Genomic DNA, 72,089 nt, shown 5'->3' on the forward strand with positions numbered 1-72,089 from the left:
TTTGCCAGGTCTCTTCTGACTTTCTCACTTTGGGTATCAATGTCTCAGACTAACTAATGATGACAGTAATCAGTGTGCAATTGATTAGGTAAAACATAATTTCTAGTTCCTCATTTAAAGTCTGTGACTTTGACTAAGTGACTATCCATAGTTATTTTATTAAAATATCATCATATAAATGTCCCCACATTCAGCAGAGGGAGAAACACTCTGATATTCTCATTATCCTACATCTTCTAGCAGCAACTGGCTGTGATATGTGAAGCAACACTTAGCAGAAATATGACTGGAAATGTGAGCACTTAATAGGAGATTTTCTACTAAGCTAAGTAAATGTCATTCTCAGCATTCAAAATGGCTCTTATAATGCTAAGTCTGTGTTAAAAAAAATGTCAAAAAAGACATAAAGAGCTAAGTACCCCTAAGGAAAGCTTATATAGTTCATGTTCCAATAACACCAATTCAAATAATTTTATTGTGTTAAGATATCCTAACAACTGTATCTAGCTAACTGCCTGTCTATATTTTCATTGGATTAAATGATCTAGAGAACAAACAGCAATATCATATTTATTAAATTAAATTTAAAGAAGAATTGAGCCTGCTCCAGACCTATATTAACCATTATTTGACGTTGAACTAAGTTGTAATAATGTATTCATTTTTTAGGTATATTTCTTAGACTCCTTACTTCCAGAGATGTGCTGAAGCCTATTTTTAGCAGCTCAGGAGTTAAATTTTCAGTGTGAGCATTTACATCTCCAAAAATCAGTGAATGCTAAAAATTTGGGCTTGATTTATTGTTTTATTGATTATCTAGACTTAGAAAGATGTGGGAAATGATGCAGATTAAACTAAAGAGTGTATCCTGTATACTTTTTTTTTATTTTGGAGAGCTGGTTGTTCAACATTTACTAATGCACACACCCCTATATAACCAATGTGCTAGGTTTTTTCTCCTATTAGTTTTTATTTTTCAATTACTTTTCCCTTTTTTTCTATTAGTTTATACTTCACAATCAGTTTTCATTTATTTGGGGCAATTCCTGAAATCAATGAGGCATGTGTCTAACTTTGTATAATTTAAAAGTGTCTCTAGAGGAGAAGAACTATGACTTCAAATGCCTAGAAATTAAAACCTGGAATCATTAAGATTTTTATATGGATTTAGTCTAATCCTGAAAATTATTCTTTTTTTTTCATTTTTCTCTGTAGCATATCTTTGGAACTATATACTCTCAACCTTCATTCACATTGGCAGTCTTGGTATCTAGAATAAGGTTGATTGCTTCTCCTCTTAGGGATCTTAGAGGGAGGGATCTTGGAGGGAGTAGTTATATTATTATGATTCATGAGGCCCTACCACTGATTATTAATTATTAGTCACATGTGATGTATCACTTTAGGAAAGGATAAGTAACAGTAGTTACAAACAGTAGAAAGAACAGCAGTTATAAAACATCATTTGAAAAATCTCTGTCATTTTCCTAACAGTGCATACATAGCCTAAGTAAATGTGAACTTGGGTGAACTCTCATCTTCTAGTTGATAAAAAGGTCCTTTTTATCCCTTTCATGAGGTCCTTATGAAATTCATTTTATATAAGGTACAACTTTTTGCTGATGGAATCTCAGTGTTTCATTTCCTCCTTTTGTCTGGTTGGAATTATATCAATTCAGATATAAGGATGCTGATAAGAAATCCAAATGTTTCAATCTCCTAAAATTTACAAGATCTCCCTCTAATCAAGATATAAAGAAGAAACAGGTTCCTTTCCTTCTCCTTTCCCAAGTGATTTCCTAGCTGATAATATTTCCATCACTAGCTGATATTAGAGGAGATACAAGGCATGACAAAGTTTCCCTAGCCAATTGTTACATACTTCCCAACACACATGTTTGAGATGCCTTTAATTGACTGATTCAATAGAGATATTTTCATCTGACAAAGGTATTAGGGCTAAAGTATCTTGTTCATTTCTTTAATTGAAATTGAGTGATTGATAGATGGACTGACTGAGTCAAACCTTACCCTAATCTTTTATACCCCAAAGTAATAGACAATGAGAGGAAATAAAGTAAGTTGTTGAATACTACAAACATGGGATTATTTTAAAATATATTTTTAAAATGAACATGTCAATGCATACTTGCAGTCCTTTGAGGTTAAGGTTGGTAAATTGATTGAATATGGGAGTTTCTGAACTACAAGCAGACTAAGGCTAAATAAGTATCTACACTAAGATTGTGATCACCAATAGAGTGAACTATCAGGAACAATTATCAGAGGTCTACCTGACTGAATAAAGAGGAGTTTATTAGCCCTAATCAGAAAAAAAAATGGAACATGTTAAAGCTTCTGTGCTTATTGTTTTGAATAGGTGAATGAGAGGCCACAGCACTCTCAAACTGCATGAGATAATAAGGTCCAATCTCAAAAAAAAAAAAAAAACAACAACAAACTATTCTTAAGTTACTTAGGATTATAGAATTAAAAGCTAGAAAGGGGGCATCAAAAATTAGTTGGGCATATGATAGAAAGGATAAGGACCTCAAATGTCATCATCCAGTCTAATCACCTCATTTCATGCATGTGAAAATTGAGGCTGAAAACTAAGAGGTTAAGCAATTTGTTAAACAATTGCAGGATCCCATAGCTAGTAACCATTACAAGGATATTTAAACCCAAGTTCTCTCAATACTAAACTACCTGTCTATATAGTTTTAGGTTGCTTCATTATTTTGTAGAAAAGGAAACATGAACTAGAGAGATACAAATGTTTTGCCCAAGATCACACAAATAAAATTAATAACCAACATCTAACCAACATCTTGAAATCATCAAAGATTTCAAGTTTGCAATGATTTTACCATGTATTATTTCTTCTTACCTCACAACAATCCTGTGAGATAGATGGTGAAAGATCCAGAATTTGAACCCCGATCCTCTAGCTATATACAATCGAGTGTTCTTTTCAGTATACCAAAATGGTTCTCCAATTCAGAGGACATCTAATACAAATAAGAAGTAAAACCAGCACACACTAAATACATGACATAATTGGCTCAAATATTTCGAAAGCTATTTGGCAAAGAAGAATCTGACCTTTATTAATTCAGCTTGTCACTTTAGTGACAGGATCCAGAATGTTCTGGAATTTAAAATGTAGGAAATCAAGGGAGGTCTCATTAGATCTTGGATCTGATATACAATAGGCAAAACATGTCTTTATATATCATAGAAAAGAAACTATTAAGATGATGCTCAAAAATACAGTGCCTACCCCAAAACTTTCTAGTACGTCCTAAAGGAATACAAACAATCAAAGTAAAGCCACAAAATGAGTTTTCATGATTTCTGCTATTCTTCTCTGCCTTTGTAAACAAAGCTAGAGAACAAATGTATGTGCTGTGGCTTCCTTTTGAGTCCTGAACAATTTCAGTCACTGTTGCTTTACTATTGGCTGGCACAATGAAGGCATATTTGGGGATATTATGCTATGATCATGGCCAGCAATAAGTATCACTGTTTTTAGCACAGAGATCCCATCCTGTTGCCTTTATTTGGTGAGAACATCTCTATTCAATCAACCAATCAATGAGATTTCAACAGCATGCATCAGGAAACATAAAGGAAACATGCTCAGGACTTTTCTATCATACCCTGTGAGACTTCTGTAAATTAGCAAAGATTATATGATTCTTAAGTCTGATCAATGAATGGTGAGATCAGTTCCAGCCATTAGTTGAGAGCAGTACTCTACACATAGTTGGTGTGTAAAGTATTAACTGAATTCATTTTTGTTTGTTTTCCTGAAATGGTAAGAATCATACCCAATCTGGGCAATATGAAAGATGAAAAAAAATAAACCTTGAGACTCTTGGAAGATAAGTAAGATTGTTGCTAATATATGTTAGGCACAACTCCCAACTTTTCTCATGTCACAGGCTCTTCTCAATACTGCAAAAATTACATGGGCAATTTTCAAAATGAAAACATTTTCCCCCTTAGGAATTTTTCATAATTTCCAATTATAGAAATGCATTCTCTCTTTTGTTCTGGGCTTGGAGACTTCAAAGCTCCACTACTGACAGAATTCAATAATCAATTAGAAGTGATGTCAGGCAGGAGAGACTTATTATAAGCCAGCTTGTTTTTCACTAGAACTTGAATATCCTCTGGGTCAGATCCTGTCCCCTGAAACAAAACTATTTGTGATAAAATCTTAATGCAACACAGTTAATTTTAATGGAGCTATTGACTCTCTCTCCAAATACCAGCATTATAAAGGAATTTCACTGTAGTTTGAAGCTTATTTTTGAATGTCCCAATACTTCTCAGATTTGAGGACACTCTTAAAATTGGGTACTTGTGCCAATTGATTTTAAAATACTCTGAAAGGAGACATAAAATAAGACCTTTAAATAAAAGACCAGTTATATAGATAGCTTTATATCTATCTAATTATATTTTTTCTAATCATGTCCTCATTTCTATTTTTCTGGACAGTGGGGAAGTATAACAATTTATGCCATTAACTGCTTCTAGTATTTAGGAAGGCATTCTTTAGATTCTTATATTTTAATATAAGAAAGATACTCTCTGAAATATATCACTTCATGAAGCACAGAGATCTCAGTTTGTCTGAAGTAACAGCCATTCAATCATTAAGCAGGGGTCCTCAAACTACGACCTGCAGGCCAGATGCAGCAGATGAGGATGATTATCCCCCTCACCCAGGGCTATGAAGTTTCTTTATTTAAAGGCCCACAAAACAAAGTTTTTGTTTTTACTATAGTCTGGCCCTCCAACAGTCTGAGGGACAGTGAACTGGCCCCCTATTTAAAAAGTTTGAGGACCCCTGCTTAAAGTCTAGGATGGAAGAGCCTCAGAGTTTCTGACCAGAACAGAAAAAATGCCAGGCATATATCCCAAGAAGGTCACTGACAAAAGTGGTGTTCATATATATCACATTATTTATAGGATCACTTGTAATGGTAGAAAAAAGCTGAAAACAAAGTAGATGCCCATCAATTGAGGAATGTCTAAACAAAGTGTAGAATGTAAGGAGATATTACTGTGTCATAAGAAACAATAAATGTGATGAATACCGAGTAGCATAGAAAGATTTATATGAACTGTTTCAAAGTAAAGTCAACAATATAAGAAAAACAATATACATGATGATTTCAATGATGTAAATGGAAAGAGCTATAAATAATAAAAATGAATGTTGCAAAATTATAATAAACAAGCTTGGCACTAAAGAATTTACATGAGAAGAAATCTCCCTTTAATCTTCTGCTTAAGGTGTGGTGGGAGGAAGTTTATTCCATGGATGTGAAACATTGTGTCTAATGCAAGATTTTTATGTATTGATTGATTTTACTTCATAGTTTTTCTCTTTCTTTTTTTCCCCCCTTTTTTTAAAGAAATAATTTGTTATAAAGGAAGACTCTCTGGAAGATGGAAGAGATGCAAGATTTGATATAAAATAAAATTACAACAAGGCAGGTCTTTTTGACTCCAAGGTCAGTCCTACTATGGATGATGTCTTTTGGGAAGGACATTTGCAGCAGTGATTTTAGCAAAGGGATGCTGCCACCTTCAGTTTTATCAATTGAATCCCAGAAGAAGCCTACAAGTTCCATTGTAAATTGCTGCCTAAGTAAAGCTAAATTATTATGGAACTTAAGAATCTTAATCATCTGAAAATGATTGGAGGACATATGCCCTTCTTGGCTATGTCACTTATTTGGACATCATCTCAAAAAATAAACACCTTCAAACTGAATGTTAGAAGTGCAAAAGAGTGCAAAATGGAAAATGTAGTTGATTTTTAAAAGAAAAAGCAGAGGAAAAATGAATCTTTCATCATGAACTCACAGAATCACCTTTATGGACTTAGATTAATGGGAAAGTCTCATCTAGATGTTTATATTTTAATACAAGACAGGTGTTTTCCCTGAATGTGCCATAAACTTCAAAAAGGAACATTGTGCTAACCAGGTGACATTTCCAGTAGGAAGTGGAGATAATACCTTCTTGGAAAATTCTGCTGTTCTATTAATACAGTCATCTTCTACTTTTCTGCAATGCAGCTTACTTTTTTTTTAATGCAGCAAATATAAAACTACTAGGCACAGAAAATGATGAGTCCAAGCATATAAGGTTCATTATTGTTCAATTGTTTCTGTCTTCTGTTTTCAGTACTCATTTTTCCATTTCCTCTCGAATTTTTTTTGTCTTTATTGTTTTGATTTTATACTTAGAACACAAAAACTGCACTATATCTGAGTGAAGCACATATTTTGGATCTCATATGTGTTGATAATTCTTATCAAGGAAAATAAATTCAAAGGGATATAAATAGCCAATTAATTTGGCAGGTGAATTTGTAATATTTTTCCTACTTGTTATTCATGCAAGAATGTGGCATGTTCTTTCTACAACATAAAACACATTCCACCAAAACAAATTGCTCCTCACATGTTTTGTCACTGTTGCATTTGAGAAATAGTTTTGAATTTCTGAAAAGAACTGGGTAAAAGAACACCTCAGTTCTGTTCCTTGGCTCTGAGGATGTACTCACAGAAGAAACACTGTATAACAGACTGAAGGCGTTCTCTCAAAAAAAAAAACAAACCCTTTCCAATTCTTGCAAAAAAAATACTCTAACTGCTAAAGAATTCATTGAAAGGACCTGCTAAAAATTTGATCAAGTATCTCAAAAGAATTATATTTGAAGCCCTAAGATATACAACTGTTCTAGCTGCAATTTAGGTCAATTAATTAATTATTTTTTAATTTCTTAGTACAAGCTCATATATTAATAGTTGCTATTGAAGGGTCAGGTAGGTGGTGCAGTGGATAGAACAGTAGCCCAGGACTCCTATGCACTTTAGTTCAAATGTAGCTCAGATAACTTACTAATCGCATAATATTGGGCAAGTCATTTAACTATTGTCTCTAAAAAGAAAAAAAATCAACAGTTGCTACTATAACAAATGTATTAGAATAATTGTTAGCAATGTTTGTATGCCTCTTTGTGAATACTTGGGCAGGATCAAGGACCAGAATAGTTATGAATCAAGTCTATCTTACTTATTAAGAAGTATAGCTGCATGATTCTTTTATCTACATCACATCACCACCACCAAGCCTCCCATACCCATTACTTTCCCTTCCCACTTTGTAGACAATTAAAAGTCTCCATACAAAATGCCATTATCTTTGTAAACACTTTAATTAGATTAAATAAAAGGAAAATAAAATTAAATAGAAGAAATAATTTCACACACACCCCAACCCAGGGTGGAACCTCATTTGTGTAAATTCTTTCATTGTGAAAGAAAGAAAAGTTCAGGTGCTTAAAGAAAATCTCTGATTTCCTGAACTTCCAGTTCCTATTAGATTCATGTAGACTTGGGAGAAGATGTCAGTCAACTAAGAACAACCCTTACTAACTACAATGACTTAAGTTTCTCCAGAAACTTCCGATGTGTCTTATCTTTTTCTACCTTGGCCTCTCATCAACTTTGTAGAATAAGAATTCATTCTTTTATTCACATCAAATTCCAGCTGACTCTACACTGTTTACATTTGATGTCTTCTATTACTAAAGGGACCTGAAGCAGAGCCTTCTTCCTGCCACTATGTTTTGTTCTGTCTTTTATCTTAAAAAATCCAAGATAATTTTGAAAATGACATTAATTACCCTTTATCTTTCATATTTACCAGAATATCCCAATCGACAGTAGGCATTGTGTAAAGTCAAGCAGGTTACATTAGAAAAATTACCTGTTATATTATTCATCAGAGAATATTACATAAAATAAATCCTTGAGATAACAAACCTTCATTGTATTAAATTACTAGGGCCTAGATGGATTTATATATGGCTGTGATAAAACTCTTGATGAGGTCTAGATATGGGGTATCCAAATGAAATTAGAGTTTAATTGAGGTCTAGTGGCAGGTTTGGAATACAGGGAGTCAAATAGAGCTCCCCTGCAATTCCTCTGGATTCAACACAAGGATATGGAGTTAAATGAAGTCTAGTAGTGGCACGAGAATCCCCTATAAAGGAATTTACAAGCCCCCAAACCTAGATTGACAAAAGAAGTTTATTATGGGGTTTGGAAGTGAGGTTAAGGTCTAGTTAAGGAAATAGGTGAGGATAAAGAGAGGAAGACACCAGAAACAGGGTTCCAGTGGACAGAAAGTCCTTAGTGCCAGACATGGTGCTGACATATTTTGACCCTCTGTGAAGAGAGGGCTCCAACTTAACTTTTTTATAATGAGAGACTTAGCTAAAGGGGCCTATGGGTGGAGTCTCAAGGTGGCTGGATTTCAGTGAGGGCTAGAGTTTGCTTGGTGGAGGTTGGGAAACCTGAGCAGATCATTAAAACGGGGGCTGGAACAGCCCAAGTTGGCTCAGATCTGGGTGGGGGCTGGGACAGACCCAGATCTTCTATTGGAATTCAAAGGGATGCTTTTGACCAGGATTTGTGAATCAAAAATCCTAGCTTCCTGAATTGATATTATAGAGGTGTGAATCAGAAAGGAATAAATCAATCTAGTTTTTTAAAAGTACCACAACTCACATCATTCTAACTATCCAAGAAATCCTCTTTGGCTGTACTTGTGATTTTTTTTTCTTGTGACATACCTATAATGAAGAAGCTGTCTTCATATCTCTCCTTTGGATTCACTAGCAATCTGGGATGTTTGCTAGACAATTTCCAGTGATTTTTTTTAATCTATTGAAAAAATAAGTACTAACTGGAGAGCTTAGCAAAATTTAATTAGTCCCAAAATAAAACCATGGTATTTTACAAATTTAAGAAATGCTATTCTATGTTGAAATTAATGTATTGGCTAAGGCTGAGTATCTATTGTGAAATTAAATAAGAACATACTTCACAGAATCATGTATTTGGAAGAGTCCTTTTAAGTCATCTAGTCTAATTTCCTCATTTTAAAGATGAGGAAATTTTAACCAAGGGAGATTAAGCGATTTATCCAATAAAAACTCATGCTCAAAAATGGTCAATAAATAGTGACTGTAAAGGGTAGGATTTGAATGTTGTTATTTAGTCATTTTTCAGTTATATAAGACTCTTCCTGACCCCATTTGTGGTTTTCTTGGTTTGCCATTTCCTTCTTTAGCTCATTTTTACAAATGAGTAACTGAGGTAAACAGAGTTAATTAATTAACCCAGTAATACATGATTTGCATCTAATGCTGAATATAAAAATTTAAAAAATTTTTTCTTTATTAAGGCTTTTTATTTTCAAAACACATGCATAAATAATTTTAACATTCATCCTTGCAAAACTTTGTGTTCCAATTTTTATCTCCATTCCCTTCATCCTCTTCCCTAGATGGCAAGTAATCCAACACATGCAATTCATACACACACACACACACACACACACACACACACATCCACAATCATGCTTCACAAGGAAAAATCAGATCATAAAGAAAAAAAAGGAGAAAGAAAACAAAATGTAAGCAAACAACAAAAAAGTGAAAATACAAAGTTGCAATCCACATTCAGTACTTACTGTTCTCTTTCTGGGTGCAGGTGGCTCTCTTTATCACAAGATCATTGGAACTAACCTGAATTACCTTGCTGTTAAAAAGAGTCATGTCTTTCAGAATGATCATTGTATAATCTTGCTGTTGTTATGTACAATGTTCTTCTGATTTTATTCATGTCGCTTAGCATCAGTCTATGCAAGTCTCTTCAGGCTTCTCTGAAATCATCCTGCTGATTCTTATAGAAAAATAATATTCCATAACATTTATATACCACAACTTTTTCAGCCATTCTCCAACTGATAGACATCCACTCAGTTCTGGATACTAATTTTTTTAGGTCAAGTCACAGTCTCTTTAAATAATACTCTCTGGTACCATAAGTATATATGGTATTATCATTTGTGAATTTTCCAGATGTTCTAAACTTCTAGAAATATTTGTCTTTAATAATGGCATGTGGATGGAGTAGACAGAAATAATCATTATTATAAGGCCTCATGAGTCTGATTAGGAGTAGAAAACAAGGGAAAGGAGGGAAGATAAATTGATGCAGGAAGTAGGAAAGCAGGCAGAAAGATAATCTATGGGAAAAGTAAAAGAGGTTCATCTTCTTGAGTTTAAATCTGGCCTCAGACACTTCCTGTGTGATCCTGGATAAGTCACTTAACACTGATTGCCTTAATTTTCTCACTTGTGAAATGAACTAAAGAAGGAAATGGCAAACCATTCTAGTATCTTCCAAGAAAATCCTAAGTGGGATTATAAAGACTAAATAAGCAAAATGAGAAAGTAGTAGAAATGAAGGGGATGTTTGAAAGAAAAGGGATAAAAAAGTGAAATAAAGAAAATTAAATGGAGGGCAAAGGAAAGTGTAAGTCAAAGACAGACAAATGGTAAGGCAAAGAGAAGTAAGCCAAAGGGAAAAGCAGTCGAAGTGTGGATAATTTGAATAAAGTGAATAGAAAAGAGCAAAATAAAAGGAAGGAACTAGATAAACAACTAGAGATGCTTAACAAATATTCTATCACTTAGATACCACTGAGATATTTACCTTAAAGGATCTTAAGATGAAACTGTAAGTATATCTGGTCAAAACTCACATAGAGAGTAGAACAGGAAGGCATCATTAATGTTGCTAAAAATATACTCACCAGAACATTAGCAGAATAAAAGTGGTAGCTAAAGTTAATGAAAAAGAAGATAGCCAGACAGGATCCAAGGGCTAGGGTTAATCAAATGTCATGCTTCAGTGTGTAAACTGATCACCTGCAGGGATTAGAAAGAACCTTTTCACCTTCATGTACAGAAATGCTCAATTAGACAAATACAATTTTTTGTGTCCTTTAATCCTGCCTTTTAAGTGTCAGATAATGTCACAGCTATTGACTAGAAAATGATAAACCTGTGACCTATAATCTGGCAAATCCAGTATACACATGAGCATCCAGTTCCTCTGAAGATGACCTGTCACTAGATATAATCATCTAATGATAGAACATGAGCTAGAAGCTAAGTCAAGGTTATCACCAGCAAAAAGGTCAATCCAGTTTTGTGCACAATTTAGTGAATGCTAAAATAACCTGAAATGATTTTGTGGCTTTCCAGGACACTCTCACCTCTAAACAAGCGAGTGGATAATATTGTTCAGATCTTAAAACTAATCCCAGACCCTATCCATTTTCCTGGAATTTTCTAGGTTTTGAGATCTGGGCATCATGTGTACTACTCATCTCTTTACAGGAAGTTTTCCCGCCCCCCACTCCTTAACTTGATTTATATATGTCAGGATACATGAAAATGAATGAATAAATATAAAATAAAACATTTTACAACAATGACTACATCAAGGCAAATCTTCCATGTTTACTTCATTCATCCTTCTTCACTTGGGCAACTTTAAAGGATCTAGAAACTAGCACAAAATACAAAGGATCATAGTCATAAAATGGACCTTTAATCCAATCTCTTAATTTCATATAAATACAGTGCCAAAAATGCCAAGTGTCTTGTCCATATTCATGTAAGTAGTGAGTGATCACTCAGATCAGCTTAGTCTCTCTGACTTCAGAAAGTTCTAAAGGTTCCAACTGAAGTTACTCATTGACAAGTAAGAATCTAAATTGTAACACATATTTCAGGGAATTTATATAGTTGTATGCCTTTTAGTTCTACCATATCCAAGAGACAGGAAACTCTTTAAGTGGTGGTGGACAGATGCTGTTAAATTGCCACTTGCTGCCTCCTACTTCAAAATACATGCAAAATTTACAGTTGTAATGTTTACCCCAACAAAAAAATTAAATGGTTCAGAATTAAATATCATGATGACATTCAGAAATTCATTCATTTGCTCAAAAGCATTTGTATGAAGTAAATGTTAAATGCAAAGGTAATAATAATTCTCTATAATTATATAAAGAGCAGCTAAGTGGTACAGTAGATAGAGTACAAGGCCTGAAGTCAGAGAACTCATCTTCTGAGTTCAAATCTGGTCTCAAACACTTACTAGCTATGTTATCCTGGGCAAGTCATATGACCTTGTTTTTTCTCAATATTTTTGGCTCCAAAATGAACTGAAGAAGGAAATGGTAAACTACTTGAGGATCTTTGCCAAGAAAACCCCAGATGGGGTCACGAAGAGTCAGACACAATTGAAATAATTAGACAACAACATAACCACATAACATTTTCAATTAATAGTCAATTAAATTTATGGTTTCATTTTAATCTCACAGAACCAATATGGATAAGTAATAAACATCTTCATTTTATAGGTGAAACAACTAGTACTCAGAAAAGTTCAATAGTTTGCCAGTTTCTCTCAAGTTTATCAGTAACAGATCGAGGATTATCACCCATGTCTGCTAGTGCCAGACCCAGGTGACATTCCATAAGTTCATTTTTGGTGGGTAATAATTAGTAAAGAGTTAATTTTCAGGATCTATAACACTTGGTCATATATTATTAGTTTTACTATAAATGATAGGTTGTGATATCTCTCTTTAGAATATTCAATCTTAGATGCAGAACAACTTATGAAATGTAGGTAATGTATAAAAGTCAAGATTTAGGTTTTCAGAATCAGATTCATCATATATATATGTACCTTAAGAGCAAGTATTTATCTATATGACTCTAGTAGAATATTAATTAAAAGAATCCTTTGTTGGGTTCCAATAAGCTCTCCTCATTCTATCTGGGAAAAAAATCAATAGAGCTATTTCGGTTGCTGAGTGTTAAGTGTTTTTACTACACAAAGTCAATTCTATGCAAGTTAATTAAACTCTGTTTTGAACAGCTAGAATCAAAGTCAAGAAATGCAAATGAGAAGGTACAGTAATAGTAAATCATCTGTCCTGTCAATTTTGAATGTTAAATTAATAATACCTTATACTTCAAGGAAATTCTCTGATGAGGAATAAAGTACTTTAAAATATTTTAAAAAGTCTTCATAGTATCATTCTTAAGGTAAGATATGACAGCATGCTTATTGAGCCTTTAGATGGCATCCATTGGGTAAAAGTATTTTTATGCTAGAAGACAAAAGAACAGTTTAAAATTAATTTGATGAAATAGAATAATGCCTGTTGATCACAGGGTAATCTTAATGAGGATAATTACAGAGAGATATACTAAAGGATCAAAAACATATAGATGTAAGATGAAGGTTAGCTGGGTATGGGCAAGAACAGTAGGAAAAATGTGTGTGGGGTATAACACTTTAAATAAATTAGTAATTAAGAAATATTGTTTTTCTTTTAAGTATAGTGCAGCATAATGGGAAATATGCCCAATATAGAGTTAGAGGGTTTGAATAGTGATTCTACCACTATGTGACCTTGGTCAAGACCTCTTTCTAGGCTTTAATTTTCTCATCTGAAAAGGTGGCATCTAAAAGTCCCTTCCATCTTTAAAATTTTAATCTATACAGATCCAAACCAAAGCAAATAGATCAGGTTGGTGATTGCATTAGAAAATTACTTTTTTTGCCCCCATAGTGTTAGTTTTCATAAGGTTTTATGTATAAGTCTTATAACTTGTTGGTTGCATGAGATAGTGGAAGAAAGGCTGGCCATGAAATCAAATATTAGTTCTGATACATATTGGCTGTGTGTTTCAAAGACAATTACCTAACCTCTCAGTGTTTCAGACAACTTTCTAGTACTATAAATATCAAAAAGGTACTTACTTGCACTAATAAATAGAATTTTCTTGAAAGAAAGGACATAAGAATTGCCAGATGTCTATGTTCTAGGCACTGTGTTAAGCACTTTGAAAACAATCTCTTCTTTAATACTGAAAACTACCCCCATGGTAAATATGTTATTATCCTCACTTTGTAGTTAAGGAAACAGGCAGATAGAAGTTGAGTGATTTGCTTAGGTTAATTTACAAGACTGTATTTGAATTCAGGTCTTCTTGATTCCAACCACAATGCCCTACCTCCTACATTACCTTTCTGTCTTGATATAGGCTCTCTGGAGTAGTCTGTACTATACCAATGAAATTATTAGATTAGTTCAAAATACTATTTACAACTACTTACAAGTAAAGGTAAAATGATCAAATTAGAGTAAAAAAGTGAAGACATCTCTGAAATGATAATGTGCAATGAGGAAATAGGAAAGAATAATTTAATTTGAGAAAAATCAAATTTATGAGCAACTTTAAGAGATATATTACTTTTTAAAAATGAAGTAGACATACATATAATATATATTTACAGATGTGTGTATGCTGGGCTACTATAAGCAAGAGTATGATGTGCAAGAACCAAAAAATAACTCTTTACTGTATTTGACATTAGTCAAGAAAGACTCTCCACCTTTAAAGATGGATGTGAAGAAGTTGAGAGGGAAATCATGTAGTTGAGTCTTTCAGGAAAAAATTGAGTAAAAGAAGTATAAAAAAGAAAGAAGGGCTGAAGTCAAATTAACTTTCCTTAATATTTGAAGGGTTTAATGAATACTGAGGATAATGAACAACTGTTTCTCAGATTTGACAGCGTTACAACTGCATTAAGAAAGATTAGGTTAGTATAATAAAAGAGAATGTCATGTGCAGATTATATAACAGATATAAAAATGAGATTGACCAGAGATCATTATGTTTCCTGTTGAGGATTAAGCACAGAATAGGCCTGTAAGTTTGAGTGAATGAATGAATTAGTGAAAAATTACTAAGAGGTTACTCTATATGACAAGTACTAAGCTCTAGCAATATAAAAGAAGACTAAAATAGACTCTACTTTCAAAGAGCTCATATTCAAACAGGTTGAGAAAACACATACAGTAAGTTTGAGCTGCAAATCTAATGGAAAGGCACAGTAGCCTTAAGAGTATATGAACAAGGCAGATAATAATCCATTTTCATTACTGGAATTTCCATTAATAAAATTATATCAGGGTCAATTGTTGAACCATTTAATACAACCAAGGACTTTGTTGGTAAGAACTTTCTTGTATCTTTAGTAACTGATTAGTGAGGAGGTGGAGGTTATTACCCCTACATAGGCAATTATCAAATTCCACCTCTGTAAAAATTGATATCCTGGATGATGTCAGGAAGATGACATTCAGTTTAATTCTGTCCACTCTGCTTTTCTTTAGGTATTTTTAGGATATTTCAAACAAAACCTAAAACTTTATTATCCAATCTGTAACCATAGTATATATTGCAATCAATCCATCAATAAACATATTTGTATGTCAACTATTCTGCTAAGTTCCAAGAAGAAAAACAGTGGCAAAAATACAGACCTCAAGGAGGCTACATTCTAATTTGTGAGATTGAAATATTTATACCATTTCAAAATAGATACCACTGTTCAAAATTTCAGGGGATATTAAAAACTACATTACTCTGAAAACAAAAAACAAAAACAAAAACCAGTATAACATCTAAGAACAATGAGATTCCTGTTGTAAATTGTTTTGCTCTGGCATGGGTTTCATTGTACTGTGGATAGAGCCAGAGTTCTATGCAGTTAGTGATATATCACAAATACATTGACTAAAGCATAGTAGCCAATACTGATAATTTTTTAAATGATAAAAGTGGGGCCTAAGAGGTGATGTAAATTAACTAAAATGATGCTACAAATTAGTGGTGTAAACTCAAGTCTTTGAACATCCAGGCCAAAGCATTTTCTAGTTCTCTCACTAGAACACAGAAAGCATATAATAGATGTTATCTTTGTCTCTCAACATTTGTGTTATAACAGATTGTTCTGTACCATATTTATCTTGGTCATTTTGCTGGCTTCTCTAGCACAAATGGCATTTGCAAAATCACCTTCAAAACCCAATACTTTTGACTTTGCAGGATCACTGCCTGTGGAATTGCTAAGCTTTAAATTTATTCATTACCATGTTTCAGAGAGTATTCTTAAGGGACTCCCTTAACTATTCCAATTCCCTATCAGCATCATGGACAGCTAAATTGGTCATTTAAAGGTATGATCTCCCAAATGTATTTTTCTCTTTAGATTTATATTGCTATTTTGCAACATTTCACCTAGGGTGAACTTACATTAAAAAGTATGGAATATGGTCTGAACTCAAAGAATGTATTTGGATTCATTTATAAAATGAAAAGAATTCAGACCTTCCCTATTATTGGTCATGATATCTCCCAGTCAGTAAGATTTGCAAGCTTGGTATCATCCTCACTTCCTCACTCTTATTCCATATATCCAGGCAGTTGCCAGATTTTTTTTTTGTTTCCACCTTCATTAAATCTCTCCTATAAGCTTCTTTTCCCCTATTAACATTGCCATCTTTCTAGTTCAAGTCCTAATCACCTTTCAATCTGGTACTCAGTTATTTTAATCATGTCCAACACTTTTTGATACCATTTGGGATTTTCTTGGCAAAGACACTGAAGTGGTTTGCCATTTCATTCTACTGATCATTTTTACAAATGAGAAAACTGACGCAAAGAGAGTTAAGTGACTTGTCCAGGACATATGTCTGAGGTCACATTTGAATTCATAAAGATGAGTTCTCCTAACTCCAGGTCCAAAGCTATCCATTGTATCACCCAACTTCCTCACACTTAGAAAACTACAAAAACCATTTGCTTCAAGTCTTTTCTCACTCCAATCCATGCTGCTAAACTGATTTTCCTAATCTGTAGGACTTCACTGTCCTTTACTCTGTGTGTGTGTGTGTGTGTGTGTGTGTGTGTGTGTGTGTATTACTAGCTTTCATTTAATATGCAGAGAGGTCAGAGATGATAATTGAGAAAAACAAATAAACATCAGTAGTTTAGGATTCAGTCAGTTCAGTTGAATTGTAAAATTAATATTCAGTCCTGTAGCAAGTTAAGAAGAAAGTAACAGGAGAGGAAATGGAAGCATCAGTTGTAGATAGACTTCTCAAAGGGTTTAGAAAATATAGAGTAATAGTTAGTGGGGATGAAAGAATCAAGTGAAAGATTTTTCCAAAATGGAGACATAGGTATGTTTATAGTAAATAGGAAAGCTGCTGATAGGGAAAGATTAAAAATAACTGGAGATAATAGAGGAGGCAACCTACTGAGAGCTTGAGGAGATTTCTCTGTGTTCTTATTGTATAATTGTACATTGTATCATTGTATAATGAAGAACCTGTAATGAAGAAGAAAGAACCTGAGCTATAAGATGATAAACCAATACCATTTTATCCTTGGTATCCATGACAAGAGCTGGAGATGGGGGGGTGGGGAGGGGAAGGGCCTGTTCCAAAGAAGATTGGCCATGGAACAGGAAAAGCTACCCATTTAATAGTCTCAAAAAAAAAAAAAAAAAAGATTCCACGATCTTTCGCATATCAACAAACTTCAAGTTCTCTCAAACTTCTATTGATAGCGTAGAAGTTCCTCACACATAGTAACAAATTTGTGTGTTTATAATTGAGACTTAGACTGAAACTTGAGTTGGTTTCCTTTTTCTGATTTATATTTCTTTTTCTATATACTGTACAACAATCCTGAGGTGTGACTATTTCTTGTCTTATCAGGAACCTTATGAATCTCAGACTATTAGATCTAATTATGATTGATCTGCTGGAAATTTGGGTGACAACATCTCAGAAGAGAAGATACTACTTCCATAAGGAAGCCAGAATATCCTGGTTATCTAGAAAATATGGAGCCTGAGTGAGTTTTATAGAGCTGAAGTAGATAAAATAAAATATCTTTTCAACAGTGCCAAGTATTTTATATTCAATCAGTCTATCTAATGAATGTAATAGAACTTGGGGGTTACTGTTTCATTTTCACAATGCTTGGAACATTTTAGGTGCTTAATAAATGTTCATTGATTGATTAGGTTTTTATCAGTGCATGCTTTTATATTTCAATCTTTTCTTTTGTGGTGGATAAACAAATTAACTATCCTATACCTCAATTACTCTAAATGGGATATTTTTTAAGGAGAAACTCTGCTAATTGTCTCTGGGGAGATCCTAGATATGAGCCTAAGCTTTTAGGTTTTTAAAGAGATTTTCTTTAGAGTTCTTCCCTGTGAGGGCAGAATGAATCAGTTGAGTACAAGAATACCCTGATCTTTAGAACATAAATATGTTCAGTATGAACCCAGAACAGGATCCCATTAGTAGGACAGGGCTCCAGGTTTTACAACAGAATTAAATTAGTCCAAATTTCCAGAAGCCTATCCTAGTCTCTAGTAGCTTGGTTTAATTCTCAATTTATAAGCTTTAAAATCATCAATCTGTCCCTTCTAACTAATCTAAATCTACTTTTCAGAACTGAAAAACTAGTATTGGCTGTTGGTATTCACAAATTCCTTCAGGTACTAAGGACAAATAAGTTGATACCAGTCTTTTTTCTTCCTCTATTCTTTCCCTTGATTTCTCTCTCAAAGACTGTAATATATTTATCATTTTTTTATTCTCTTTAAACTTCTTCAGACTCATCATCAAAAGACAGCCCTTTTTTCTGAGGAATACTATGGCTTTCCGATGGTGATAGATAGAATTACTATGAATTATTATTGTATAACCCTTATAATTCATTTTTAAACCATAATAACTATTTTCCTTCAAAAGGAACATAGAGTGCCAATATCAGTAGAGACATTAAAGTTTACCAAGCCAACTCCTATTTTTCAGATAAGGACACCATGGACCAATGAGATTTGTTAGCAGCAATACCAGGATTAAAATCCATTTCTCCCAACTTCCTATCCAGGGAGCACTAAAAAGGATGTTTTCCATTATCCACTTCAATGAAATATCTTAGAACATGTCAGTATCACCATTCAGTTTCTGGAGACCAATGTCCAAACTTTTTTTTTATTTAAATTTCTGGGGAAAAGAGATTTATAAAGGGAGTTTGTTGTTGTTGTTATTATTGCCAGCCTAACACTTTAGTATTTCTACTCCTGATATTAGCAAAAAGATTTCAAGGGCTTTGGGAGAACATCTGCTAGCAACTTAGCTTTCCTTACACAAGTAGGAAATATGTTCTGTAGGATGTGTGAAGCAGCTCAGGAAAGTACATCGGTCTTCATTATTTCTTAACAGAATGTCAACTGGCTGCTTAACATATGGTAGACATATCCCATAACATTCTCTGTTATTACAGATTTAGGGTGTCACTACACTAATTACTTTTTGAACCATCTATGGAGAACTCATAGTTTAATGATGACCATCACCCATAACCACTGCTAGAAGACTGAGTGAAATCTCTTTTCTAAATAAACTAAAAAGTTAAATGCCTCAACATACTGAATATACATAAGTGTTTCTTAAACATGAGCAAGCATATTTTAACAAGAAGCTGATGTGTTTTCTAATCATATTTATGGATTTAGTAGAGCATATTCCTAATGTTTAAAAATAACCCTTAGTAACATCATTTAAAAGTTAATAAGAAATCATCTGAAATAGTTGCCTTCAGCAGAATAGAATTCACTTACTTTATTTGAAAACATATCATATTTCTAGCTGGACTAGTTACTTTTCTGTGCTACTAAGAACAAAAGGATTTATGAATAGATAGGGTCTCCAAACAAATGCAATCTTGAAGGAAATGTAACAGTGGACCTACAGGATATTACTCCAGCTCCCTTTCCCTAAGAGGGACCCTCTGCTTTGAAAATATGGATGTCCTAAAACTGGTTTCAGTTCTGGAGCAGCCTAGTTTCTAATGAAAAGGGAGAGACTCCATTTTCTCAGACTTGATATTTTTTTTTCCTTCAATTTCCCACTCCAGCATCTTGTGAGCAAATTATTTAAAGCTCAAGTTTTGGCTCATATCTAAGATACTCACTGTCCAATATGAATCAAATAAAAAACAAGTATTTTTTCTTACACTCAAAATAAAATCAAAAACAAATAAAAAGAAAAAAACCTTTTCATAATTATATATAGACAATAAGGCTTGAACTCAACAACTACCAGCAGTAGTACTAAGTACTGTTATACTATGATCTTTGTAAAGGTTAGAGAGGCAGATTTCTGGGCAATTTGATAATTTTATTAATAAGGCCATCAGGTGATTAATAAATGAATGTTCGTTTGACCATCTGTCTTAGACCAAAGACAACCATGGTGGCAGACTTCCAGTTTATCTACCTTCCAATGTAGAGAGCTGATATCACCCCAACCTTCCCCATCATATCAACCTTGGACAAAGAAAATATCTTTATACCAGATGATTCCTAGCCTTAGACTATCTAACTCTCTTCACTTAAACTTGAATAGCATACAATGGTCTTCCTCCTAAGATTAAATTCCTTGTAAAGTATTAACTCAGAGGAGAGTTAATACAATCTCATTATCTGTAATGTCTTTCCAGGAAAACTGAATTTAAAAGTCAGGATTTTGGAAGAAGAGGAGTGGGAAATTCTGAATCTCTCCAAGGTATTGTTTACTAACAATCATTTCTCACAACACTGAACCTGAAAGTTGACACTTAAAATCACTTGAGAACATAAAGCCATTTGTAGGACTGCAAATTAAGCATTTTACATTTCACTCAGCTCTGTACTGTCTCCTCCTCCATGTCTTCTAGTAAAATAAGCCATAATTGGGCCAAACCAATTTTTTCATTCATCTTTTTCTTCTACCAGTCAGTTCCAACAAAAAAAAAAAAGGATTCAAGAGCACTTGACCTTTTGAATTCACAAGGTTCTTCCCAAGAATAAACATAAACTTATTTGACCAGCTGAAGGTGACCATTTTCTCCTACTCAAGAAAGAAAACACAGCCAGTGGCTGTGGCACAGTCTCATCTAATCAAATCCATATTCTTGGTGGAAAGAAAAACAAAGTGAAGGGAAAGAACACTGTCTATCCCTTCATCCAATATCAGGGAATCAAGAGACCCTGCCTCATTCCTAACTCCTATTGGACTAGAGTTGAGGGTCCAGAGTGCAAGGTCTTCTCAATGCTAGGTCACAACATAGCTAGAAGCAATCAGTGAGTTTGTCCTCTCCATGGAACTAAATGTGAGTCACACATATTAAAAGCCAGAAACAAAAAAAGAGATATCACTTTAGGCTCTGTATAATTCATGTCAACACATGCTTTAAACACCTCCCATAACTAATAAACACATGTATATGTGTATTTATGCAGAACAGCATATTGATATGCTTTTTTTCTGGGGGAAAAATGACTGAATAAAAACTGATGGATCAGGATATAAATATAATGTCCACATTAAAGAAGGATTTTTTTTTTCCTTTTCAATACTATTTCTTTGGATATGAATAGACAATTTTCAGATGAAGTAATTAAAGCCATTTTAGTCATATGAAAAAATGCTTTAAACCACTATTGATTAGAGAAATGTAAATTAAGACAAACCTTAAGGTACCACTTCCCACCTTTCAGATTGGCTAAGATGTCAGGAAAACATAATGATAAATGTTGGAGAAGATATGAGAAAACTGGGACACTAATGCATTGTTGGTGAGGTTTTGAACTGACTCAACCATTATGAAGAGCAATTTGAAACTATGTCCTTTGATTTGGGCACTACAGGGTCTGTAGAGACCATAAAAAAGGGAAAATGACCCACATGTGCAAAAATATTTGTAGCAACTTTTTTATAGTGGCAAGGAACTGGAAAATAAGTGGATGCTCATCAAGTGGAGAATGTCTAAATGAGTATATGAATGGTATATGAATGTATTGGATATTATTGTTCTATAAGAAACAGTGAGCAGGTTGATTGCATAAAAGATTAGAAAGACTTACATGAACTGATGCTGAGTGAAGTGAGCAGAACCAAGAGAACAATGTACACAATAATAACAAGATTATATGATGATCAATTGTGATGGATTTGGCTTTTCTCAACAATGTAGTCATTCAAGACATTTCCAATAGACTTGAGATGGAAAATGCCATCCACATCCAGAGAGAAAATTATGGAAACTGAATATGGATCAAAGCAAAGTATTTTTACTTCTTTTGTGTTTATTTTTTTTCTTTTGTTTTTTCCCCCCTTTCAGTCTGATTTTTCTTGCACATGACAAATATGGAAATGTGTTTAAAAGAATTGCATATATTTAACTTCTATCAGATTGCTTGCTGTCTTGGGAGTTGGGGAAGTAAAGGCGAGAGAGAAAAAAGTGGATTACAAAGTCTTATAAAAATTGTTGAAAACTATCTTTACATATATTTAAAAATAAAATAGAGAAAAAATAAAAGTCAATATGATTGCTTTGAGAAACAAAATATGGCTAGATTCCATTGTGGAAGAAAAAACAACTATTCCTTTAAACACTGACCTCTTGGCACATTTTGTTGTTGACAAAACTGCACAAATGTTGATAGATTTAATATCAGGCATGAAGGTAGACTATTCTAAATAATATATCAATAAGAAAACATGTAATTTACGAAAGTCAATTTACAGATCAAATATGGACAAGGAGTGCTTTGATCCAATTCTTCAAATTAGGTAGAATGGTAGAATATAATCTTGGACCAGAAGGACTATTGATAGAAAGGGGTGATAACTTAATCTTAAAAAAAAAAAACCAGCAATTCTAAGACAAATGAGAGAAAGGAGAATATTTTTGGGGAATAAGGGAAATAGGAAATATGTGGAAATTAATGTAAAAGCACAAATTATGTAGATTAGTATGAAAATCACAACTTTTGTCACAAGAGAAAGATGATATAAATGACATGTAAAAAGACTTGTTTACCCTTTGTTCTCAAAAAGGAACAATGATATCAGCAAGATCTTGACTTACAAGTGAATTGGATTTAAGTGAGGCAGAGTTGTGCAAAGTCATCAGCCTCATTCTCCAAAGTTGAATCTAATGGTAAGACCTAGATCAGAATGATTGAAAATGGCCCTAGTTGCAGTGAGAGATCTTAGTCTTTTTAAGATTAAACTCTTTCACAGGTTTCAGTTTGTCAAAGGATAAAAGATAGGGAAGAATTGAAAAGGGGACAGACTGGATCTGTTAGGTCACCCTCACTGGGCAGTTTTATGTATCCAGAAATTATCAAATACTACATCACTATTGCAGAGAGTTTTGTTATGCAGAAAAACAAATTTAAAATATCTTGTATAATCTAAAAACCTATTATAATCTATAATCTTATGTAACCTCCCCTTCTCCCCTTCTCTTTGAAGATTGCTCTGAAATTATCTATTCCCTGGTGCTCTGATTAGAAGTAATCATTAAGGCAATAGCTATGGGAGGGACCAGATAGTTTTTGCTTGATGCAAAACTAACCAATGAGAAGGAAAAAAAGTAAAGCCTAATAAGGCCAACAGAAAAAAATTTGGAAAAATTAATTGTCCCTAGAAAAACTGGCAAGCAGAAAGAAAAAAAAGGAGGTAGAATGGGCAGTGAGGCCAGTGACATAACAATATACCAAAATATTATAATGTAATAGAAAATAACTGCAAAACCCCGAGTGAAAGAGAAAGTAAAAAGATAAAAAACTCTGTGAATCCATTAGGAACTGGAATAATAGCAAGAAACGGGAATAATTTATAAGAGAAACAGGACTATTAAATTAGGAAAATAAGGATGGAAATCAGCAAAATTAGCACAAAAAACAGAGATATAAAAGAAGAAATGAATAAGGCAAATCATAGATTAGAAAAAGAAAACTTGAAAAATGAAAGAGGCATTAAAAAAAGAATATTTCCAAGGCAATAGAGACTCTGTAAAAGATTATGACAGATATGAAACTCAAAAATATAGATTTGTAGGGGAGGAAAATAACCGAGTCAAAGGACAGCTTTATCAATCAATTGACTAAAAGGCATTATCAAGGGCTTATCAAAGGGCAAATACTGTGCTGTTTTTAAGGATGCAAAGATAAAAATGAAACTGTTCTTGCCTCAATAAGGTTATATTTTAATGAGAAAGATATCAGATGCAAGAGAGAGAGTGTATGTGTATAATATATACAAACTAGCTAAGCAGAAGAAGAATATGAGCAGCTAGGGAGAATGAGGAAATGCTTCATGTAAGGATTGTATTTGAATCAAAAGTGCCTGAAAGAAACCAAGGCAAAGATGAACAAAGGAGAGAAAAAGATGCATTTCTCATCTAGAAAGATTTAAAGTGCAGTCTTGCAAAATTTTTATTTTTTTTATTTTTGGAGGGATGTATTTAGTGGTTTCCAATTTAAATACATACTTCCTCAAGAAAATAGCTCCATTCATGTATATCAACAACTTAATTCCAATTTACAGTTTAAGAGATTTGTGTGGAACACTGAGTGGTTAAATGAATTGCCCTTGGTAGCAATGAATATATTTCCCAAATTCCCCATGTATTGCATTTCAGGTAGTCTATATTTACTACTGGTATTTTCTTTCATTGAGCTTCATTCAAATGCTTTCCTTCTCTGAGTTTCATCTTTAATCACTTGAACATATCTTCCCTATTGTATAATATTGTTCATTCCCATTTGTTTTACTTGTTCTGTCTCTTTTGATTAAGAAAGCACCATGCAGGAAATGTATTCTCATTACAGTTTTTATTACACTAAGTTTCAGTAATATTTCTTCTTACTACATTAAATTGTGATTTTAGTAATGCAGTATTCCCTACACATGTAGGGACTTATGAAGACTGAAATCTATCCAACCATGCCAATCCTATGCAACTCTTCTATATGTCTTTCTATATGTTTACCACAAGGCATCCATTTGATCAAGTTCTTCTAATATAGCAAGAGAACATGTGAGTTATTCATAAGTCATCCCTCATTCTTGCCACATCATCATCTCATTTTCATTTGCACTTATACATCTTTTTGATGGCATCCTTTCTTTAAAACTACTTTCCAGTATTTCCTTGTTTGTAATGTGCTACAGCTTGTTCAAATAAATGGTCTTCCTTCCCTTTGAGTGTTCCTCAACTTCATTTTTTTTAGAATCTATTGATTCCATAGACTGTACTCAAAGGAGAAAATAATGGTATTTAAATATGTCTTTGTTTCTTGGAAAAGCTTGAGGTCTTAAAAAAGACTTTGTATATACCAAAGGCAATTCATCCCATCTACTTACCCTGTTAAATATTGACTCTAATTTACTATCCATTTGCTGCATTTGTCCAAAATATAATTACAGATAAAGATCTCTCTCTCTCTCTCTCTCTCTCTCTCTCTCTCTCTCTCTCTCTCTCTCTCTTTCTCTGTGTGTGTGTGTGTGTGTGTGTGTGTGTGTGCACAGAAAGAATTGTTGAGTCATTTCAATCACATCTGACTCCTTGTAACTCCATTTGGGATTTTCTTGGCAAAGATATTGGAAAAGTTTTCTATTTTCTTCTCCAACACATTTTATAGATAAGAAACTGGGGCAAATAATAAGCATCTAATCTAACTCATAGCCCAAAGGAATTACTACTAAAATATAACCTATAAGTAAATGCCCAGACTTGATTGAATATCTCCAATGAGGAAAATCTCTTACCTCCCAAAGTAACCCACTCAATTTTTGGATACTTCAAATTTTTAAGACCTTTCATGACTTTAAATCTATATATTCATTTTATAATTTCTTCCTATTTTGTATTTGATTTGATTTGAGTATCTGAGGTCAAACAGAAAAAAAAATCTAATCCCTCTTCCGTATAATGGCTCTTCCGATTCTTAAAAACAACAACCGTGTCTTCTAATTCTTCTTTGTTCTAGACTAATCATTCCAATTAATTCTCAAAGTGAACCATTTCAAGAATGGGTTACAGGAAAGGTATGAGAGTAATAAAGGGTTAAAGAATGATGTGAAGACTGTCAATGGGACAAATTACATGAAAAAGAAAAGATAGAAGTATACTAAGGTTAATTTTGCCTCGTTTTCAATTGACCAGTGGCCAGGAGTCCAGATGGATAGGGACTAAATCTATAAACGAATATCTGAAAATAAGTTTTTTTATAAAGTTGTATTTCTCTCTAAAAGCTCACTGCTAGTATTTATCCCACAGACTCTCTGAAGAACTATTTCTTTTTGCAAGTGGCATTGAGAAAAACAAAACTCCAAAGATATTTGGGTCCATGAAAATATTGTTGTACTTATTAAATAATGCAACATTATGATTGATTAGAAGTTGAAAGTTTCCTGGGGGACTGGCCAGATTCATGAGCCCAATCAATATGAATGGAACTAAAACAAGCCATATCAAAAAACAATTATATTTTTTCTGCCTTTCAACTTGCCCAGAGCCATTATAAATTCACCAAGGTCACCAGGGCAGTTATGTTTCAGATTTATAACTTGCAATAAAAAAATTTAAGAGCTGGAAAAAAGAGAAACGAGGTGATTACAACTTGTGACTCTTAATACTGTTCTTCAGTGACTATTTTCAAATATAAGTAGGAAGAAGAGAAGCCTTCAGAAGTAAAGTAAACAGAATGCAGTAAACAACATACACAATTATTACACTCATGTAAATGAAAGCAATGTTCATTATAATGACCCATCTGGTCCCAGAGAATTAAAACATACCTCCATCATCCTAGTAGAGAGATGGATAACAAAACTATAGGATACAGTGTATACTATCAGGCAAGGTTGCAATGTATGTTGGTTATGTTTAAATATTTTTCTTTGTTATGAAAAATTCATTATAGAAGGGAATAGGAAATTAAGATAAAATGTCTGTCATTTAAAAGCAAGAAGCATGAATAAGACTTTAAAAAGAAAATGAACATAATATTAGTTTCCTTTAGATACAGGACTAAATTTTCAGGGGAAAGACAAGAAAAATCAGAAAAATATAAAAAATTAATAAAATTTCAAAATTTTTAGAAAACAAGGGTAAACTGCCAGCAGTTTTTTTTTAAACCATTCATCAAAGTTTACTGATAACCATTTTAATCTAGTCTTCCTAATTCCAAAGAACTACTTTATTTTATCTTTAATCCACTTATTTTTAAAAGAAATACAGTAATTATTTTTGTCAACCATGGCTCCAGATTTCCCCAAAGACTCCTGGCTCACCAGGTCTGATTCTGGGGATTTAAATCTAAATAATCAAGTTTACTTACTTTGGTTCAATATCCTACCTAGATCAATCCATCAAAGTCTCAAAGATAAAACCTCAGCATGTCTAGGGTTTCACAAATGTAGTCAACAGATTCCTCAAGTCCTACCCAAGACACACTGATTACTGGTTACAGAACAGCCTTTACCCCACAGAAACACATTAGAGTCACAGAAGTCCATGGACAATTACAGGAATATGTATACTCAAAACATCCCATTGTTCCTTAGAACTATTACATATACACATCCAAAGAAGATAACAGAATTTGGAGTTTCTGTCAGTGCAACTCTCATTTGAGTTATTCACTCCTCCTCACAAAGTCCTACATAATCTTCCCAAGATTCACTGTGTGTGATCCCTTGGTTTAAATGCCCCTCAAAAGTAAAATATGTTTTGAGGCTTATTGAACAAGAAATCCCGTTTAATTATGCCTATACTAGACAAATAATTCAATGACTTTGTTCTCAAAATAGTATCCCACTCAGAAACCACCTGGTTTCTTTTCATGTTCATGAATTCTCCCTCAAGTATTGAAAGTCTCCAAAATCCAAACTCTTCAACTCAGGAAATCTTGAATTTGGAAATGATGGCAAGATAATTCAAAAATGGTGCTGCCCTGGAAAATTTCTCTTGGGCTAGAAAACTAATGTGGAATAGGGCAGGAGGGTGATGTTTGGGCTTAGAAATGATGTCTTAAAAATCCCTTCCTAGGACTTATGTCAACAAAGCAATAGGAGTTCCCCGAATTTTATCAGTTGCCTTAAAAACCAAGTATCCCAACCTTTAATCTCATCAGATTTGTTGGAGAACTCTCTATTTCATCAGGAATTTCCCTAATCTACCTTTTTCCTTACACATCCAAAAGCATATAATCACTCAAATACTCAACAGTATCTGTGATCTCCTTGTACATTTAATTTCTTCAGTGATGTGGATTGCAATCTATCCATGACCCTCTATGACTCTTGTCCATTGTTTCCCATAAGTTCAATTCAGAGGATCTATCCAATATGTTGAGATTTTCTTTGCTTTATTCTTATATCATGAAGAACATTTTTTGCTCTTATCATGAGAGCAGCCTATCTTATATTTTACTCACACATTTCTTTGATGATGTCTTTTAAATAACTTCTCCTTTGAAATCCCTTGTTTTTAATGTGTTGTTATGCCTCTCCATTTCACTTTGAATGTTCATCAATTTCATCTCTTCCAAGAATATAGTCACTGAGTAAAGTCAAATAGTAATCTTACTTTTATGGCCCAGACCTGTGATTTCTAATATCAATTGGCAATTGTTCTGTAATTTTCAGTGTTAGAAAATTGTCTAAAGAAGTAGGAGATTAAATCAATTAATTAAGTTAATTATTAAGACATTTATTAAGTGACTACTTACCAGGAACTGTGTTAAGTGCTAGGAGAACAAAAAGAGGTAAAAACACAACAGCAAACAGTCCTTGCCCCCCAAAAGCTCACCATCTAATCAGAGAGACAAGATACAAATAAATATATACAAAGCAAACTATGAACAGAATAAATAGGAAATGATCAACAAAGGGGAGGCACCAGAATTGAGAGGCAAACCCAATGGTAAAGGCTTTCTATAAAAGATAGGATTTTAGTTGGACTTAAAGAAGCCAGGAAAGTCAGCCAAGAGAATATGAGTTAGGAAAACATTCTAGGCATGGGAAATCCTAGAGTGAAAACCAAATTTGACTCTAGATCTTCGTGTTTCAAGATCCTATCCACTACATTACCTTGTTGCTTTTTCCTGGGATCACACAGCTTATAAATATCAGAAACAAAATATGAGTCCAGGTCTTCTTGTCTCCATCACCAGAAATTTGTTAGCTGCTATCTCTTTTCCAATAATCCATAGTGTAAGATAGTATATCTCTAAAATATTTAAATAAACTTTGTTTTTTCAACTAGGCAAACATTACTCCTCATATTTACACTATTATCTTCTTTGGTAGATCTTTCTTTTCTTGTACCATGTATTGGAAAACACACCTATTCTAACTAAAGTCTAAACTGGTAGTAGTCAAATTAATGTGGCGAAAACAGCAAGGTAGTACTGTGAAAAAAGTTCTGAGTCTAGAATCAGAAAGGCTTGAATTCAAATCTGGTCTCAAACACTTACTATTTATCTGTACTTGGGTGAGTTAACCTTCATATGCCTCAGTCTCCTCATCTGAAATAATGAAATAAAAGTAGCACCTTCCTCCTAGGGTTATTGTGAAAATTCAAAGTGATAATATTTATAAAGCAGTTTGAAGTCACACATTTATATGTGATATTATTATACTAACAAACATATTCTTAAATTTTTAAATTTATTTATTTATTTTTGACAGCAATATCTTTTTATTTTCAAAATACATGCAAAGATAGTTTTCAATATTCACTCTTGCAAAATCTTGTGTTCCAAGATTTTCTCCCTCCCTTCCTTACACCCCCTTTCCTAGACAGCAAACAATCCCATATATGTCAAACATGTGCAATTCTTCTATGCAGATTTCCGCAATTATTATGCTGCATAAGAAAAACCAGATCAAAAAGGGAAAAAAAAATGAGAAAGAAAAAAAAATCAAGCAAACAACAAAAGGGTGAAAATACTATGTTATAATTCACATTCAATACTCACAGTTCTCTTCCTGGAGGCAGATGCTCTCTCCATCACAAATCTATTAGATTTGATCTGAATCATCTCATTGTTGAAAAGAGCCATGCCTGTCAAAGTTGATCATCATATAATCTTTTTGTTGCTGTGTACAATATTCTCTTGGTTCTACTCACTTTGTTCAATTAATTTAAATCTCTCCAGGCCTGTTTGAAATTATCCTGCCAATCATTTCTTATACAACAATAATATTCCATTATATACATATATCATAACCTATTCAGCCAATCCCCAACTGATGGGCATCCACTTAGTTTCCAATACCTTGCCAGAACTATCATCAAACATATTTAACAGATTTAGTGAGCTAATTGAACATTTCTCAATAGAGAAATAATAGATTGATATTAAGGAGGAGAATCTTAATATTGTAATGTCTTCTACATTGGGATCTGGTTCTCAGATCATGATACTTCTCCTTCCAATGTCTGTGTCATCTTCAGATTTGATAAGTGTACATCCTATAATTTTATCTACTTCCTCTCTTAAAGCCTCAGTTCCTCACTCTAAAATAGAGTGTTCAATGCATCCCAAAGTTGTTATGATGAAAGTTTTTCACAAACCACTCTATTAATATGAGTTATCAAGTATTTTTTCAAGTTCCTGATTTTAAAAAGCAGCAAAAAGTCATGGGCAGATCACTGGAATACTCTACTAAGACTGTCAACATAAACCTATTAATGACTAGTCTTTTGAGTCAAGTTATTCAACCACTTCTGAATTCCTTTAATCATGTACTATTTACCTGCTGTACATTTCTTCATCCATCAATGAAGAAAATATGAGATTTATCATTTTGCTGAAATCCAGAAATTTGTGTCATTTTCATGATCTACTAGTATAGAAAAAAAGAAGGGAGGAAGGGAGGAAGGACATATGGGAGAGGGAGAGAAAAAGAAAGACAAGGAAGAAGGGAGGGAGGGAGGGAGATAAGAAGAGAGGGAGACAGGAAGAGAGAGAGGAAAAAAAAGAAAGGAAGGAAAGATGGAAGGAAGGAAGGAAGGAAGGAAGGAAGGAAGGAAGGAAGGAAGGAAGGAAAGAAGGAAGGAAGGAAGGAAGCAAGGAAGGAAGGAAGGAAGGAAGGAAGGAAGGAAGGAAGGAAGAAGGAAGGAAGGAAGAAAGGAAGGAAGGAAGGAAGGAAGAAAGGAAGGAAAAAGGGAGGAAGGGAGGGAAGAGAAAGGGAGAGAGGTCGAGGACTCTAAGTCAAAAAGGGATATTTAAAACAGACATTGGGGGGAAATCTCTGCAACAAATATTGATAACATATGTCTGACAAACAAGATATATAAGAAATTGCATCACTTATGACAAAGAGCCCTTCCTCAATTGATAAATAGTCAAAATATTTAAACAAATAGTTCTCAAAAGAACTACAAATTATTAACAAACATATATGACATTGCTTTAAATCATCAATAATAAAAGAAATGAGAATTAAAACAAATCTGAGGATTTACTTTATGCCCAGCACTTTGGCAATGTTGCTTCATTGAGAAATAATAAATACATTAATACATTGTTGATAGAGCTGTGATTTGAAAGACTTACTAAATTATTAGTACTCTTTGACACAGGGATTTCACTATTGATTGCAAGGAGATAAAAGACAAAAAGAAAAGATGCCACATATGCCAAAATATTCAAAAAAATCACTTTATATGATGGCAAAAAAATAGAAACCTAGTGGGTGTCCAGAATTGTATAATGGTTAAACAAATTATGAAAAAACATAAAGCAATGTTATTATGTTGTATGAAATGACAGCTTTGTGAAATTCAGAAAAAGAGAAGACGTGTATGAATTAATGCAGCATGAAATAGGGAGATCCAGAAAAATAATGTGACACGCACGACTCTAATAATAGAAATAAAAGAATAATAAAAAGAAGCTGAGATCTGAATAATTATAATGATGAATCTTGACCCCTGTGAAGAAATGAGGAAAAGCTACTTTTCCCCCTGGAGAAATAAAAGACAATAGGTATAAAAATTTGCACATAGCATGACAAAATCACAATATTGATTGCTTTTACTTATCTGTTATTTGTTACAAAGGAAAGCTGGGAATAGGGAGACTGAGTGAGTAAATATTGGAAGTGGTTAATATCTAGCAAAATGATTGTGATGTAAAAACAAAAGACATCAATAATTATATAGAGATATAAGAAGGTGAAGTTAGCCTAACATAGCTTATTTTGCTGAGCTCTTAGTCATCCGTTCTTAGTTTCCTACTTGCTCACAAACCATCCATTTTATAATATATTCTAGAATATTGCCAGTAATTACAGCTAAGTGCATCAGGAGATACTTTTAAGAATCCATCTGCTCTCTCCCCCCATTTTTTTTTAAAATAGGACAATTGGCTTGTCTCCAGTCATGCGGCACCTCTCCCTTTTGCCAGTATTTTTAAAGATCACTGACAGCTCAGTGATGAGTACATCGCCAATCCTTTCAGTATCTTGAATTGTAGCTTGTCTAATCCTGAAGATCTGAACTCATTTAGTGTGGATAAGTGCTTTTATTCTATCTCATCAAACTTCTTGGATCTTAATATCTAAGTTTACTATTTTATTTATATCCTTTCCCTCACAAAGAAATGCCCTCATTAGTAGAGAACACATGCAAAAAAAGGGAAACTTATAGAAAATATCTTGATGATAAATGTTTCCTATTAGTATTATATCACATTTCTGTGACAAGTTTATGATCATTTTTCTGAACTCATTTATTTCCCTCTTTCTGCCTACTTGGCCAATAGTTTATTCCAAGGGAAAATGTTATTATTAATAATAATAATCATTTATATAGTGCTTTAAGATTTTCAAGTCATTTTACAAATATTGTCTCATTCTATCCTTACAACAACTCTGGGAGAGAGGTGCTATTATTATTCCAATTTTAAAGATGAGGCAATTGAGGCTGAGAAAGGTTATTTTAGTAGCTCCCTATCACCATCAAAATCAAATATTAAATCTTGTTTGGTGTGCATAACCTATTCCCTATTCCAGTTTCCTTATATCTCACATCTTGCCACTCTCTTCCACTCCCAAATACCCTTCAGTGTAGATCTGCTCTTCTTCAAACAACACTCAATTTCCCAGTTACAGGCATTTTTACCAGCTGTCTCCAAACATAAAATGCTCTTCTTCACTTCTGCCTCCTGGATTCCCTGATTTCCTTCAAGTTTCTTAAAATACCACCTGCTATGGGAAATCTGTCCCAATATATTTTAATTTTAAGACTTTTCCTCTATTGATTATCTTTACTTCTTCAAATATAGTTTTAAATCTTATTTGTAAACAATTATTTTCATGTCATCTCTGCCATTAGATTTCATGCTTCCCATGAGCAAGCACTGTCTTCTACTTTCCTTTGTATCCATCACTCTTAACCTAATCCCTGTCACATTGAAGACATATAATAAATGTTTATTGACTAATAAACCTAGCAGGTATCTGAGATTAGATTTGAGCTCAGGTCTTCTTGACTCTGTGTCCACCACTACATCATTTAGTTCCCATTGACTCTCACTCAAATTCTTGTTTCTTATTCCAAGATATGTATTTCCATGTAACTATATCTTCTTAAAGATTCCACACTCTTTTTTTTTATCTATTCTATTCCTTTCAAATTTGGTATTCTCTTCCCAATTCAAATTCCATCAAATAAGAGCTGCCTGTAGCTTTTCTCTCTGAGAGGGTATCAAGAAGAAGCCAAATGCCATCCCTTTTCCATCCTCTTTTTACTTCTTTATGCTCTCTTCTCAGACCATTCCATGTATTGTTACTTTTTTGGCTTCAATTGCCCTTATGCCCCTCCTCTTTTCTGACCTCTGACTGATCTCCAAGATTTTACTCCTTCCTTCCATTTCTTTCTTTTTTCCTGAGGAAATTGTGGTTAAGTGATTTGCCCAGGGTCACATAGTTAGGACATATTAAGTGTCTGAGGTCAGATTTGAATTCAGGTCCTCCTGACTTCAGAGCTATGCACTGCACCACCTAGCTGCCCTTCCTTCCTTCCAGTTTTCTAACAACTGTGATTCTGTGCTATTCCCACCAGCACAAGTTTCTATTTATTTATATCATGGTGGGTTTTTTGCCTATTCCCATAATAGGATAGTAGTTTGCTCAAGTTCCTCTAATTGATAATTAGCAAATTCCTCATCTTTTTTCCCCTTTGAGAAACTTGGAATACTACATACTAAGGGCTCTTGACTCTAGGTGCAGTGCTCTTTCTATATCAGTGATTCTCAAAGTGTGAATCAGAGAATCCTGAGGATTTCTGAAATTCTTTCAAAAGGTTTTTAAATTCAAAATTAGTTTTTATTTCTAATATGGGAAGTATCTATAAGTGTAACCCAAATAAACAAAAACTCTTTGGAAGATTCTCAATAATTTTAATAGTATGAAGATACAAAATGAGCAAAAGCAATAAAACATTACCCACAGTAAGGACAAGATTATGTGATGATCAACTGTAATGAACTTGGCTCTTCTCAATGATACAATGATTCAAGGCAATAGATTTGTTATGGGAAGTGCCACCTGCTGCCAAAAAGAGAACTATGAAGATTGATGTGGTTCAAAGAATAGTATTTTCACCTTTTTGTTGTTGTCATTATTTGTTTGTTTTTTCTTCTTCTTTCTCATGCTTTTCTCCCTTTTGATCCAAATATTCTTCACAGCATGATGATTATGGAAAATATGTTTAGAAGAACTACACATGTGTAATTTATATCACATCTTGCCACTCTTGCTGTCTTGAGGTGCAGGAAAGAAGGAGGAGAGGAAGAAAAATTTGGAACACATAGTTTTGCAAAGGTGAATCTTGAAAACTATCTTTCCATGTATTTTAAAAAAATGAAATGTTATTAAAATAGTATAAAGATACTGTGGTCAGTTGATTTACCCTACTTAAATTTGCTTGAGTCTCACTAGTGTACTAATTCATATCTCATTAATTTACTGTTGTAGATAAACTTGTCCATGCAGCCATATCTAGATGTCTTGTACATAGTACTTACAGTCCACCTAGCAGGTCAGGCCATTTAGCAAATAAAAATCAGGTTCAGATGGTGACTTATTGCGGATGAAATCAAAGAATAAGGAAGGAGGTAGTATTGAAGCATGCCCACCTTTGGTTTCTGCTGCCCCTTCTTTTTTTCTAAGCAGCCCCATTCCATCACCAGGAAACTAAGAATTTCCATATCATCTGAACCTTCTTGTCCTCATTATGATTATCTAACCCAAGGTTGAAGCTTGGTTCAAACAAGACAATATCAATGAGATGAAGATGCTATTTGACTTTAGTGAAGGAGTTCTGAAATTTCATAGAACTTCATGCAAGATGGAAAAATTACTGGACATATAACAGGTGCTAACATGTGTATCAGTGTTTAAAAAGGAAAAGAAGAGGAATAATCCTGAAAACTAGACCTGCAAGCACAAAGTCTATAAACAGGACAATACCAGGAGACAAAGCCACAAAATCAATTTACAATCTGCTTGATGTGATAAGGGCAGTGCCTGACAACCAACATGTCTTCATAAAATAAAGTCCTGTCAGCTTGAGTGACAGTCTTGGCAGACTGAGAGGAAGAAACAGATCTTATCTGTCTTGACATTAGCAAGGTTTCTGATTCTATGCTGCATGACATGTTCATTGGTGAATGGAGAAAAGAAGCCAAGATCAGAAGTCAGTCATTTGTATTATTGTTGTCATTGATGCACAACTGAGGCAATTGTTTGTGATGTTGCTTATCCCATTGCCCATCTTGCTTTTTTCTCTTCTCTTTGTCCTTACTTTTTTTGATTGTCTTTTTCTTCCCCTTCTCTCTCTTTAATCTATTCTCTCATTCTCTTCTCATCCATAAATCACCATAGATATATGGTAAAGAAGAGTTTTCATGCTGTAGGTTCTATATCTGTGTTTTAGAAAACAGCTTGTATAAACTAAAATGATGGCTAGAACTTCTTGTTTCTTCTTGTCCCCATGACATGAAGCAATTTTGAGAGTTTGATCAACATGATATAGGGAAATCCATTTATGTCTGAAACTTGCTACTCAACTTCTCTCACTTTGTTAGATTGTCTGTAAAAGAGAAGATGGTCTCTCTTTGTCAGCCACTTAAGGTTATTGATCATGATGGAATCGGATTCTTTTTCATCCTCTTTTTAGATAAATAAGCATTAAATAGGAGATTGCTTTCTAATTTCAGTGAAGGAATTCCCAAATTTTGAGGGAAAAATGCTTCTTTCAATTCCCCCAAGCCTTGGGATATCTGGAATGCAGTGAATTTACAACAAAGGAACTTATGTGAGGAGAAAAGTGAGGAGGCAGAGAAGTCCTTCAGTCAAAAGTAGCATAATACTACTCATAGTAAAGTCCCAAAAAGAAAGCAATAGGGAGGGACCACTATCGGCCACATTTTACTCCATGATAGGAATATCAACTAGACTGTGATTTTAAAGAATAAGATTTGAACTTCATAAGAGGGGAAATGATTATAATAAATATGGTAGTGAAGGATAGAATGGAAAGAAAAGGAGATGGCAGGGAAAAGAAGAGGAAGAAGAGAAGAAGGAAATAGTGAAAAAGGAGAAAAAGAAAAAGAAGAGAAAGAAGCCAAGGAAGATAAGGATTAAGAACAAGATTGAAACAAAAATATGAACAAGAAAAAAACAAGATGTTCTTGATGATTAAATGATTAATTAATTAGGATAATGAAAATGAAAATTCACTTTTTAAAAGGTACATTCTAAACAATCTACTGGAGTTCCTTATCTTGCAGAATCCTCTCAGATTTTATGTAAATTTTCACTACTATAAAACATGTAAAATTGTGTCATCATTTCCTTCTGTTAATCATTCAGCTAATTTCAGTCATCTCTGCCTCTTGCCTGTTTTGAACACTAGCATTCAACTCTAATATATGTTGAAAAGAAAAAAAAAAAGCTTCTTTGAATTGAAAAAACCCTAGATTAAAATGGCATAAATAACCTAGAGACAGTTATCAATGACTACAAGATTCATAGGACCTGTGAAATAATTCTTTCCTGGTAACAGAGTCAAAAATTAGAGGAATTTCAAGGTAATCAGTGAAGTACAATAATTTGTTTGTCAAGGGCTAATTGGGCCTATCCCAATATGCCAATGAACTTCCTGACAGAAAGTCAATCACTACTGTTCTTCTTCCACCTGAATACTATCACAGTTTGAAAGTATACTAAAGGGCAACCATTTGTAATGTGTAAAAAACCATAGATTAGAGCATTGTTAATTTCTATGTGCTTAGGAAAACAATTAAACAATAACTGATTTCTGCTACAAGCTTTTCAATGTACTCCAGATTTATCTGAAAATCTTTACAGAAACAGCTAGATGGCCCAATGGATAGAGTAATGAATTTGGAGACAGGAAGACTTGAGTTCAAATAGTGCTTAAAGATATTTATTTGCTTGGCTATGTGATCCTGCACTGATTAACCTTTCTCTGCCTCAGTTTCCTAAACTGTAAAATAGAGATAATAATAGCAGCTATCTCTTAGGTTTGTTGTGAGGACCAAAGGAGATATTTGTAAAGTGCTTAAGAAGAGTGTCTGGCACATATTAAGCCTCAAATAAATTGAGCTGGAAAGATTCTCTTAGAATTTGGTTTGAATTTTTAGGAATTAGACCTTAACTCAATCTGAATTGCTATACTAATGTTGATTTGGAGTAAATTCTGAAGTCATTTTCTATAAATACATGAAATTGTTCATCGGATTTCTATTGTTACTCTAGCTCTACTCATCAGTAACTCCAACAATTCCCTGTACAGACCTTGTACTTCTCTACCTCCATGTTTTCCTTTGTTCACTATAGTTGGAGTATATTCCTTCATACCCTTTACCTATTGAATTCTTATCCATTCTTTAAAGTCTAATTTAAGATGGCTTCTCCAAAAAGCCATTCCTAATTCCACTATTCCATTACTGTTGGCAATAAAATTTCTCTCCCCTAATTATTTAACATGGAACTTATACAATTTCTAATGCACTGAGAATGTATTATTGTGTTGTTATACCATTTTTATTATAGTTATTTGTTTATGAATTGTCTCCTCTGACTATACTATATTTCTCAGTTTCATGTTTCTTACCTAAACTTCATATTTCTCAATTGTCTAGTACATGCCATTCACAAAGAAATTACATTGAACTGAGTAACAGAATATAAAGCATCCGTCACTCTGAATCAGTACAATTCACTTTCTTTGTCCTCCCCCAAAACCCTATTTAGCTTTCCTTCACAATACATCTCACAAAAATTATTGATACCATCCAATATTTCCACTTATGTATTGATCAGCAGAAGCAAATTTTGCAAGTTGAACACAGATCTTTTTATAGTAAGGATGGAAGAAAATAAACTCTGAATTTACACTGTTGATGCAAAAGTGGTAAGGAACTTCTGGCAAATGGAATGAAAAGGTTTTTAAGGAAGAAAAAAAAGACTTAGCAGGGAAAGAAGGCTTTAACCTACAATAGCTCTTCAAGGGAAATAATTTTAGATGTATTTGGTCCCAAAATTGCATAACCATGGTACATATGCAGCCAATCCCCAAAGGTTCTGAGTTTATGGGAAATTGACCATCCTTTCAAACATGTTGATGCCAGATCTCTCTTCCCCACAGGCAGACTTAGGACACCTGAGGACACCAGCCCTTGACATGGAGTGTAATATCACAGCCAGACACAGGAAGGTCACCTAAAACTAAATGAAAAAAGTGATCAAGAAGTTCGTGGCAACTGCCTTCAAAACAGAAACATCACTGTGGTGGTTCAAGTATTCCTTGAACAAGATGGGGAAAGGGAATGAACTGTATTTAAAATTCTATGGCCCATAAAATAGTGAGGTGGACAATCAGTGCAGTAGCTACTCTTTGCCTATGGACCAGAAATTCTCCCCTCCATAAGTAGCCCATGCAGGCAGATTTCAGAAAATAAGATTATAGCATGAAAAGAATTCATTCTAGGCCTATCTCTGAAACTGTTATTGTCTTCTTGCAAATGAAAAAGAAAGTTGAGCTAAATAAAAATGGAAAATGAATGCACAGAGAGGAGGGAAAAAACCTCTTAAGCATTTTCAAGCAATAACAAAAGTGCTTAAACTATTCTTTTGAAAGTGATTTCAAATTATTGCAATCAATGGAAAATGTCCTTTGAAAAAGTCAATAGGATTAGATAGAAGTTCATTTCTCCCAGTATGAAAGGACAAGAGAAATAGGGCCCACGTCCCCAATAAGCCCTAGAACCAACATATGAAACCATCTCAATATCCTAGCTCAATCTCTACTTTCCCCAAGAACGGAGTTGTTAAGATGGCAGAGTTGGTAATTGCATAAAGTTTAAGTCTTTACTACCAGAGGTTCAAACCCTCTTCTTAACAAATGTTCACACTCAACCTTTTACGTTATATTATCCCCATTCTCCTAGCAGTTGCCTTCCTAACACTTATCAAAGGAAATGTATTAGGCTACATGCAATTTCATCAGATAAGTACCTCTTGATCTTTTCTAACAAGATAAAGTTTCTAACACAAATTTTTAGAATCATATTCTTAGTATCATAAGACTGAATGAGACTGCAAAAGAGATTTCCTGTCTCTATGCAAGAGTCTCATTAATAATAATATCAATGATGACAATTGTTATTATCTAATACTTTAATTTTTATAAAATATAAATATTATTTTATTTGACCTTCACAATAACCCTGGGAAGAAAGTACTATTTTTATCTCCATTTTACAGAAGGAGAAACTTCTGCACATAGAGGTTAGGTAATTTGACTTTAGTCACATAATGAGAACACGGCTAAGACAGAATCACAATTCAGCTTTTCCTGACTTTCCTGACTCCAGGTCCAACTCTCTATCTATCTACCTGCCTATTTATGGTGAAACACACAGACAAGTGTTATTTTTTTCTCTTTCAAAAATTGCTTAACAAAATTCCATATTCCCTTGTAAGAGATTTCCTGACAGACAATTCTGTGGTGAATAAAGTCTTCTATATTATAAACAACTTTTCTCTCTAATAGAATTTGGTTTTTTCATGACTTTTCAAAAAATTTTATTTTCAATTTATGGAATAAAACAAGCATTTCCACAACAAAGTACAAAAAAAAAAAGATGATTGTGTATAAAACTGCAAATCTGCCACACACAAATAAAATAAAATTATCACGTAAATTTCTTTTTTTCTCCCTCCTCCCTCTCCTCTGCCCTAGAGATAGTTATTATTTGACACACATGCACACACAGACATACACACACACACATACAACACACAGACACATACACATATACACCCAGTAAAATTATTCTACACATACTTCTATTTCTCTGCTCTTCTTGTAGATGCAGATAATGTCATTCTTCATGTATCTTTTATAGTTAATTTGGATATTTATAATAGACATAATAACTTATTTACTCATATTCATTCTTTAAGCAGTATTTCTGTTACTGTATACAATGTGTGCTTAATTCTGCTTATTTTGCTCTTTATTATTTTATGCAAATCTCCATGTTGTCTTCACTGGACAACTGTCTAGTCATATTCTTTAATGATTTATTAATTGGGGAATGACTTATATTCTTATGGATTTATATATTTTAGAGATGACTTTATCTGATTAACAATCCATAAATTTGCACCTGAATTTTCTACTTTTCTTCTGTTCTTGGCTTTATTTGTACAAAAAGTTTTTAATTAAATATAATCAAAATTATCTATTTTATACCTAACTTTATTCTCTGTCTCTTGGTTATTCATAAATTTTTCACCTGCCCATAAGTCTGGTAAGTAATAGGTTCCATGTTCTTCTAGTTTTCTTGTAAAATCTCTCTTTATATTTAGGTCATATATTCATTTTGACACTATCTTGGTAAATAGTGTGAAATGTTGCTTCATGTCCAGTGTCTGCTATACTGCATTCCAATTTTCGCAACAAATTTTACTAAATGATGAATTTTTAGAAACAAATATTGTCTTTACACTTGTCAAATACAAGATTATCATGTTTATTTGCTATTGTACAATGTATGTCTATTTTATTCCATTGATCTATCTTTCTATTTCTTAGCCAGTCAGTACCAGATAATTTTGAGAATTACTATCTTATAATATAGTTTAATATCTGGAACTGCTTATGCTTCTTCTTTTTTATTATTTTTTCCATTATTATCTTTTGTTTTCTTGACTTTTTGTTTTGGCAAATGATTTTTTCAGTAAAATAATTTTGGGTAATTTAATTGTGATAGCATTGGTATTATGGTTGATTTTATTGAGCTAAAATTTATGACATTTTAAATTTTTCAGAGTTTCACATGTGTTATCTCATTTTCTCAAGGAGGTTGGTGCTATTATTGTCTTAATTTTACAGCTGAAAGTGGGCTAAAAACAGCTTTAGAGAGGTTAAATGAATTGACTAGAATGATATAGCTAACTGATGCTTGAAAAAAGTTTTGAAATCAGGTCTTCCTGACTCCAAGTCTAGCTTTTCATCCACTTGGCTGAATGTAGCATGACAGAAGAAAGAAGAAGGATAAGGAGAAGGAATATGAGGCAGAGCAGAAAGAGGAGGGAGAGGAGGCAGAGAAAAAGAAAAGAAGAAAGAAAGAAGAAGAAGAAAGAAGAAGGATGAGGAAGAGGAGGAGGAAGAGAAGGGGGAAGAGGAGGAGGAGGAGGAGAAGGAGAAGAAGAAGAAGAAGAAGAAGAAGAAGAAGAAGAAGAAGAAGAAGAAGAAGAAGAAGAAGAAGAAGAAGAAGAAGAAGAAGAAGAAGAAGAAGAAGAAGAAGAAGAAGAAGAAGGAAGGAAGAAGAAGAAGAAGAAGAAGAAGAAGGAGGAGGAGGAAGGAGGAGGAGGAGGAGGAGGAAGAGAAGGGGGAAGAGGAGGAGGAGGAAGAGAAGGGGGAAGAGGAGGAGGAGGAGGAGGAAGAGAAGGGGGAAGAGGAGGAGGAGGAGGAGGAGAAGGAGGAGGAAGAGAAGGGGGAAGAGGAGGAGGAGGAAGAGAAGGGGGAAGAGGAGGAGGAGGAGGAGGAGGAGGAGGAGGAAGAGAAGGGGGAAAAGGAGGAGGAGGAGGAGGAGGAAGAGGATAAGAGGGGGAAGAGAAGGGGGAAAAGGAGGAGGAGGAGGAGGAAGAGGAGAAGGAGGGGGAAGAGAAGAGGGAAGAGGAGGAGGAGGAGGAGGAAGAGAAGGGGGAAGAGGAAGAGGAGGAGGAGGAGGAGGAAGAAGAGGAGGAGGAGGGGGAAGAGAAAGAGGAGGAAGAGGAGGAGGAGGAGGAGGAGGAGGAGATGACTTATCTAAGAGTAAGGCAAAATTGGATATCCTGTATGTAAGAGAGACAATATATTTAAATGATAGACCTGCTTTCAAATCCTGCCTACAAACTAAGAGTGTAAATCTGAGCAAGCCTTTGAATCTCATATTGTTCTTAGGCAATTCCTTAAGACTATACATTGCACATTAGTCATTTGGTATTGATAGAGTTTTCACATAATGAGTTCCCTACATTGATGAAATTATCATTTCATAATTGTACTAAAAAGAAAAAAAGGATTCCTAAATTTATAAGAGCTTTTTGTTGTTGTTACAGCAAAGCACTGAAAACTAGGGAGCCACTGTCCATAAATCAGGGAAATGGCCCTGAGAGCTCCTCCTTACATATGCTCTCTTAAAGGTGTGAATCTTGTGGAATTATAGTGGAATTATGAACAAATAATTGAATGTTATTTGATGATAAGAAATAATAAAAGAAAAAATTTCAGGGAAATATGAGAATACTTGTATGAACTGAAGCTGGGTGAATTAATCAAAACTAGAAGAACAGCATATCTAACAAAAATATTATACAGAAAAACAGATCTGTAAGACTTAATAACAATGACCAGTATTATGATCAACCATGGTTCCCAGAGAATCAATAAGGAAGCATGCTATACAACCTGTAATGTTCTTCTCTAAAATATAATGTTCTCTGGGAGCAGATCTCTTGGGGGGCTTCTGGGAGCAGCCTTCGTTTCAGTTCAGAGTAATCACCCCAAATGCAGCCAGGAATTAAAGTCCAAATCCTTTATTTTCTCCTTCAAAGTCTTGTCTGTTTTCCTGGGGCATGGTTAGCTTTAATAGAGGCCTTTCTCTCTCTTTGGTTCTGAGAGCTTAAACTGCCTTCTTTGGCTTGTGAATCTCCTCTACTAAATCCTCGTTGATGCTCAGAGCTTCTAGTGGGCTTCTTTCTTTAGCCCTGAGAGCTCCTCCTTACATATGCTCTCTTAGAGGTGTGAATCTTGTGGAATCATAGTAAGTACTAAGTACATGTAAAATAGAGAATCATCTCATCAATTCCACGGACTTGGCACCTTGTAAGAATCCTAACAACAACCCTTAGCAATGAAATCAAATGAGATATGCGTTTTCAGATGCAAATAAAGTGGAATTTGTTTTTCTTGACTGTACATGTTTGTTGCAATGATTTCTTCATCTTTTCTAATGGAAGAAGAATTAAAAATAAAATAACTTTTTTGAAGAAAAGGTTTTGCTAATTTGTATACTATCCTGAAGATAATTCCCTTTGTTCCTATTTGTCCATAGAGATTAAGAAATTTTTTAAAAAGCTATTCTTTAAGAAAAGTGTAATTACATTCACTATTTTAAGATTTTTAAGATATTGTTTAAAGCTAAAAATACATGAGAGAACAAAAGTAAAAATATATTTAACACATATAGAGAAAACTTAATAGAAGTAAAAAGGAAAATTATTCAGTAATATAGTATAGAATAAAAAGGAAAAAATTTTCGTTCTATTCAGCATTATCCAGACTTGACTCATAACTATACAACCATCTAGCTTGGAATGACATATGCTGAAAAATCAAATTGTTCTCTTTTATAGAATTGAGGGATCCCATAGATATTATGCCATCTGCAGCAGAAAGTTGGTTGATAATTTATGTCTTTTGGTAGACACCTTTATCTAAGGCAACTGAGATGTGAGCAATAAAAATAAGGAGGTAGATAGGGGAAGCAGAGTTTAAAAAAATCAATAGATAACAAAAATGATATTTTGCAAGCTAAATTTCCTCCTTCACTAAACCTTTGAGATTAGAGCAACCCACAGATACCTAAATGGGCTATTTTGAGTCTAGACCTTTTTCCTGACTCATCCTGTGCTGAAAGGGAAAATAGGCAGTGAAATAATTGTCATGAGGTAGCCAGCATGAGAGAGGAGGAATAGAACCAAAAGTATTCTTATGAAACTTTGATAATCAGCACCCTTTCCTCTCCACCTTCCAATGCTCCCTGAATGATCAAAGCTTGATTATATAAAAATGTAAAATTGATTTTAATGTCTGTTTCACACTAGTACTACAATAATGCATTATTTATAGTTTCACAGAATTTAAAACTTGAAAGTATTTTGGAGATTATTTGGTTGTCTCCGCAGAAGGAAACAAAGAACACTTATCCAGCATCATTAGCACTTCATATAAATGAATTTTCCATACAACTGGAAGCTAATCCTTAAGATACCAAACCTTGCTATTGAAACCATTTTCATATAAATCTTTTCTATCTTCTTACAAAATTAATTATAATTTAATTTTTCTTGATAATTCCTAGTTATCAGTATAATATCAGTTATTATATACTGCTATAATAGTACAGTAATTTCTTCAAAGTTTGCTGAGGTAGATGTGATTATTTGTGCCTACATTAAAAAGCTATAGATATGTATTTTTGGAAGATAGTGTTTAGTATTTTTAGTAGTTGTCACTTAATGATCCTGTCAATTAGCCTGCCTTTAGTATTTCCCATTTCTCTTTCTTAGCTGTTATTTCCTATTTGCTAAGGATGAGGCAGTCAAATAACCAATCATGCTGTCATTGTGCCCAATATAAGATTGAACTGTCTCTGAATAAGATCTCAGAGGTTGCCCTCTACTGCTTAATGAATAAAGTGCATTTGCTTTAGTGATGTCTATTTTAACAACCAAAAAAACAAGATGGGAACATGAATATAATACTGGTCCTGTAATAAGGATGATTTGAGTTCAAACTCAGTTTCAGACACTAGCTGTGTGACATTAGGCAAGGCACTTAACCTCTGTCTAACTCAATAAAGCAGAGAATATAATAGCATGTACCTTCCAGGATTGTTGGGAAGATAAAACAAGATTACATTTATAAAGGACTTTGTAAATATTAAAGCTTAATATAAATGTTAGCTCAAACAAGCATTTTTAAATATCTATCACTATGCCAGTACTAGTTACTAAAGATAAAACATGTGAAGAATATTTTAATAGGATCCCTTTTAGAATATTTCATTTTTGTTTTCAACTCTATTTTAAAATTGTTTTTATTAATTTTTATTTTAGTTTTAAAGATCTGCCTTCTCTTCTCACCCTCCCCACCATTGAGAAAACCAGAAAAACAAACTCTCTATTATAAATAAGTGTAGCCCAACAAAATAAATTCCCAAATTGTTCATATTCAAAACAATATATCTCAATCTACACTCTGAGATTTACAGGAGACAACCTGTAAATAACTAAGCACATAGAAGATATACAAAGAGATGGAATTAACCAGAAGGGGAAGACATAAGAAGCTTCAAAAAGGCCTTCTCCCCAAAATGGAATTTGAACTGGGTCTTTTAAAAATCATGTTATAAAATTAATATTATTTGATGCCATATAAAATTATAGCCATTACTTAAAAATACAACATATTTAAAAACCAGTTTAAAAAACATACTTCAGTCTCATCAACACAATGGATCTGTGATCTCATCAATACAAATATTTCCTCCAACATTTCGGGTTGTAATCCATTTGTACTTTCTTAGCCTGTATGATTTATAACTATTTTCCCATAAAATTACACTTATTTCACAGATAAGAAAATAAAGACAAAAATAGAGTTTAAGTGACTTACCCCAGAGTACACAATAAGTTTGAGAGGCCAGATATTTATACAATGTATTAAAAAGGAGGTTCCCAAATAGGCTAATCTCTTCTTTCCCTCAATGGTCATTTCTCAGCCACTGATAATCTGACGACTCAATTGTCAATGGTTAGCATACTCTCACTGTCTCATATGAAATTCATCCTAATGATTCTAAATTCTGTCATGACACAAACTTTGTTCTTCACTCCCAATACTTTACTCTCTTATGCCCATCCCCTTTTTTAGTTCCACCTCTCAAATGCCCTGCTACAGATATACTCGTTCCACTGTACTCTTTGAAATGATATCATCCTCAACTCCTCACTCATACTCACCCCATATATCATATAACAAATATCAAATCTTATTATTTCACAATTTCCAGTTCTTCAAAACTTCTCACTCACTGATCATGGTGAGGAATTTCAGAATACTCTTTAATCCTTATTGTCACTTCTAGGTACTCCTACCACTTACAACGTTGAAGAATTGCTCCCCTTTGGAGATTTATTTGTTTGTTTGTTTGTTTATTGCAAACTTATTATTTAATCAAGATTGATTCCCAGACTGAATGTGGATCACAACATAATATTTTAACCTTTTGTTGTTGTTGTCTGCTTGCTTGTTTTTTCTTTCTCATTTTTCCTCTTTTTGATCTGATTTTTCTTATACAGCATGATAAATATGGAAATATGTTTAGAAGAATTGCACATATTTAACCTGTATTGAATTGCTTGCTTTCTAGGGGGGAGAGGAGGGAGGGGGGGAGGGAGAAAAATTTGGTACTAGATTTTGAAAGGGTGAATGTTGAAACCTATCTTTGCATATATTTTGAAAAATAAAAAGCTATCATTGTATATATATAAAAAGATTGATTCTCAGGACATTATTCCTCTTTTCTCAATGAGTTCAATGCCTACTTCAGTGTTTCCTTCACCTCCATTTTTACAATTAGGGAACTTTAGCATATATATGTTGATAATCAAATACTCTATCTTCCCAGTCTCTGATTGTAGCCTGCCTCACAAGCCCTTAGTTGTTCTTCCATTCATGTTACTTATTCACGAGCTACTTTCCTCTAAGTTATGCTTTGCCCTAGCCTTGGAATTTCTTCCCCTCCCACTCATTTTTTCATCTAGTTTATAGTAGGATAAATTATTTTGACACACAAAGATAGGGTAAGGTCCATTTATATGAATTCTACCATTCTGCTATTGAAGATGCCATTCTGACTTCTCAGAGGCACAGCTTGGAAAGAGCTGACAGAGTACAATAATAATATCTGAAAAAATGGTTTTTAAACATATCTCATAACCACCCAAATAATGAGTCTAAGAATGATCTGTAATTTCTTCAGAGTAGTGAATTCCCCTGACTAATGCAAGTCAAAATTCAATAGTTATATCATAGATTTAGAGCTGGAAAAACATTTAGAGGTCATAAAATTCCAGTCACTGGACTCCAGATTCAGTATTTTTTCTTTTGTGCCATCCTGTCCCCAGAGTTGTCTAAATTTTAGAGGATTTGAGGTATTTGCCCAGGTCATAAAGGTAGCCAATGGCAACCTAGGTCTTTCTGATCTCAAGTCCAGCAATCTGTCTACAACAACAGCAGCAGCAATGGCATGTTGCTTTTATAGCACATGATTTAAAATTTTCTGTGTGTCAGGTATCCTTTGGGAAAGCTAAGGCCCAATTCTCAGAATGATTTTATTAAATGAATAAAATAAAATATGTAGGATTATGAAGGAAATTATATTTAAAAACAGGAGTTAGTGTTAAGAATCCTTGCTCTGTGGGTCTTATAGTCACATTTCATTAATTTTATGCAGAGCTACTCAACATTTAAATCCTTGATTTTGCTATGACCATGATTATGTCATCATTATCATCCTCAATTATATTGATCATCATCAATATTTATTAAGCCTAAATATAGGCTTAAATGTTTCCCAAGTTTTCTCTTCCTTTGATCCTGAAGAAACTTTTTGCTGTGACATTCAGAATGCCTATGTATTAAGACTATCCCCACATGTAACATGTAGCATGGCAACAAGAATTATAATCTTGCAGTGGCTATCTTGGTTACCTGACTTTTGAATGCCATAATTTTCTCCAAGTAGACCCCAAAAGAGACACAATTTTTAATGATAACAGCACAAATAGTAAAGTCAGGGGAAAAGAAGCTGAGTAATTCAATAAATTGCAGATATTACCCAAGAAAAATACAAATAAGAAAGAAGAAAAAAATCATTTAAAAAATCGAGAAAATTAAATTTAAAAAGGTCTTATTCCCCTAGTTCTACTGAAGAAATACTTTTTTTTAAAAGAGAGAAATCTCAGAAGAAGGAAAAGAAAAGGGAAGAGGAAAAAAACAAAACAAAAAACGAGAAACCTCACAAGAAGGAGCAAAAGAAGGAAAATTTTTGGTTTTGAATGTTAGGACAGGAATAGCACTGCCTTATAGGTCTTTTTCCCTTTAAATAAGTAAAATGTACATAAAAGTAGTACATTGTTAGAATCCTTACAAAGTGTTAACTCACTGGAATTGATAGAAACAATGCTTAAGTTTACACCTTTGAGAGTTCACACATTAGCTCACACTTTAGAGTTCACAAGTTCTGGAGATTCACAAGTCAGAAACCCACAAATCCCACTCTCTCAGAGGAGGAATCAACCTTTGGGTTCACATCTTTAAGAGATCATATATAAGAAGCTCTTAGAGCTTCAGTCAAGAGACTTGAAGAGATTGAGAAATGAAAAGTCAGTTGAAGAGACTGAGAGCCAGAATTCAGTTGGGAGATTCAGAACCAAGATTCAGAGAGAGCTGGAGGCTGAAGAACAAGAACTCTCAGAACCAAAGAAAACTAACCAGGCTATTTTGAAGGAGACAATAAAGATTTGGATTTTAACTCCTGGCTGTATTTGAGGTGATTATTAATCGGAACTGAATCTAAGGCTGCCTCCAGAAACTCCCCAAGAAACCTGCTCCCAGAGAGAACCATTATAATTGAGAAAAGAGCACCATAGTACATGAATCAGAGAGAGAGAGAGGAAGAAATAGGAGAGAGGGGTGTGTGTAGAAGGAGGGAAGAGGGGATATCTAGCCTTTCAGAGCTACATCAACTGATAAGCTACTTTGTTGTTCCCATTTTTATGGGCTCCTGTCCCCTATAAAGCAGCCACAGAAATATAGTTCCTTCCTTTAATCTTTTTAACACTGTGGGGAAAGTGATAGTTTAAAACTGAACATTCCAAGAAGCTCTTAACAAGTGTCATTCTTTTTTTATTTGGCATAATACAACATGTATTATATCCATAGTGTGGATGTTATGTGTGATAATATTAATAAAAAAGCTCAGGAATGAGAATGAGGACCCCTAAAATTAGGAATGAAGCCTTAAGAGCAGAAATAAGATTTTTTTCCCATTGAAGCATATTCCAAAGATACTCACAGATGTATATTGACTGATACCACCAAGAGAGTCTGTCTTACAGGGGTTAATTAATTATTAAGGTGGCAGCCTGCTTTTCTGTAGGCCTGCAAAAATTAGGACAGTGAGCTAGAAAAAAACTATTAATGCTCATATATAACCTTAGATTCCACCTAAGAAACCTATCAACCAAGTGTATATCCCATTTTACCCACTATGTGAGTAATGCTGCTACAAGAGGGCTACTTTTCATATATCCATCACCCATTCATTTTGCTAAGATAAAAACAGTGATGCTTGGGCTGGAGTAGGAGGGGAAAGAAATGAAGAGAAGGAATAATGATAATGAAGATCAGTTTTAAAGGAGTTGGGAGGGTAAAAAAAATGACTGGTTTTCTCAATGTTTTTCTCCACATCATCCTTTTTTCCCTTACTGTTCTTAACAAAATATACACAGTAGAGATTTGTTTAATTACTATATTTTATCATCTCATTGAGAGTCCTTTATTTCTGACCAATCCTATTTTTGAAAATAACTTCCCAAAACATATTCACAACAATTCATTGGACCATATTTTCAAGATTTATATTTATTCAGTATTCTTTGTAAATCCATATTCAATAGAAAAAGAGACTCCACATGCCAAAGAAGAATTAAAACAATTCAGCTTTCTATGAATTTATACACAGATGGCTAGGAAGTACAACAGAGAAAGAACTTGACCTGTAGTCAGGAAAACGAGTCCAAATACAGTCTTTGTCATTTACTAGATGGTGACCCCAGACAAATCATTAAATCTTTCCTGCCTCAGTTTATATGATGGTGATGGAGGTAAATGAAGCTAAAAATAGCACTTAACTCTTAGGGTTGTTGTGAGAGTCAAATGAGATATTTATCAAGTGTTTAAATCACTTTATAAAAATTAGCTAACTAGTGGCAGCAGAAGTAGCTGAAAGAGCAGCAGCAGCAATACAAGTACCACCAGTAGCAGCAGGAGTAGCAGTAATAGTAGCAATAGCAGCAGCAGCAACAACAGCAAATAGAAGCAACAGTGGTAGTAGCAGTATCATCAGCAATAGCAATAGTAGTAGCAACAGCAGCAGTAGTGAGGAGAATCTGGGTTACTAGGTGGGCTTGGCAAAGAAATCGATCAAATTACTCCTTGAGGCAGGCAGAGAAGGGTAGTGATGGGAATCATTTTCACCTTATAGTCCCACCTTCCGTGGAGGTTGTAGATAGCCCCACCTTGTTATATCCAGGCAGAAATCCAAGTTATGCCAAACCTCCAAAGTTAAATTTGCCCTATAAATCTATTCATGATCCATACCATCTTTGCTGGATTTCTTTTGGTGTTATAGCCCATCATGGTACTTTGCCACATAGTGTCTTTCATCTCCCCACTCCCCCATCTTACGGGATGTCTCTCCTCTCCTCTCTCACCATTCCTCTATATTTTTTCCTTTTTATAGCTAACTAGTTCTTTTAGGGTGCTAAACTCCTTTAAAGATTTAGCCTGCCAATCAGTGACATACTCCCACTTTATGGAGTATTTCCTTTTTTCCTGGTTAATTGTGAGGTCTACCTAGAGAACTTGCCTTTTCCTTTGTTTTAGTGGTAATTGCATTTATTCCATTTGGTGCCTGCAACAATCTCTAATTGCTGTCCTGAACATAGTAGTAATAGTAATACACACACACACACACACACACACACACACACACACATACACACACAAACACACATATAAAATGTACTGTGGTATAGTGAAATGAGTCAAGAATCAGCATGATTATTTTCAAATCATTTCCTCAACATTTATTAGCAATGGTCACAACCATCTGTAGTTTCCCTATCTTTAAAAATAAGAATAACAATCCTAATGCTATGTTCCTCAAAGTATTATTACAAGAAAAACTTTTTAAAATTAAAGAAATACTAATATTAGGTGAGCTATAATTATCATTCATAGTTTTATCTGAATAAATACAACTGCCACAAAAACAGGTTTTAACCGTTTTGTGCCTTACTAGACAATCTTCATAAGTTGCTGTGACCAAATCTCTTAACTCAAACTTTTGATCCTAAAACTTTCACATTTATGTAAACTGTTCCTCTGTTAAAGTTCAGGGGGGGGAGGGAAAGAGGGAGAGAGAAAGGAAGAAGGAAAGAAATTTTTTTGCATGGCTAGTATTTCAAATTTGAATTCAACTTTGAATACACACACGTACACTGATACACACACACACATACACGAAATCACTTATATTGCAATGGAATGGTTTCCTACAAATCACAGGCCTCTCAGCATCATTATGAAGCATTCATTTATTGAATTCACATTTATTGAGCATGTGCTATATGCCAGACGTTTACTAAATATCGAAGACAATACAAAAATCATCTCTGTGCTCAAGGAACTTACATTCTACTATGTAGAAGCAACAAATATGTAGATAAATAAATCTTATCAATATCTGAGAATTTAAGTAGAGTTTCTCTTAGGAAATTTTATATATTCTCTAATATTCATTTATTCAACTTCATCCAAATATTTTATTTTCTTTTTAAACCAAATATCTTTATGTTATCTAGGCTGAAAATGTAGTGGTTAAACAAAGGCCTGATCTCAGTATTAATCATCATAGAAGCTTTAAGTGGCTGTTTTTTTCCTCCAACATGAGCCTATTTGACCCTTTCTTAGGTAACCTGCTATAATACCTCCTCTTTAAGGGACTCAACATTTTGAAGTCAAATTTAGTGCAGACACTCAATCAGCTTAGCCCACTGGAGCTCGGAGTTTCAGATTTCCTAATATCTAACAACCCCATCTTCCCTAAAAATTGGGAATAAAAATATGAGCCACCTGCCCAGTACACTAACAAATTCTTTAGCAATTATAAGATATGAGACATTTTAAAGTCTACATGTAACAGAAACTCTGATTTTAAAAAAAAGTGGAAGTCACAGAAATGGAATGGCAGTGCCACCACAGCTGAATTTGATGATAAATTCTTAGGAGCAAATAACTACTCACTGTACAAAACAATGTATGGGGATCATGGGCAAAACTACTTTCACTGAGGCCATTTCTGGGTTCAAACACACAGTATGAGATCTAAGTAAACAAACAAAAATTCTGCAAAGTACATTGAACAACTATGTATGGAGAATATAGCACACTAGCTACACCTAATGGGAAATTGTATAACTGCTTCTCATAACCCAACAAAAATTGCTATAAAAGATTTCCTTGGGATATTCTGTTTTTCTGCTTATTTTGATCACATAAAGTTAATCACATTCTTATACCACCCATCTGCTCTGTTTTATCCATCAGGTTTGAAACCAAATTTTAAATGCCCATTCAATGCACTTTTATTCAGTGCATCTTATTCTGCTATTTTTAGCTTTTTCCTAGTAGTGATGTTTCAAATAAGCTTACTAACTGAAAACCTGTATATGTTCATTTCCCCTACTTGATACAAATCATTTTAACATTAAATATTTGTTGATTGCTCAATTAATATTTAATTTTCTTTTTTTTTTTATAATAAATTTTATTTTATTTAATAATAACTTCGCATTGACAGAATCCATGCCAGGATAATTTCTACACGACATTATCCCTTGCAATCACTTATGTTTCGTTTTTTCCCCTCCCTCCCTCCTCCCCCCACCCAGGATGGCAAGCAGTCCTATATATGCTAAACATGTTGCAGTATATCCTAGATACAATACATATTTGCAGAACCAAACAGTTCTCTTGTTGCACAGGGAGAATTGGATTCAGAAGGTAAAAATAACTCGGGAAGAAAATCAAAAATGCAAATAGTTCACATTCATTTCCCAGTATTCCTTCTTTGGGTGTAGCTGTTTCTGTCCATCATTTCTCCAATGAAACTCAGTTAAGTCTCTTTGTCAGAGAAATCCACTTCCATCAGAATACATCCTCATACAATATCGTTGTCGAAGTGTATAATGATCTCCTGGTTCTGCTCATCTCACTTAGCATCAGTCCATGTAGGTCTCTCCAAGCCTCTCTGTATTCATCCTGCTGGTCATTCCTTACAGAGCAATAATATTCCATAACATTCATATACCACAATTTACCCAGCCATTCTCCAATTGATGGGCATCCATTCATTTTCCAGTTTCTAGCCACTACAAACAGGGCTGCTACAAACATTTTGGCACATACAGGTCCCCTTCCCTTTTTTAGTATCTCTTTGGGGTATAAGCCCAATAGAAACACTGCTGGATCAAAGGGTATGCACAGTTTGATAACTTTTTGGGCATAATTCCAGATCGCTCTCCAGAATGGCTGGATTCGTTCACAACTCCACCAACAATGCATCAATGTCCCCGTTTTCCCGCATCCCCTCCAACATTCATCATTGTTTTTTCCTGTCATCTTAGCCAATCTGACAGGAGTGTAGTGATATCTTAGAGTTGTCTTAATTTGCATTTCTCTGATCAATAGTGATTTGGAACACTCTTTCATGTGAGTGGTAATAGTTTCAATTTCTTCATCTGAAAATTGTCTGTTCATATCCTTTGACCATTTATCAATTGGAGAATGGCTTGATTTTTTATAAATTTGAGTCAGTTCTCTATATATTTTGGAAATGAGGCCTTTATCAGAACCTTTAATTGTAAAGATGTTTTCCCAGTTTGTTACTTCCCTACTAATCTTGTTTGCATTCGTTCTGTTTGTACAAAGGCTTTTTAATTTGATATAATCAAAATTTTCTATTTTGTGATTGGTAATGGTCTCTAGTTCATCTTTGGTCACAAATTTCTTTCTCCTCCACAAGTCTGAGAGATAAACTATCCTATGTTCCTCTAATTTATTTATAATCTCGTTCTTTATGCCTAGGTCATGGACCCATTTTGATCTTATCTTGGTATGTGGTGTTAAGTGTGGGTCCTTGCCTAATTTCTGCCATACTAATTTCCAGTTATCCCAGCAGTTTTTATCAAATAATGAAATCTTATCCCAAAATTTAGAATCTTTGGGTTTGTCAATATTTAATTTTCTAAAAGTGCTTTTAAATCAGCCTTCTGTGGTAGCTAACAGAATCTTCTACATCTAGTAGATGCTCAATAAATGCTATTAGGACATGTAGAAATATAAGACATTAAAGAGAATGGCAAACCAATCATTATATCATTAGGAAACCATTATTTGTTGTAAGATTAAATCAATTATACTGAACTTAGAGAACTATTAACCACCATGCTAAACTAGATAACCATTGTCTCATCAATTCCACTTAGTTAGTACCTTGTAAGAAATTCAGAGTTCTGGCCCATAACACAACTCTAATGGACCTGGCTCTTCTGAACAATGAGGTGATTCAGGCCAATTTTAATAGATGTGATGAAGAGAGTCATCTGCATCCAGAAAGAGGACTGTGGGAACTGAATGTGTATCATAACATAGTATTTTCATTTTTTTTATGTTGTTTGCATGTTTTTTTGTTTTCTTTATCAATTTTTTTCTCTTTTTGAACTGATTTTTCTTGTGCAGCATATTAAATGAGGAAATGTGTATAGGAGGACTTATATTGTTCTAAATAAAAATAAATAAGAATTGCATGTGTTTAACCTATATTGGATTACTTATTGTCCATGGGAGGGATGGAAGAAGAGAGAGAAAAAAAATTGGAACACAAGATTTTGCAGGGGTGAATGTTGAAAACTATCTTTGCATGTATTTTGAAAATAAAAAGCATTTTTTTTTAAATTAACCAGGAGAAAGGGAATCCATCATGAGATGGAAACTGGCAGGCTGAGTCGATAGAGGAGTTTGGCACCCTAAAAGAGTCAGCTATAGGGAGAAAGACAGCATGAAGCAAGGGGGAAGGGTGAGGAGAAAGACACCATGAAGCAGAATGCCATGGTGGACTAGCCCAAAATAATTCAGCAAAGATGGTATGAGCCATGGCTCAATTTATAGGGGAAATCTAACCTTAGGGGTTTGATATAACTTGGTTTTCTTATTAGAAATAGTAAGGTGGAAGGGTTATACAAAACCTCCACAGGAGGTGGGATTGTAAAGTTGAGCAGATCTCTATCAGTGCCCTTCCCTGCTTGCCTCAGAGAATAATCTTAGCAATACTTCAGACTTTTTCTGACATCACCACCTAGTGACTCAGGATTTCATCACCTCCTTCCATCTTCTACAACTTTCAGTTTTGGTCCAGATCTGTGATTTCATTGTTATAAAAGTTCCTCATGAAGAAACTTTCTTTAATAATGTGGATCAATAACTGTTCTACCAATTATAGTCATAGGGAGTTGATTGTGGTCTTTGAAATGTGAGTTGCACAGCCATAAAACATATGTTAGAAATAGAATTTGAACGTAGACTTTTCTGATTCTGAGGTCAATCTACAACATTATACTTCTTTTACCAAGAAAAGTTTGTTGGATTTAAAAAAAAAATTTACATTTTAAAAAATGTTTTGGCTAAAAAAGAAAAAAAATCCCATCAAATTAGAAAATAAAAAAAACTGAAAATTAAATAGCAAAATGGAATTTAATGCCTCATAATACATCTTTTATTTCATAAGAAAGATCCTCATACTATGTTTTGAAATTCTTTTTGAGTTTTACCTTCAATACTAAACTTCAGTAATTTTCACCAAAAGATAAATTGATTGGTCAGCAAACTGTTCAAGCAAACTTATTCTATTCTCTCCCCTGGGTAATCTTTCTTAGCTTTTACATAGGCTTAAGGTTTTATTACCTTAAAAAATTATTTTGACTTTACTGCTCTTTCTGTCTCTATCTTTTCTCTTTTCTTCTTTAAATTTTTTAAATTCCCAAGAACTCAGTTTCCTTATCTGAAAGAAAAAAAGAGATTATCTCTTTATTTCCAGCCTATATCGTTCTTAGATGCTTTGATTGTTTTTGATGGCAATATGCAACTTTTTTTGCATTTATTCAAAGTGGTATAGTGGATAAAGCACTAGATTTAGAATAAAGAACACCAAAATTTGAATCTCAGAAATGATGGAAATGTGATGCTAAAAAAAAATTCCAACCTCTCTTAGCCTCAGTTTCTTCATCTATAAAGGGAGGATGATAATAGCAACTACTTCATAGGCTATTGTGAGGAACAAGTGAGATAATATATATATATAAAGACATAGCACTTCAATTCATATACATATGTGTGTGTGTATATATGCTAGCTCTTATTATTATTATCCTTGTCATGTCACTAAAAATTCCTTCCTCCTCCCCTTCTTTCAATTCTTCTTCTCCAATTCTTCTTTACCTCTTTCTCTTCTTCCTCCTCTTTGTTTTCCTCTTCCTACTCTTCCTCTTTCTTTTTTCCTTCTTCTCCTTTTTCCCTTCTCCCTCAGCCTCCCTTCCTCCATTTTTTTCTCTTCTCCCCATCTCCATCAAAGATCTTCTAACCAAATCCAAAATCTGATTTTTTTTAGCCTTTTTATTATATTTTGTACTGCCATCCCTGACTTTGTATTCACAGGGACACAGGATTTGGAGCAGGAAGAGATCTTAGAAGTCATTAGCCAAACTCTTGAATTCACCTTGTACAAATGAAGAAATTAATGCAAGTGAATTTCCTAGGACTAAGCAGATAGGAAGTAGCAGAATCAGGCTATAAACGCAGGTTCTCTGATTCCAAACTCGGTGCTCTTGATAATTTACCCTCCTGACTGCCATTTAATGCTTTGGATCATTCTTTTTCTATCTTCTTTCTTGGCTGTATTTCATTTCTCACTCTGGCCATTTTTCAAATTGTATTTGTTGGCTCCTTGACTTAGCCCTTCTTGTTAGTTGCACTCTTTCTCATAAAACTCATAGACAAATGACTTCATCAAACATCTCCATGCTGATGACTCTCAAATCCACAATCCAGCCTTGATCTCTCATTTTTTCTTTAATCACTTACCTTTAGCTGGTTGGGAAGATATTTTCATAATCTATTATATTCCACTGACCATTATGTCTCAAAACTTTCAATTAACAATTCATCACTAGGATCATAGATTTAAAGCTAAAAAGAGATAACCAGGTTACAAATATTTTTTGAGCATTTACTATATTCCAGGCAGCTGGAAGAGATTCAGCTAAGAGAAATGGGACTGGAGTCAGGAAGAACTGAGCTTAAATCTGACCTCAGATAGTTATTAGTCATGTGACCCTAGGGAAATAACTTAATCTCCACTTGCCTTAAATCACTGGAGAAGGAAATGGAAAACTATTCCAATACCTTTGGTAAGAAAACACCATGACCAGGATTGATATGTCTACAAGGTCATAAAGAATCAGACATAACTGAACAATAACAACAATATGCCAGGTGGTGTGCTAAGTGATATATAAATTCAATTTTTTTAAAAAAGAAGGAAGTCAAGGAAATCCTTCAAGGAAGCCAATTCTAATGGGGGAGACACTATACAAAGAGAGCTGAAAGGGTTGAGATGATAGGAGAGAGGAAAAAAGGAAAGTATGGGCTGAGGACATGACAACAAAATCTAGAATCAGAAACAGAGCTGAGAGAGAAACGAGGAATGGCTGGTCTAGACCCTTCCCCAAAAGGAAACATTGAAGTCATCAAGAGAAAGTGGAACTGGAGAGGCAGAAGGCTGTTCCAAATTAACAAAGTAGTTAAGGCATTTTTGAAAGAAGAGGACATAGAGGTAACCAACTCTACCCACTCCCTCCTTTAATTTACACATGAAAAAACTGTGTAAGACTCTAAAGGAGGATTTGATTCCAAATCCAAACACCTATCCATTATAACAATTTTTCTCAGCTACAGTGAGGCTTTCTAATGTCTGTCTTCAGATAATAATGAAAATAATTAAATAATGGCACCTAGTATAGTGTGAAGTACAAAAGGGAGGATGCTTGAGTGAGGGAGGGATATTAGGTGAACAAATTTCCCAGATATCTTCTAACTCACTCAAGCTCATAAGGCCTTTTTCCTTTAAGCTTCTTTTTTAGCTAAAAAAAAAAAAAAGACATAAGTTGGGGCAGCTAGGTGGCACAGTGGAAAGAACACCAGCCCTAAAATCAGAATGACTTCAAATTCTGGTTCTCAGACACTTAATACTTCCTAGCTATGTGACCCTGGGCTCAGAAACTTAACACCTCCTAGTTGTGTGACTCTGGGCAAGTCACTTAACCCCAATTGCCTCAGCAAAAAAAAAGAAAAAAAGTATCAGTTAACTATAGCCTCACAATAAGGCAATAAAGACTTTTTTATACTTAACACAGTCTTTTTCAGAATGATTATATCTTCCTGTGAATGGAAAGAGAAGAAATGGTAAGAGTGAAATACTCAAATGAAAATAACAAACGAGAATAAGAAAAATATGCTGTTTGGGTGAATGTTTTAGATGAAATCAAGACAGCCTCTGAGATGTAGGTGAAAACTAGCAGGAGCTCTACTCACTCCATTGGAAATGTTTAATAGAATGTCTCTTGGATGGGGAAAGCTTCCTTGGCACAGAGCCCAAAGAAAGACTGACTGCACAGGTAAGGTAGAAGGTCCATCTGAAGAGGTTTGAGATTTTAACTCAAATGATGAGGTTCTGCTCCTCTCAATTCCCAGTCAGGGAACCAAATGAAGAGGTTCAGGATTGTGTCCCCAAACGATGAGGTTCAGTGCAGGGCAGGGAGTTAGGGTAAGCACAGAGGTCCTTCATAAAGGAATTTACAAACCCAAAAAGCTAAACTGGCAAAAAGAAGTTTATTATTACAACTGAGAGGTCAGCTTTAGCAGACTGATTTCCTTAGTGGCAGGTTCTGACAAAGAAGTGAAGTTTCTAGTGGAGGAGTCCTGGGGGGGTGGAGGGGAAGGAAAGAGAGAGAGAGAGAGAGAGAGAGAGAGAGAGAGAGAGAGAGAGAGAGAGAGAGAGAGAGAGAGAGAGAGAGAGAGAGAGAGAGAGAGAGAGAGAGAGAGAGTTTCTAGCAGAGAAATCCTGATAGAAAGGTGAATAAAGTCTTGTTAGGGAAATCAAAAGATAAAGAGGGAGTAATGCTAAAGGAGAATATCATTTCAGCAGGCAGAGGGTTGCAACTTATGCCAAGGGAGAGAGAGGTTCCTTGGCATGACATGTTAAGTCCTCTCCAAGGAACAAGCCCCAAGTTGTCTTTTTTTATAATTGAAATCTTGGCTATAAGCTGGGGGCATCTCTTGGTGAGGGCTAGGAACAGTTTGAGCTGGAATCAGAATAGAAAATCCTGGAATTGAATGAGTGTCTCTGGGCTAATTCCCAACTCAATAGGGTTAGAAATGGTCCTGGACTCAACCAATCCCACCCAGATAACAGAATGAAACCACTTTATCTTGATTCCCTAGGGAGGGTCTCTCAGGGGAAGAGCTTAGCATTCTCCCTAAAGTCAGAAAGAGTTTCGGGGCTCCCCTTGTCACATCCATAGTAACACTCCCAGAGGAGACTAGCTGCAGAAAGCTGGAAGAAAATAAAATCCCTAAATAACAAAACAGATAAAGTCAGTGTCTCAGTTTTAAAATGGATGATGGCACCTGTACAGGGAGTAGGAGAGAAGAAATCTTCTTCCTTGCTCTCTGTCAAAGGAGAAAACTTAGTAAAAGTCTGCATAGAGGAGGCTGATAATGCAGTAGACAGCATATCACATTTAGGTAAGTCAAGCACAAAGTTTATTTCTTCAGGTACCAATGAGTCTGGAAAAGAGAATTCAGTCAAAACATAGCTAGAAAGAAAAGGAGTAGCATTGAATTCAATGGTGGGAGTCTATCAGTCTTCAGATTTGAAAGGGGTAATGAGAAAAAGGAATGCCTGCAATAAACTACTTAATCCTAAAATTTTTAATTAAAAAACAATAGTGCGATATCATATTATCAACTTAGATTTGGTGAAATTGGTCTTAGATATTTATTGGTTATGTGACATGGACAAATTATTTAAACTCTCAGAATTTCACTTTCCTCACCTGTAAAGTGGAAAGACAAATTTGACTTCAGAAATATCACTGAAAACTATAAAGACGAAGGTCAATACCAGAAAATTATTTTGGATGGGTTTAATTTATTCAAAAAGAAAAGGAATAGGCAATAAAGACTTTGGAAAGAGGCAGCATTCTATATCAAGAAGACCTATTCACGTGAGGAAATTCAGGAACTAGACAACAAAAGAATGGTAGAGAACATTTTGATGAACATAAATGAAGAGAAAAATACCAGAAATTTTGTCATTTAACTATAGATCACTAGAAAGGGAAAGGCAGGAGCCTAGCATGTGGAAATGGCATAATGATGATGAAGGACTTAAATTATTCAAACATCCATAGGAACATTGTGCCAAAAGTGAGTAGATATTAATTTCTTGACTTACCTTAATAATAATTTCAATATTCAAAAGATGAAAAAACAAAAAAGAAATTAGTTTTTGTATTTAATTCTCAAGAAAAACTTTTTTTACTGGGGTAGAAATGATGTGTTGGGGGAGAGTGATCATTATCTACTAGAATCCTTGATAGAGCAGAGGAAAGCTGGTGATTGTCTAATATGCATTTTTGATTTGGGGAAAGTGTATTTGAAAAGACTCAGAGGAAGGATAGATAGGATTTTATGGATTAAAATTCTGTGAAAGTCAATCTAAAAGTAATGTGGAACCAGCAAAAACTGAAATAGGGAGATGCAAATGGAGAGAATTCCAAGAAGAAAATTTTGAAGGTATCAGATGGTTGTCTGAAGAAGTATATTTGGATGTACAAAGAACTTGTCAACCAACTTAAGTGTCTAAAAGAAGAATGCAGAAGATGGAAAATAAAAGAGAAAGATGTGGTATGATTCTGTAAATCTACAGTCAGGAGTGCTAAGGCTCATAATGAGCTGAAGCTAGTAAACACAACAACAATAATAACAATAAAAGTATTGTGTAACTGTGGGAAAAAAAGAAGATCAAACTGTGATGGATTTTACTTTTTTCAACAATGAGGTGATTCAGGCCAATTCCAATAGATTTGTGATAGAGAGAGCCATCTGCATTCAGAAAAGGAACTATAGGGACTGAATGTGGGTCACAATATAATATCTTTATCTTTTTGTTATTGTTGCTTGCTTGCCTTTTTTGCTTTTTTCTCATTTTTTCCCTTTTTGATCTGATTTTTCTTGTATAGCATGATAAATATTGAAATATGTTTGGAAAAATTGTACATGTTCAACCTATATTGGATTACTTGCTCTCTGAGGGAGGGAAATGGGGAGAAGAGAGAAGGAAAAAAAATTGGAACACAAGATTTTTCATGGGGAAGTGTCAGAAGCTATCTTGCATATATTTTAAAAAATAAAAAGCTATTATAAAAAAAATTAAAGAGCCCTGGAGGGAAGAGGTATTTTAGGTTATGAGGAAGATCTGAGGGCCACTTCATTAAAAGCTTCTATGAATCCTTTAATAAAGTGCTATTGTCTCAGGAGAAAAAAGAAGAGAAGATTAATAAATGATTCAGTAAAGGGAATTATAATAGAAGACAGGATAAAGCAAAGACAGTCAAACATTATTTTGCTTCTATGTTCTTTGGCAAGGACAGTAAGTTTTGTACTGGGAAAGACAGAACAAAAATAGCTAACAAAAAGTCTATAACAAGATAGACAAGAAAACATTATGACCATACTTAACTACTTTTGATGAATTCAAATCATCTGAATGATATGGATTACATCCTGGAATACTTAATGAATTTGTAGACATGATTACTGAGCAACTATGACTGCTTTGCAACAGTTACTACAATTCAGATATGTGGAGTTCTTGTTCTTCTTTTAAAATATAATCGTTCTCTCTGGGAGAAGGTAGTTTTCTCGGGAAGGTTTTCTGGAGGCAGTCTTAGTTGCAGTTAAGAGTAATAATCACCCAAATGAAGCCAGGTGATAAAAATTCAGATCTTTTATTGTCTCCAAAATAGCCAGGTTAGCTTAGAGGCCTATCTTTCTGCTTGGTTGCAAGAGCTCTTGCAGCTTTGTCCTTTGTTTCTGCCTCTGCTTTCTTCAGCCTCCAATTCAGCACCAAGTTGAATCTGTCTTGCCTCTGAGAGACGGCTTCAGGCTCTCAATCTCCCAGAGTGCTCCTCTCCAACCCCAGTCAATGTTCCGAAGTAAAACTCCTCACTCAGAGAGGGCTTCTGGCTGAACTCACTTGATGCTCACTTCTCAATCTAAATTTAGCGCCACTCCCGACTCATAGCTTCTTCACTATGAAAAACTTTCTTGACTGGCCCATTGAGGCTCTATTTATGCTCCTTTGAGAGAGAGGAATTGTGGGATGCGAGAGAGAGGGATTATGGGTTTTCTCCCATAGTGTTCTCTGGCCCTAAGAGCTTCAAGGGAGGTGTGAATTCACAAAAGTTACACAGTTAACTTTGTGAATCTCCCATACTTATGAATTCCAATGAGTAAAGGTGTAAACACAAGCATTGTATCAATTAGTTCTACTTAGTACCTTGTTTCAGGTTCTGACCCAAAACATCTCAACTCTAATGACTTAACAGTTTGTAAAGATTCCAACACAGATAGAATAAAATGACTTTGTTTTGTTTCAAAGAACTTCAGATAAGACTCATTTCCCTTTCCTCAGCATACATTAGGGGAACCTAGATGGCAAAACAGAGTCTTCATGCATTCAAATCTAGTCTCAGACACTACATGACTCTGGGCCTCAGTTTCCAAATCTGTAAGAGCTAAAGAAGGAAATGACAAACCACTATAGTATCTCTGCCAAGAAAAGTCCAAGTGAAGTCATAATTGTTGAACTTAATTGAAAAAGGACTGAATAGCTACAATGTATAAACATATACTGTTACTGGTACTCATAAAGCACGGGTTACAGATGTTCATAAAATATAGCATATGTTGTCAGATGTCATTATGCTGGTTTCTTTTTTTTTCTTTTGTTACATTGGACTAGACCTACTGAGAGTGGGGTAGAAACACTGATTATGGTATGAAAACGCACAAAAACATCAATAAAACAATTTTTAAAGAAGACGTCTCTGTGAGCACCGTATTAGTAGATACATAGTTATTGAGTTTTTCTTTAGGGTGCCTTTGAGGATAGTTGATCATTCAACAAGCATTATTGAATTCTTACCACTTGCCTACTAAGGGAAGTTGTTCTTTGATAGATTCTAGAACAGTGGATTTAAGAGCTGACTGAGAGGCAGAATGATTTGATCCAGTGAAAAACAGAAAAGGGAATAGACTGTTATAGGGCTTACTTACCACAGGAGCAAAGGTTTCCAGTTAATAATACAATTTATGGCTTAAATGTATTTTGGCTAGTTTAGAATACTTCCTCTAGAGATTGGCATTCAAGTTGTCCCTTTCCTGTAGATGATGTGTTCTGGACTCCTATGAAAGAATCTTCTAAACTCACAGTGAACTATAAGGAACAATAAATATCTACTTTTAGCACTGCTGCTTTGAAAACTTTCAATGTTTTCTCTCCCTTGGATTTCAGGGAAAAGGGGAGGGGGGAGTATTTCTTTCCCTCCTAAACTCACACCAGCAACAATGGCTGCTCACAATACAAGCACATTTCAAAGAAAACATATGCTTGCCTAGGTAAGCCTGAAGTCCTACCTATGTTCTTCTATCTCTCTGAGTGGTTTTTTGTTTGTTTGTTTTCTTGAACACAGATTTGTAATCTCAAATCTTACCTTCTGCAAGATGTCTCTCATCTATCTCCATTTCTATCTCCACTACAAACTGATTTTGCCCTCCCACTGAAATTAGTTCCCATTTATGCCATATATATTTTCTGTATACATGATTGTTTGCATGTTTTAGGTAGAATTCGACCTGGAAGACAGGGACCATGTTTTTGCTTTCCTTGTATCCTTAGTAATTAGCAAAATGCCTAGTTCACAATAGGTGCTTGATTAATGTTTATTCACTAACTGAGAGATGGACACTTCCAGATTGTAATACTGTAGAGAGAATCTCTGAGTAGAATTTTAGGAAAATCTGGATGAATACTAATCTCCCTCTCCCATTGACCCACTTTCTAAAGGGACTACATAGCATTCCTCCGAAGGCCACATAACAGAAAATGGCCAGAAAACATGGCAGGTCTAGTGGAAATATCCCATTTTACCCTTTGCTCCATATAAAAATCCAGTTTACAAATTATCTTTGGTTATTTAATATGAATTGTGAACAGAAATAGCCTTCATTCTTATTTCTGCCTTTAGTTGGTGTGTCCATTATCTCCCTTAAATATGTATTTCTTTTAATTCCCTTTGAATTCTGCCTCATATTTAATCTCATTTTTTACCAGGTGACAATTGCCTTCCTGACTGCTGTTTTCTGTCATCTACACTGAATTTTATCTTTTCCATTTAGTGAGAATATTGAAATGTTAAATGTCTCCCCATTCCATTTTCTCCTGCAACATTTATTCCAAAGTTCATTCTTCCAGAGTTTGACAGGTTTTCTTGAGTTTTATCTCTTGCTTGAGGTCATAAGGAGTGTATTTAAAAAAAAAAAAAAAACACTCCAGCTCTTTTCACTGGATTCTAGAAAAGTATTGTGCAAACTAGAAAGCTCCCATAACAAATTAGGTTACTGAGTTTCTTATTTATTGTTACTTCCTTATTAACAACATTCTGACTTTTGGAACTTGAAGAAGTTGGGAATTGCTGCATTCAAATAAATTTCTTTTCCTCATGGTTTTGGTCATTAAAGCCATTTTTAAAATGGAAAAGAATTGATTCACCAGTAAAATATAAACTCCTCGGGATTAGGTATTAAGAAAATGCCATTAGATTTGACAGCCAAGAGATCACTGATGAGTTTGGAGAGATCAATTTCATCTAAGCGATGAAATTAAGAAGAAAGTAGGAACAGGAGAGGGAAAGGAAGGAGAGAAGAAAAGAAGGAAAGAGAGTGTGTACGTTTAGATAAGTTTTTCTAAAAGTTTGGCAAGAATGGAAGGAGAAACATGGGATGATGTTTTCAGGGATGAAGGTTTTTAAGAATGAGAGAATTACTGGAAATGTTAGAAAGCAGTAGGGACTTAACCCTTCAAATTTTGTGTTTGGGTAATTAATGAGAAGGGCAATCAGGTGGCACAAAGGACAAAGCCCTGAGTCTGAAAGTCAGAAAGACTCATCTTCCTGAGTTGACATTCTAGCCTCAGACTCTTACTAGCTATATAGCCCTAGGCAATTCTTTTAATCCCATTTACCTTAGTTTCCTCATCTGTAAAATGAGTTGGAGAAGGAAATGGCAAAACACATATCTTTGACAAGAAAACCCCAAATAGGGTCATGAATAAAAAAAAAATGAATAAACAATAATAGCAATAATTAATGAGGGGTACATAACACTTCTGCATAATGGAAGTTATAAGATAGCATAAAAAATATATCATCACAAAATCAAATTACCAAAAAAAATAGATTTTATGAAATTGAACAGTTTCAAATTGAACATAAACTAATATATTTTTGGGGGGGAACAGAAAGAATATGCTATTACTATGATTATTTCCCCCCCTCAAATTCAGTTATTAGTCTCTAGGGTCATATTTGAAGCACAATTTTTATAAGGGTCAGGGGAGGAGCCACACACGGTGCAATCAGGAAGTACTAAGGCTTTGAAGCCTGAGATCCCTGGATGTGGTTTTCTATGCTCAGCACAGACCGCTTCATGGGTGGGAGCTCTGGTCACATTGAGATCTGCATCATCAATGGGAGATGTCTCCTTCTCTAATTGGCTGTATGTGTGTGACTTCATAGACCCTATATAAGCTGTGGAGCTTATATAGTAGGAGTCCTACCAGGAGTTTTATTAGGAGTTGACTAAGAGTGAGCAGGAGGTCAGAAGGCTAGGATGTGAACACGTGTAATGAAAGAGCTTAAGCTTGCATGTGGTTGTCCTCAGGTGCTCTATGGTACATAAAACCACCGCTGAATGAAGTGGTGGCCAGAGATCTCTGAAGACCTCTGACTGAGGTCAGATTGGTAGAAACACTGTACTAGATAGGAGCCAAAGATTCTTCTGAGGGCCTGGGAATTAAGAGTGACTGGTAGTAGTGGTTTCTGGCTGGGGAACTACAAATTATGAACTGAAAAAAGGTCTAGGTAATCCAGGCAAACCAATGCTAACCTCAAAAAAGAACTAAATCCAAATCATTCTTGAACTCTGACACTGTTATTTCCTTAAGCTTTGAGTATAAAATTCAATAGAGAAAAGGATTCTGGATCAGAAGACCTTGATTCAAATCCTCCTTGTACCACTGACTGCACATAGGACTTTAGGAAATCATCTAATTTATCTAGGTCATTTTCAATTCTAAAATGAGAAAATGTGATTAAATGTATTCTAAAGTCTCTAACAGCTCTAAATCTTTCCATGGTCTTTCCACATTAGCCATGGTCATCAGTACAGCTTTTCTTGTACTTTTTCACTTTATCCTTTGTTGCCTCTTCTAGCCTGACACAGTGGGAGATTTAAAAATGTTTGTTAACATTTTTTTATTTAATTTAAATTTAAATTAATTTAAAATTTAATTTTAAGATTAAATCATAATCTTACAGATAGAGGAGACTTTATCAATCGAATCACATAGTTAGAGCCAAGACTAAGATTCAGGTTCTCAATTGAAAGCCCATTTTCTTATCACTTTATAACACAGTTTCTCATTAAAAAGTACTGTTTTTATTTTAGGAAATTTTCAAGGCAGCCCCCTTTGGAAAAGGTGATTATTTTTCTAGTTTTATAGAGACCATTTCAAAAGTTAGGTTTCCCCATCCTTACAGTGAATCAATGAGCTATAATTCTATACTTTGTGCCCTAATTTTTTGAAAATTATTTTCTTATCTATTATCTCCCATGCTCTAACTTAAAACATCAGGGTTTCTATATAGTAATAGTAATAGTCATTGTTCAAGATTAGAATTTAAACACATTTTTTCTGTCTCCAGACTAGAATCCTATCCACTATTTCATGATTATACCTACTCAGAATTGTTAAATAATAATATTAATAATTCTTGATCTCTAAGTCATTATTCTGGCTTTGAGGACTACAATTGTAACTTCACACAGTACCCATAAAATGCTTGCCACACAGTATACCAGAGTAATCTAACTTTAGTTCCTTTGGCTTGATTTGACTGTAAAGTATGTCTGCCTCCTGCCATTTTACAGGAAACATTTTCATCCTGCCCAGCCTTTTAACTTGTGGAAGGAGACATGATAGCCAGCAACCCAGCTGCTGCTTCTGCCCTCATTAATTCTATATCATCCTGAACATCAGTTTTAGATTGAAAAGATGTGGGTTGTTCACAGATGCTTCCTCTGCCTCTCTTGGAGGCACAACAGTAAGGTTCATTTCCATTATCCCAAATCACTGGAACTGATGGAGTGATGGGAGGGGCAAGAATTCTCCTTAGGGTAGAGGAAAATTGGAATAATTCTTTGAACCATCCTAAACCTCTGTTAATCATTGAGGAAACAGATTGGGTGGGCAGTGACTCAGAGACAACTGGGGGTATAGGGAGGGAGCAAATGTGATGTTTAAGAGGTTTAAAAGACATGATTTCTGGGTAATTAATCATTTTATTAATAATTCTAATATTTTAATAAAAGAAATCAGGGCATTCTGAAATGCCAAAGACCCACATGACTCAAGGTTTAAATGCATTTGGAAAAGTGAGTGTTCATGAGTATGGCAATTAACTCTGATTGGTTAATAAGTAATGAGAGAAAATGAATATTACAATGGACTGGTCCTATTCTAATAAACTTTGATTTTATTATTTACTTCTAAATTGTCCCAGCCTTGGGCAATCTAATCAAAGAATTTATTCCTACCAGAACCAGAGTAGAACACAATAGGCTTCATCACCTTAAATTAAATTCCTTGTAAGACTGGGTGAGATCTGACCATAATCAAGGAAAAAGTTAATTAAATGTTCAGAGACTGAGTTTTGAAATGATGAATTTTTCTAGAAAAAGAAAGGAACCCTGGATCTCCCAAATCATTGGTTATTAATAATAATTTCTCTCAGAAGGCAGAGTTTGCATACATATGTTTATAATAATATTTACTAGTTTATAATAATAATTACTAACATGTATATACTGCTTGGCATATATTATCTTATAAGTTTTCACAACAATCCTGGGAGATAGGTGCTGTAATTAAATCCACTTTACAGATGAGAAAACTAAGGTAAACATAACAAATATGATTTGTTCTGGGTCACACAGCTAGTCAATGTAGAAGGCTTGAATTTGGGTCATCCTGATTCCCTTTGGGTGCTCTCTACACAGCTCTGACTGTCATAGTACTTCCTACTGTCAAGGAAATAATGTCCCTCTCTTCTCTCTTCTCTTCATGTGCTTACCTCTATATTCTTTGTTGCTTCTTTTCCCTTTTATGGATGTGCTCTGTACCTGTAAGAAAATTTAAGAAAAAGGAGAGATTGAGTTTCTTCCATCTCTTTCCTTCTTTTCAAATGACTTTGGGTCCCTGGCATTTGAGAGTATCATTGACTTTTTTTTATTAAAATGCTAGAATTATTAAAATGATTAATTACTCAAAAATTATGTCTCTTAAATCTTTTAAACATCACACTTCTTCCCTCTAGCTCCACGCAGTTATCTCTCTAAGTTAATGCCCACTCAGTTTGTTTCTTCAATTATTAACAGAGATTTAGTCAAAGAATTATTCCATTTCCCCTCTAACCTAACTTAGAACCCCAGAGTTGACCCTAAAAGAAAAAAATTGTGTACAAGGAGCAAGAGAGGACATCAAGAAATGACATTTAATTTTCCTCCACAAATTGCTGGGTAAGCAAGAGGCTATTTGAAAAACAGGAAATTACTTAGATTTCTCCTTGGGAAACATGTTAATTGGCATTTGTATCTGAGAGGATGTCCTGCCCAGATTACTTGAACCTAGTTCAAAATGTGACTCCACTCAAAGAAGAGTATATATGAACTATCTCAATGCTTAATTCCTCTGTCCTCTAGTTTCTCAACCCCTCCTTCAGGGGTTTAAGAAGAGAAATAGTTTGGGCAGAGAACCACTTTAGTTCTCATTGTACTTGCCCTATCACTAAAGAAGTTCAATTGAGCATTTGACACAATGATTTACAATTTAACTTTTTTATTGGGGCAGAAAAGGCTCTTGAAGGAAATGAGAATTGCACCTCTTTAAAATTAGGACCCTGAAGGGCTGAGAGAATTGCTGGAGTTCAAGACTTTACATTTTTATTAAAACCAGTCCCAGGGCCTTGGGGAATTTCATACCAGGACTTTCAAAGAAAAATCTTTAATCTACTGAGACCTACTCCAGCAACTATAGTCAGCCAATGAATGCTTCCTTAATGTAAAAGGACTCTGTCACTGTGATCTTGGCAATCTGCCTCGTAAGTACAAAGTAGACTTCTGGTATATATTGTACCATTAAGCAATAAATAAATATGTCTTTACCTGCACATCTATGATAAGGAGGGAAATGACATTTGGGAGCCTTCAGAATAAATGAATCTAATTCTTTGTGTTCAGTGGAATTATATTGGAAGGGGTCTCATATGATACCTAGTCCAATCTCTTCATGCATCCATGAAAGAGTCTTCACATAATCCAAGTCTTCCTGGGTTGTTGTTGTTTTTAATCTAATTGTATTTTAAATATGCCAAGATAACTTCCTTTTAAAAAAAATCCTTAAGTTATTCAGGATTACAAACTTGGAATCAAAATCTTATACTATATAAAATAGATTTGTGAATTAAAAGTCCCTAATCTATCTGACCTAATTTGGCTTTTGCCATATCTGATCAGTTGCATGTTTTGCCAATTCTAATACCACAATGTCTCCAATAAGTACCCTTCTCTCTATTCATGTTATTATTACTTTCATTCAAGCCCTTGTCTATAATTTTATAATACTTTTCTAATTCATCTCCCTAACTCCAGTCTCTCCTGCTTATCTTCCCCTTCCCTCTTTCTCTCTTCTTTTTTCTCTATCCCTACTCCAAAATTTCTTTTTCTATTTGTCTGAATGTATCTCTGTCTCTGTCTTTGTCTCTCTCTCTCTGTCCCCATCCTCTAGAAAGATTTCAAAATAATTTTCCTTAGGCACAGGATAAGTTTAGAGATAAACACAACTTCAGAGGACATCTAGTTCAATATCCGCATTTTACAATTAAGGAAACTGAAGTCCATATTAGTAAAGAGATTTGCCAATGACCATAGAGATGGCAAAGCCAAAATTTGAACCTAGCTTCTCTGTCTCTAAATCTATTGCTTTTCTCACTTCACTGTATAGTTTGACTTTGCTATTCCTCTTCTCAGAACTCTTCAGTGAGTCCCCCATCATCAGACTTCAATCTACCTTTATAGCATTATTTCATATTACTTGTCTTCAGGCTATATTATAGTCAAATTGTACTAACAGCATGTATATAGATTCCATATTCCATCTCAGGATTCTATGGTTATGATTAAGATATGAATGGAAAATTTCTCTTCTTCTCTGCCTTTCTGAATTAAAATAACTTCCTTCAAGTATCAGCTAAGTTGCTACTTTAGCTTTGATATAAATGATGTAGACACCAGATGATGGTAGGCACCAAAAGTTGGGTTTCAGTCATGTGAAGAATTCACAATAGCCATTCTCTTGGGCATATGTAATGGGCTGAAACTGAGCAGATGCACTGAAGTTCAGACAAGCAAGCACTTAAGGCTAATTACCAGTTGGACAATGCTCTATTAGCATTTGCTTGGAAAATGGCCTGCCCCACAATTTTGTGCTGGCTCTATCTGTTGGCCTATAGAGACATTTAGAAGAGGGATTAAAGGGTGGAGTAGGACAAGAGAGGGTAACTCTGCTCAGTAGAAAAAAGAGGAGATTCCTGTGTCCACTCTCTCTCCTCTCCCTTTGACAAAGAATAAAGATCAAGGACTTTTGCTTATCTTGACTTTGGCTGATTTTAAAGTATCCAGGGTGCTAATGCAGTCTTCACAGGCAAAAGATAGATTTATTTAGGGAAGAGGTTACAAACAAAATTAAGGGATATAATAGACATGTGGAATGGTAACTATGAAATAGAGGGGGAGAGCATATGAAAGACAAATTCCTCAATGGAACTCACAATTACCCAGTAGAAAAGGAGTACCTCTAAGGTTGGGGCATGCCCTTAGCTGGCAGACTAAATCCTGAAAGGGACCTAGCACCCTAAAAGAGTTAGTTAGCTATAAGGAGAAACAGGATTGAGAAGCAAAGTGGGATTAGGAAAGATATCAAATGACATTGGGAAACGGCAAAGGAGAAAGACACTATGAGGCAGAATTCCATGGCCCAAAGGAAGGCAGCAGCAAGGGGATGGCCTATAAGAAAATTTTATAGGGAAATTTTAACCTCAAAAACATGACTGAGATTTCTGACAGAGCATGGCAAGGTGAGACTGCTTGAGACTTCTACAGAAGATAGATCTCGGGAGTTTGACATAACTTGGATTTCAGACTGGACATCCTCCCCAAAGGAGTTAAACTTATCTCCATCTGTGCCTTCTTCCTGCCTGCCTCAGGGTTTAATTTTTATCAATTCCCTTGCTAACTGCACCTAACATTGAAGACATCATCACTAGTGCTTTCAGAAATCGAGACAGGACTGAACAACTTTGGAATTCTACCCCTCCACAGCTTGATGGAATACAGGAAATTGTGCACTGCCAGACAATATTCTTCTGAGTAGAAAAATGTAAATAGCAGCTTCAGAGCTGCAGAAGAGACACACGTGGGGACTTCACGCTCTGCTGAGCTGTCAAGCTCAGGGCCAGTGTTAACAATATCAAACTCACTGAACAGCAACAATGCTCAGTACTGTTGGCAGCATGGGCCTGCTCCTTGCTAGAAAATGGAAAAATCCTGAGAAATTAGAGAGTGAGTTTTGAGGGAAAGGTGGGTGTGTGGG

At 34.5% G+C, this 72,089-nt stretch overlaps 1 pseudogene; it reads left to right on the plus strand.

Annotated features, from left to right (window-relative positions):
* The first annotated feature begins 26,950 nt into the window (after positions 1-26,950).
* Positions 26,951-48,341, plus strand: LOC127557119 (protein SREK1IP1-like; annotated as a pseudogene).
* Positions 48,342-72,089: the final 23,748 nt, after the last annotated feature.

Source organism: Antechinus flavipes, chromosome 3, assembly GCF_016432865.1.
Source record: "Antechinus flavipes isolate AdamAnt ecotype Samford, QLD, Australia chromosome 3, AdamAnt_v2, whole genome shotgun sequence".
In the NCBI taxonomy this organism is placed as follows: Eukaryota; Metazoa; Chordata; class Mammalia; order Dasyuromorphia; family Dasyuridae; genus Antechinus; species Antechinus flavipes.